The 72,089-nt window shown below is 37.8% G+C and overlaps 1 long non-coding RNA gene across 1 annotated transcript; it reads left to right on the forward strand.

The window, feature by feature from the left end:
- The first annotated feature begins 7,757 nt into the window (after positions 1–7,757).
- On the forward strand, positions 7,758–37,041 carry LOC133228447 (uncharacterized). The gene is made up of 3 exons (XR_009730202.1): positions 7,758–7,944; positions 25,173–25,266; positions 36,834–37,041. It is a non-coding gene; the product is annotated as an uncharacterized LOC133228447 (long non-coding RNA).
- The last annotated feature ends 35,048 nt before the right edge of the window (positions 37,042–72,089 follow it).

Consider the following 72,089-nt stretch of genomic DNA (forward strand, 5'->3'; position numbering starts at 1 on the left):
CAGATGGTGATTGCAGCCATGAAATTAAAAGATGCTTACTCCTTGGAAGGAAAGTTATGACCAACCTAGATAGCATATTCAAAAGCAGAGACATTACTTTGCCAACAAAGGTCCGTCTAGTCAAGGCTATGGTTTTTCCAGTCATCATGTATGGATGTGAGAGTTTTTTTGAAAGCTGAATGTTGAAGAATTGATGCTTTTGAAGTGTAGTGTTGGAGAAGACTCTTGAGAGTCCCGTGGACTGCAAGGAGATCCAACCAGTCCATTCTAAAGGAGATCACTCCTGGGTGTTCATTGGAAGGACTGATGCTAAAGCTCAAACTCCAGTACTTTGGCCACCTCATGCAAAGAGTTGACTCATTGAAAAAGACCTGATCCTGGGAGGGATTGGGGCAGGAAGAAAAGGGGACGACAGAGGATGAGATGGCTGGATGGCATCACTAACTTGATGGACATGAGTTTGAGTAAACTCTGGGAGTTGGTGATGGACAGGGAGGCCTGGCGTGTTGCAGTTCATGGGGTCGCAAAGAGTCAGACATGACTGAGTGACTGAACCGAACTGAATTGAGACAATGTGAAAAAGAAAAACAGACATCACAGCTAATCTTCACATGTTCTGATAATTTAGTTAAGTATACTTCTCCCTGGATCATACACTGCATATAAGCTTGTTATCTTCTTTGGCTTTATTCAAAATTTTGTGTGGAGAGAGAAGATTCTTTCAATAATATTAAAACTATTACAGTTTATAAATAGCAATACACAAAATTTTGTTTCCATTTCTCTGCTCATAAACTATATAACCATAAATGTAATCTCATGATAGTTCACATATTTTATAAAACCTTATATATTATTAAACACATGAAAAAATAGTAAAGAAAACAGAACCCACTTCTATACTTGATATATTAGAATGCAGTTCAAGCTGCTGCTGCTGCTGCTAAGTCAGTTCAGTGGTGTCCGACTCTGTGCGACCCCATAGACGGCAGCCCACCAGGCTCTCCCGTCCCTGGGATTCCCCAGGCAAGAACACTGGAGTGGGTTGCCATTTCCCTCTCCAATGCACGAAAGTGAAAAGCGGAAGTAAAGTCGCTCAGTCGTGTCTGACTCTTGTAATAATAAAATAAGTAAGCCAAAGTATATACTACCCACTTTATTCAAATTGTATGTAAAGCACAAATTATATACCTTTTTAAAAAAACCAATTGTTATACTGACTGTACACCTAAGTATAAGATTAATATTGATCTTCATTTGATCTTTAGTTATTTTCCTCAGTGTATGAATAGGAAAGCTAATACTCGCTATAAATCCATAGATTTTTGTTTAGTTTTGAAAACTTGTTACCATAAAACCAAAACTAAAGAAATAAGCAGAGATTCACAGCTATACCCTCCAATATCACTTTAAATTTACACTAGTATGTGATTATAATAGAAAGTTTTGTTATGGTGTTCCTCTAAAAGACTTCACCATGTCTCAACGAAATGAAGACAAATTCATAATATGACCTATAGTTATGGTAAAGATCTGTATCATCCATCAGCAGATAATCTAAGAAGGTCAGACAGAAAATGATAGACATAGTCTTGGGGCAGGAAAGTAAGACCATCCATGGTGAAAAAGGATCACTGCTGGGCAGTAAACTGAAATGAGTTAGAATCAGGGAGACGTAGCCACATTACATTGGACCTGAAATGGTATATTGGAACAGTGACACACCTGAATTTATCAGTGTGAGCAAAAAGACTAAAGCCTACTCAGATATGAAAAACTAACTCAGATCTGACTTTTCCAAGAAGCTAAATTTATTTTAGAAATGTAGTCTAAATGATTTCCAATGCCTAAAAATAATTAAAAACCAAAGCTATAAGCATTTAGAAAACTTTTTCTATAGGTTTTTACTAATGTTTTTCCAGAGCTACATTTTACAAACAGTTTTAGAACAGCTATAAAATAAAACTTGCAATAAAAAAAAAACAGTAAAAAATTAAAAGTTATAAGCATTAAGAAAGGTTTTTACTTTTGTAAAATTTCATTAGATAGAAGTAGATCCCTAAAGGACTTCTCTGGCTGTACAATGGTTAACATTCCACACTTCCACTGCAGGGTACAAGGGTTCAATCCCTAACCCAGGAATTAAGATCCCCGTGCTACATGCCTGCTATGTGGCAAAAAAGAAAAAGAAAATGTTACTAAAAACTTGTTCTCTGGCTTTTTAAAGACTTTAAAACTTCAAAAATGCTACTATCCAAATAATTCTGCAAAAAAGATTGTTTCTCTACTGTCTATATTAAGCTTTTCTCAGGTTGCATTAAGGTAGCCCTAATTGGAAAACATATTTCTGTGATATAAATGCCAGAAATAAAATAACTCTGTATTTTACATATTAATTTAAAGAAAAGACCTTATATCTCATGACAACTGGAGCGCTATTTAATAAAAGATAAATTACAGTTTTTCTTCCCACTCCAGGATAAATTCCAAATTGATTAGAGAATAAAACATAAAAAATGAAAATATATATGAACTAGAAGAAAATTGGTGTGTGTGTAAGAATATTGTAGAAAAAAACACAATAAGCTAAGTCAAAACCTAACAGCAAAATGAAAAATAATCCAATTTATAAGAAACTGAGTTTACATCCCTACTCACCAGGAGTTCTTAAATATCAAGGAATAAAGAAAAACCTGTAGCATAATGAATAAATGATATCAACCATACATTCACTGAAAAAAAAAAAGCCTCTTTAAACATAAGAAAAATTACATTCTCACTTATAATAAGAGAAAGATGAATAAATGTTTTATTTCATCATTTTTGTAAAATTCCAAAAGCATGACAAAATATTTTGTTAATAAAGCTGTGAAGAAATTTATAGTCTCGTACACTGCTGATGAGGTTGGGGGAGAAAAGGCATTACATAAATAGAGGAATAGTTGGCAACGTTAGAAAACTTTACATAGTGCAAATCCCCCTTGATTCCACTTCTAGGAATCCATCACCAAGATACATTGGCAAAAATATAAAATGACTTATAATCATTATGATACTCTTCTTAAAAACAAATGACTGAAAAAAAAACTTAGGATCTTTCAATAAGGAACCCAGTGATTAAATCCTGTATATAATGCAGAAGGATACACTGTAGCCGTAAGAAAGAACGAATATTACCTTTAGAGAGTGATAAAATGTGATTTCTATTATATATAGGCATACCTTATTTTACTTCACTTTAGAAATATTGCATTATTTTCTAAACTGAAGGATTGTGGCAACCCTGCATCAAGCAAATAAATTGGTGCCAGTTTTTTCCAAAAGTCCTTGCTCACTTTGAGTCTCTGTGCCACATTTTGATAATTCTTGCCATATTTCACACTTTTTCATTATTATATTTGTAAAGGTGATTTGCATTCAGGGACTTCTGATGTTTCTACAACTCACTGAAGGCTCAGATGATGGTTAGCCCTTTTTTAGCAACAATCTTAATAATTATGTAAAGTTAAAGAGTACTGTAAACAATGTTGAATAAATTTATTTCATTGTTGTCTGATTTATTTTGAACAAACTCAGTGGCGAAAAAAAAAAAAAAAGCTTTTGGAAAAATGGTTTTTACTTTTTTTAGTTCCAGTAGGAGAATATACTTTTAAGTAATTCTTAATTTGGCCTATTTGTGATAATTTTATTTAAATAAAAATATATGGATTAATCAATTTAGGAATGTGTTTTTAAGCAACATATTTCCTTACAAAGATATTTCACAAGAGACTTTATGTATATACTTGGTTTTTTAGCATGAAGGTGATGATATATTACTTTTTTTTTTTACTTTTCTCAATTTATGTAATAATAATGAAATACAACTTGGGTTTATATTGTATTTTTATCAGACTTTGACAAACATAATTTATGATAATAAATTATAACATAACCAGGAAAATAATATTATCTTAAAATGCTTATTTTTAAGTATTCATGTGAACACATAGAACCAGATAAAAATGAGGCCACTTGAACACATGAATTTAATTATCTATCATTATTACTACAATCACCTAACACAAAATTCCCATATGCCATGCCTACTTATCCCAGAAGGAAAGTGTTCCTACTTCTAATTTGTAGCATTTTTCATTTGTCTGATTAACATTTGCTTCCTTTGAATTATAAACAAATTTTAATAATAACCTTATGATTAGTGAATGACTTTTCCTAACTCTAAATGAGAATGAAAAAGAACGTAGATGTCAAATACATTGGAATATGACCTCTAGCTAATTAAATTAGCTAACACTTTTGAGCAAACTTACAAAGAACTTTCATATACTTTATCTCCTATGATAGCTGCAGAAACCCTGTGAAAATCTCACCTCCATTTTACAGATGGGAAAAGTTAATTTCTGAGAGTACATGAACTGTGCAAGGTCATATAATAATAACTTGGATTCAGACTAAGTTCAGTTTCCATATCCAGTTATTTCCTATTGTTCTACTGCAGCTACTCATTATAAGTAAATGTTTTATTACTGGAAAAATATACACTTGATCCGATAGCACACTCAGTTTAACACTGTGCCTTCAAAGATAGATAAGATGTTTGTTGATAAAAAATGGCACTATTTAAATGTGTTATTGAATTTTTAAGCAGAATAACCAACCAGTTTTCTTGTACCAAGTACAGTATTTAGACTGTTCCTCCAGCGTAATTCCAAATCTCTGTAACTGTTGATATGTATTTTACATTTAGGTAGATAGAAAGTATATATATACATGTAAATTAGTGAACATATAAATTATGTATAAATAAGACATATCTATTATCATTATTTACATATATAGATTTGTTATATACAATTTATTTATGAACTCTTTAAGTTAGGATTTACTTTATACAAATTAGATGCTGTAGAAGACAAGTGATATTTAAGATTCAGCACTTCCCATATTTCTTATTATCAGCTCTAACACTTTAACAGAAGAGTTTGTCATTTCTGCAAATGAATAAAGCAAAAGAACTACCTAGAGCTAGTAATTAACTAGTGCAGCTAAACTGGAGAACAACTGATATGTAAGTGTTGGCAGATATTTTAACTAATTGTATCTCACCTTCCTTTAAATCCCATATAAGCAACAGGAAAAACGCACTGCTGGAGAAACAGGACACAGCTGATAATGCCCGATGTCCAAGAGAAGCTCAAGGCAGATTGAAAAGACTGGGAACTATAATGACCACATGCAAGCATCCTCATTCTGTCATTTATACATGTAACATGATCTGGAACAGCAAAGTTCATATAAAAAAGTTGTGTTTTATACAGAAAACCAAATATAAAATAAATCAGAGTGTTTTAAATCCCTGGGTAAATTTGAAGTCTGATGTGGGGAAAAAAAAATGTCATCAAAACAGGGATTTGATATTTGGGATGATTTCCTGATAATGTATTATATGCTTTATAGAGTCATAAGGAACATCTTGATCAAAGTGGCAATGGAAGGCAGTAATGATGAGCCATACTCTGTGGAAGGCTGCACCTAACTTATGAATGATTTCTCTTCATATGAGTTTTGGAGAATAGACATCTTTGAAGTATATATTGTCACCTACTAATAAAATTCAAAACAAGTCATAGCAAGAGAGTTGCTTTATGTATTTCATGAAAATTATTAGGATAAAAAGAAAGGCAGAGTATTTAATTCATGATAGTCAAAAGGGGTTATTTTTATTTATTAAATTCATTTTATTATTTCTGTTATTGATGTAAAGCTTATGGATAGTGAAAGTCAAATGATACAGAAAACATGCAAAAAGAAGCAGCAGCATCACATATCCTTTCTGAGTCACAGTTTGTTTTCTACCCCTCTGTAGACACAGTGATTTCTCAATGTGTGCATTTCTGGTTCTCTGTTTATCTCCATAATACTAAGTCATTTTTAATAGTAGCATTTCTTGAAATATGAGTGCTAGTTAACATTTTTTGTTACTACTTTCTATAATAGATAAAAATAATTTTTTTAGAAAAAATAGATAAAACTATCTTTTATAATAGATAAAACTAAAATAGATAGAACACATATAGTTCAAGTCATCTCTTTCACTTTAATGTCAGGTTATATAAGATAACTTTAGTCATTTTTATAATCAAATAATATTCTGGAAACTTCATCTCATGAATTCATGCTTTTGTTTACTCATCATATAAACATTCATATATAAAAAATCAGAGCAAAATGATATATATTCATAAACATCATATTGCTGCTCAGTCGCTAAGTTGTATCCAACTCTTTGTGACCCCTCGGCAGGCTGATCCCACTGCAGCATGCCAGGTTTCCCTGTCCTTCACTATCCCTCGGAGTTTGCCCAAACTAATGTCTGTTGAGTCAGTGATGCCATTCAACCATCTCATCCTCTGTTACCTCCTTCTCTTCTTGCTCTCAATCTTTCCCAGCTTCAGGGTCTTTTCCAAAGAGTAGGGTCTTTTCTATTAAGTTGGCTCTTTGCATCAGGTGGTCAAACGATTAGAGCTTCAGCTCCAGCATCGGTCCTTCCAATGAATATTCAGGGTTGAATATTTCATATTTCCTTTAGGATTGACTGGTTTCATCTCTTTGCTGTCCAAGTGACTCTCAAGAGTCTCCTCCAGCACCATAGTTCAGAAGCATCAATCTTCGGCACTCAGCTTACTTTATGGTCCAACTCTCACATACATACATGACTATTGGGGAAACCATAGCTTTGACTATATGGACCTTTGTTGGCAAAGTAACATCTCTTCTTTTTAATAGGCTTTCCAGGAAGGCTGGAGAAGGGATAGGCTACCCACTTCAGTATTCTTGGGCTTCCTTTGTGGCTCAGCTGGTGAAGAATCCGCTTGCAATGCAGGAGACCTGGGTTCGATCTCCAGATTGGGAAGATCTCCTGGAGAAGGGAAGGGCTACCCACTCCAGTATTCTGGCCTGGAGAATTCCATGGACTATACAGTTCATGAGGTCGCAAAGAGTCGGACTGAGCGACTTTCACTTATTCCAGGTTTGTCATAGCTTTCCTTCCAAGGAGCAAGAATTTCATGGCTGCAGTCACCATCCTCAGTGATATAGACTTAGCTAATACTCCAGTGCTCTTGCCTGGAGAATCCCAGGGACCGGGGAGCCTGGTGGGCTGCCATCTCTGGGGTCGCATAGAATCGGACACGACTGAAGAGACTTAGTAGTAGTAGTAATATATTTTTATATACACTCTATATCTGTTTTTATATTTGAGGTTGAATTATCTTAATTGCCAGCATCATATTTCTGAATATAAGGATATGTGTAAAGTATTGGCAGGTGGTAAAGAATGCACCCGCCAATGCATGAGAGGCAAGATTCACAGGTTCATTCCCTGGGTCTTTAAGTCCCCTGGAGAAGGAAACGGCAACCCACATCAGTATGCTTGCCTGGAAAACTCTATACACACTGAAGTCTGGTGGGCTACAGTGACATGAGTGAGGAAGCGTGGATGCATGCCCACTCACTCACACACACACACATACACATCTTTCCTAAAATTAAGATATTTTCTTACATAACCAGAATAGTATCTTTATATTTGAGAAAATGATGTTTTATATAACTCCTAGTACATATTTAAATGTGTTCAATTGCCATCAACTTTAGATTTCTTTTTTTTCTTTCTTCTTTTTAAAAATAGAGCCAAAAAAAAAATAGAGCCAGCCTGCAGGCCCTCCCAGCTCAAAGGCATGGCATTTAGGAACAGCCCCCGGTTGGCCAGGAAGCTGTGGAAGGCGGTGCTTCTGTAGCTTCGTCAGCAGCCCGACTGCACATGTCCAGCACCTATGCTCACTTGCTTCCATCCCAAGGTGGTCTGGTGGTTTGCGTGCCGAGCCGCTATTCCTCGGCCTAAGTGCCTCCTTCGGTATCCCTTTATGCCCGTTACATAAGGTACGAATATTACCTTCTTCCTTCCCTCTCTTTTACAAACTTTTTCTCTCCTGCCATCTACTGTTTTAGAGTGCAAGTTAAAGAGAAATTATGGTAAAGAAACAGCGGCATGGGGCAAATGAAGGTCTGTAGCCAACTCTTGTCCCAGGTCCAATTTGGAAACGGACTGATACTCGTTTTAATAGTCTATCGTCTTGGGAGAAGTGGCCCGGGGTCACATATGGAGGAGTAAGGTGGTAGGATTGGGCAGAATGGCTGGTTGAAGAGCCAAGCACTTAGAGTGAAATCACCGGCCTCGGCTGGACGCTCCCAGGTGCTCTTCATTGTGGTGGTGAGGGCTTGGGGGGAAAGGCGGGACTTGCCGCCTAGCTTGTGGTACTCGCTGGGTGTGGACGTGGCTGCTTCCTGAGGCAGTGGGAAATTTCTGGAAGCCACTCAACTGAAAACTCAGAAGCCAAAGCTGTTGGAAGGCTAGGGCAAATGCCTGGGGGTGGTCTGTGCTGCAGATAGCAGCAACTGCTGTGTCACGAGCTGAGCTGAATTGGAGAGAGCTGTGAAATGGTCAAGCCAAAATGAAAGTAACGGTGAAGCCCTTAATTCAGTAAACATAAATGTGAGGCTAAACAGGAGAAAATGTCACTTCCCCAAATCTTCCATTTTCCCGCATGGGACAAGGAGGGGGTGGGAGTCAGAGCATCCAAGACGTGGGGATTGTCTCACTGCTGAGGGAAACTGGAACAAAGCGCCTGGGGCAGGGGAGAGGATCACATACTGAGTCTACATGGAGAAAAGTGTCTTCAGGGCCCCTGCCCCCGTAAGGCCTCAGCTGAGCTCGTCTCCGCCAGGGCGGCCTTCACATGGAGGAACTGAATGCAGGGAAGAATAAGACATGGGTGACCAGGGTGACTGGTCCTTGACTGTTACTTCCTTTAGAACCTTCTATTCCTTGACCAATCTCTAAGTCTGGTGTGGGGAGTATGGCTCCCCCGCTCCCCCTCCCCCATCACACACTGGCGTGAGTTTTTGTCCAACAGCCAGACTCCTCATACTACAGCGCATTCTCCACTGTTATCAACACTAAACCTCTGCCTCTCCAGATTTGAAATCTATTGGAAGATTCAGGTGGCTGGGTCTGAGTTAATCCTTTGGCCTCTATGGAGGTTGGCCCAAGAAAATTGACGTGTTTCTCAGCTGTGGGTGAGGCAAAATGTTTGGAGTCCATTGTCAGGGAATCTTTTAAAGATCACAAAGGGTGCAGCTCTTGAGAAAAATGTGACTCTCAGAACTCTGGGACTGGCACGGGAAGGTTTAAAGTCAGCCCAATGGATGTCCTTGATCTAAATATTTTAGCTAGGGGCTCTACTGCAGCCTTATCACTGGTCCATTGGTGGATAGATGGCTATTCCTTTTCACTTGGGGGACTGTGTGTAGTATTCTAGAGACTGTAAGATTCAGTGCTTATAGAACACATGACAATCACAGTAAAGATGCTGGAAGAGACTGATAATTTCAACAGAAAAAAATGAATTATAGCAGTTAAGAAAATTCTGATGCTTCGCCACACATCAATACACTCTCACACGCATATAGTTAAGCAAGGAAAACAAATCTGAATTCTGAATAACAGTGAAACATTTCCCTGATATATCAATAGTTAGATGGTAGGATTGTCTTTTGAGGCCTAAATTAGTGACCTGGCAAACAAATTGGAAGAAATTTCTTTAAGTGTATGTTAAAAAGTATAAAAAGAGGGAGAAGCTCATGTGTGATATATTTAGATTAATTTTAAGGAAGAAAATGAACATAGAATACAAGCAATGAATAAAAATAGACCTGTGTATTCAGACAAAAAGAGCTTACCAAAATCCAGGGAGTCATGAAAGCCTCGAAACACAGCTGGTTCTAGGCATTTATTTGTATTTGTGTATTACAATACATGTCCTAATGCACTGGCATGAGAGCATGGGGGAATATGTATGATTATATACCAGGTTAAGTTAATAATGTAGCAGAGATGGGGGTGGATTATATGGGTGAAGATGAGGGGGAGAGGCAAAAGACAGAGCCAGCCCAATAAGAGAAAAAGAATGGGGCTGCCTCTAAATAATCACGATTAACATGTATTGTCTATTAAAATTAGCGTTAATCTTAATCATTTATCTCAGTTTTCAATTAAGTTGGTTAATTTTTAAAAATGCCTGTGGAATAATATTTTTGCAGAAGACATAAAAACAGTCATTAAAAGCTCAACTTTTTAGAGCCAACCTCACTACATTAAAATCTTGATCCAGCACTTACTAAGGAATATAACTTTGAACAAAGTACATATACTCTGTTCTTTAGTTTCTTTACCTGTAAAATATTAAATAGGACCTGCTTCCTAGGACTATATTGAGAATCAAATGATTCACAACATGAAAAGATCATAGAATAGTAGTGCCTGGCTAATAGTTTTCCATAAATGAGGGTTGCTATTATTGTTGCAGTTGTTGTTTTTACATATCCAATGTCAGAACTGTTGTGTCACTCAAAACAGACTGTTTCTAGTATGGCAGTGTTTTTGTTTTGCTCAATTTCAATGTGCTTCAAAATAGTGGCTTGGCTTTGTTACACAGTGTGTAAGTAATGTTTTGTTTTGGACTTTATAATTTCCTTTTATGTGTTTGGAAAAGCAAGAAAATGCTTTCTTTCAGTGTCACAACAAATGCTAGCTTCCTTATTCTGTTTTTATATGGGATGAAGTTTTTGAGCATATTCTCAAATTCCACTAACAGAGAATTCTCATCTGGAGTCTTTTATTACAAGGACTGCAGAGTATCTCTCATACCTACAGGATTCTTCCCTCTTCCTCCTTTCCCTCCCTCTCACCTTCCTTCTTCTACCTCTTTGTTTTCTTTTCTCCTTTCTCTTCCTTTCATCTTTTCATCTTGAGAAAAGTTCTCAAATTTCATTTATCTCCCTGTTTTTCATCATAATTTTTCCAAAGTATGTCTTTTCAAGATTGAGCTCAGTGATAGAATTTGATTACATCATGTCTGTATGATACATAATGATTTCATTTGCAAACTAGCTGGATGCTGATCTGAATTAGATTGAATGTCATTTTTTTCTGAAAACTTTAATATCATCACTTCTTGTTTCATAACATCAAGAGTCATCAGTGGGAAGTCTTGGGGAGGTCTAATTCTTTGCTTTGTAGGAGGCCTGTTTTCAGAAATTTCCAAAGAATGTTACTCACCACCCCCCCCCCACCTTTTTTAAAATGAGTCCTGCTTGATGCTGCATGAACATTCTCTGTGTGATAGTTATGTAGCTCTGTGATTTGCTTATGATCTTCTACTCCTGAGCTAATTCTCATCTTTTTGTTCTCTCTTTCCCTTAATACTACTCATGACATATTGGACCGGCACAGCTAATCTTTTTGTCATGTACTTTCTCCTTTTATTTTTATTATAATTTTAAAGAAATTGAAATATACACATACCCCAAAAGGTACAGACATAGGTGTAAAGCACAGTAATTATTACAAAGTGAACACACAGGGAAATAAATAGCACAAGCTCCCATCACATTTCTTCCCCAAAATTATGATCCCTACTCCCCATTGGTAAGTATTGTTATAACTTTATATCGAATAATGTAATTTATCTGTACCTGTGTTTGAAATAGATATGTAAATTAAAATCAAGCAGTGCATGTTCTTTGCACCTGACCTCTTTTCCTAAACATACTTGTGACATTGTTACAGATTAAGTGTAGATGTAGTTTAAAATTTTTTTAGTATTATGTCAATTAAATAAATATACCACAGTTTATCCATTCTGTCATCAAAATTTTGTGTCTGTGTGTAAGTGCTAGAAATGATGATGCTACATTTTTCCTGATGCCAAAGCACATACATTTTATTTGGATATATATCAAGGAGTTGAATTGCTGTCTGATAGGTTATGTATATATTCAAACTTATATATGCCAAGCAGTATATAATGCCACACATTAATTCCAGAGTGTTTATACAGATACCCAGATCTTCTTGACCTGTGATAGGGTTATGTTCTGATATACCCATCATAAACTGAAAATATAAGTCAAAAATACATTTAATACCCTGACCTTAGCCTCCCCTATCATAAATGTTCTCAGAACACTTATATTAGCCTACAGGTGGGCAAAATCATCTAACACAAAGCCCGTTTTGTAACAGAATTTCAAATATACCATGTGATTTATTGAATACTGAAAGTTATAAAAGGAATGATTTTATGGGTACTGAATGGTTATGAGTGTCTGGGTTGTGTGCCCTCATACTTATGTGGCTACCTGGGAGCTTTTGTTGCCCAGCATCAGGAGTGGGTATTATACTGTGCATGACTAGCCCAGGAAACGATCAAAATTAAAATTCTGTGTAAGGTTTCTACTGAATCACATCTTTTTGATGCTGTTGTAAAGTAAAAAAAATCTTAAACCATCATAAATCAGAGACTGTCCATAGATACCCTCTAGTAGTGCATTGGATTGCCTGCTCTTCCATATGTTTAAACACTTGAAATTGGGGTCTGTGTAATGCTATCCAATGCTATCTAATGCTATTTAATTTTCTTTTCCCTGTTTACTAATACAATTGAGTAGTTTTCTATACATTTATTGGTCATTTGATGACTAACTCATTTGCATTTCAAAAAACATTGAATATTTTTTTTTCAGAGTCAACTGCTATGTACTGAGTCAACCCTTTTTCAGCTGTATAAGTATCTCCCGTCTACAGCTTCCCCTTTCATACTTGTAATGGTATATTTTGATGAAAAGGAATTATGTATAACATATTCAAATTTATAAAGTCTTTCCTTCCTCTTTCGTTCTGATGAAACTTTTTTCTTTTTTCATATCATGAAAACATTCCATATTATTTTAGAAGCATTGTTTACTTAACCACTTCACAGATCATCAAAATGTTTGTGTATGGCATAAAGTATGTATTTTGTTCTTATATGGATTAACTCATCCAATTGACTCATCATGTTTTGGGAAAGATCTTCCTTTCCATACTGCTCTGTGGTACCAGAGGTGATACTTTATGATAAATTCAATGTTTCCATAAGTATGGGTTTATTACTGGATCATCTTTTCAGTACCAGATGCTTCTGTCTTTAACCATGCATCAGTGGTATACTATGTTGATCACTGTAGTTTTATTAGGTCTTCATAATGTTACTATGTAAGTCCTTCTGCCTTACAGGACTGCTTTTTTTTTTTTTTCCCTTATCCTCTGCATTGCATACATATTTTTACCAAAAGATAAAAAGATTTTGCATTTGGAGTTGCTTTGAATCTATAAAATACATTGACGAGAAACAGAAACTCAAGTATGTGAATATCCCTACATTTATTTAGACCCTTTGTAGACTTTTCAGAATTGTTTTATAGTTTTCTAAGTATACAGTTTTTGTTTTATCTACTCATAGGAGTTTGATTTATTACTAGATGTTTTGAGTCTGTATATTTGTATTTTTTTTAATTAATGTGTGTTCTACTCAACTGTTGTTAGTATAGAGAAATGAAATAATTTTAAATTACAGGTCCAGCTACCTTTCTTGACACAGGGCATTTCAGTGTTTATGCTTATACTTGTGTCTACTTTGTTAAATTTTCTCTTATTTTTATGTTTATTTAATCTAGGTTTTTTTTGCTGTTGGCATAAAATTTGTTTCATTTTTAACCATATTATGAATTTTTAAAGTTGATAGAGTCCATAAAATATTCTCTCTTCCCATAGTAACATTTGTAAATATTTCTGTGTGAATCTTCCCATGAACTAATACATTTTACTTGCATTTAGTTATAATAGTTATTAGTTAACATACACTGACTGTTGATGATCTCTATTGTACTCTTAATTTCCTATTTTACTATTTTATGCTCTTAATTTTAAAATTTTATTTATTTTTTTGTGTGGTGAAAGAAACAGCAGCCTTTATCTGATGCTGGGAGGGATTGGGGGCAGGAGGAGAAGGGGATGACAGAGGATGAGATGGCTGGATGGCATCACTGACTCAATGGACGTGAGTCTGAGTGAACTCCAGGAGTTGGTGATGGACAGGGAGGCCTGGCGTGCTGCAATTCACGGGGTCGCAGAGTCGGACATGACTGAGCGACTGAACTGAACTGAACACAGGGAGAAGGGGCTTCCCTGGTAGCTCAGCTGGTAAAGAGCCCATATGTCAATGCAGGAGAAATAAGAGATGTGGGTTTTCTCTGGGTGGGAAAGATCCCATGGAGAAGGAAATGGCAGCCTACTCCAGTATTCTTGCCTGAAAAATTACATGGAGAGAGCAGCCTGACAGACTATCATCCTTGGGGTCACAAAGATGCAACTGAGTGCACACGCACATACAGAGAGAATAGGGTGGCTCATGCTTAAAACCCCAAACCTCTCTTAATTAAAAAAGATACTTTCCAGGCAAGGCTCTATTGGGGCCCCTGCTTCAGAGTGGGGAGCAAGAACAAACAGCAGGTTCCCTTGTTTGCTTGCTCCCTGGGTCGGGGCGGGAGTCAGTCTTGTTCCGTACATGGGGTGAGTTTGGGATGGATGGGTCCAGGTGTCAGGCCGGAGGGGTAGCTTAGGTGGTTTGCCTACCTCTTAGGTGGTGTGGTATGTAGAAGGCATGTGCAGTACTCTGCCTTTGCTCTGGGCTCTAAAGAAGTGGTAGCTGGGCTTTCTGGTCTCTTTGTATCTTTTGTCTAGAATTTACCCTGACTGTGCATACATGCAGTTATTTTTGGTCCCATATAATTTCTTTCCTATTCTGTTGCTCAAGAAGAGGTATGTCCAGGTGCAAACATTGCAGCACTGCAGCAAAGGTCCCAGGTCCCAAGCCTGTCTCATTCCCCCCAGAGGCTCATCACCCTTGTTTTTAAGGGATTAGGGAGTCAAAGGTCTCTTCTTCCTGCTAAAGAGACTGCAGACCCTTGCCTACCCTAAAGATGTAGAATTCCCTTGCCAACTGTTCGAAGGACATGTAGGGACCTGGGCCACCTTCTGGAATGGGCTGATTTCCTTGAGCTGTCATAAGTCTTACTTCAAACTCTTATACTCTAAAAGACACAAACTTAACCAAAAGGTTAAACAAACAAGGGCCAAAAAGGAAAAAAGCAGTAATAGCCTTTAAATGGTTCAGAAAGGAAAGGAACTGGGATTCCTTTACTGTTGACCAGACAAGGGAGGCGACATCACCCCTGCCAAAATTATGACTCCATTATGCCTGAGCATATATTTCATTAGTATTAACTTTTACATATCCTGTTGCATTGATCCAAGTTGCAGCAGGAAGTATTAGTTATTACACAAACTCTACATTGTTCTGCCAAGAGGTACCAGGAGCCAGACAATTACCACGAACTATATCAGCCAAGGAAACAAGAGAGGTCCCAAGTCCCATTAATGCTTCAAGTAGGAGCCAACCCACTACAACATTTTACTTATCTGTTGATGGTGACTGTTTTTGAAATAGGTATCTCAAATATTTTGCAGGATCATAGGTGTATTGTTCTTCTATTGTGACCTGTGAGGTATCTGGAGGTAAAAGCTTTATTTTGGACAAATGTCCCCAATTAGATATCCCTTGCAGTTTGACCACAATAGATGTGGTTCAGCACAGTTCAGTCTCTCAGTCATGTCCTACTCTTTGCAACCTCATGGACTGCAGCAGGCCAGGCCTTCCTTACCTGTCCATCACCAACTCCCAGAGTTTACTCAGACTCATGTCCATTGAGTCGGTGCTGCCATCCAACCATCTCATCCTCTGTCATCCCCTTCTCCTCCCGCCTTCAATCTTTGGCAGCATCAGGGTCTTTTCAAATCAGTTAGTTCTTTGCAAAGTATTGGAGTTTAAGCTTCAGCATCAGTCCTTCCAATGACTATTCAGGACTGATTTCCTTTAGGATGGACTGGTTGGATCTCCTTGCAGTGCAAGGGACTCTCAAGAGTCTTCTCCAAAACCACAGTTCAAAAGCATCAATTCTTCGGTGCTCAGCTTTCTTTATAGTCCAACTCTCACATCCATACATGACTACTCAAAAAATCATAGCCTTGACTAGATGGACCTTGGTTGGCAAAGTAATATCTCTGCTTTTTAATATGCTATCTAGGTTGGTCAGGAGACCCTGGAGAAGAAAATGGCAACCCACTCCAGTATTCTTGCCTGGAGAATCCCATGGACAGAGGAGCCTCGGGGGCTACAGTCCACGGGATCGCAAAGAGTTGGATATGACTGAGCGACTTCACTCACTCACTGGGTTGGTCATAACTTTCCTTCTAAGGAGTAAGCATCTTTTAATTGCATGACTGCAGTCACCATCTGCAGTGCTTTTGGAGCCCAAAAAATTAAAGTCTGCCACTGTTTCCACTGTTTCAAAGCAGCAAGCTTCTTTTAATTTCATGGCTGCAGTCACCATCTGCAGTGATTTTGGAGCCCAAAAAAATAAAGTCTGTCACTGTTTCCTTTGTTTCCCCATCTATTTGCCATGAAGTGATGGGACCAGATGCTATTATCTTCGTTTTCTGAATGTTGAGTTTTAAGCCAACTTTTTCCCTCTCCTTTTTCACTTTCATCAAGAGACTCTTTTGTTCTTCTTTGCTTTCTGCCATAAGGGTGCTCTCATCTGCATATCTGAGGTTATTGATATTTCTCCCGGTAATCTTGATTCCAGCTTATGTTTCATCCAGTCCAGCATTTCTCATGATGTACTCTGCATATAAGTTAAATAAGTAGGATGACAATATACAGTCTTGATGTACTCCTTTCCTGATTTGGAACCAGTCTGTTGTTCCATGTCCAGTTCTGACTGTTGCTTCCTGACCTGCATACAGATTTCTCAGGAGGCAGGTCAGGTGGTCTTGTATGCCCATCTCTTGAAGAATTTTCAGTTTGTTGTTATCCACACAAAGGCTTTGGCATAGTCAATAAAGCAGAAGTAGATGTTTTTCTGGAACTCGTTTGCTTTTTTGATGAACCAGAGGATGTTGGCAATTTGATCTCTGGTTCCTCTGCATTTTCTAAGTCCAGCTTGAACATCTGGAAGTTCACAGTTCACATAGTGTTGAAGCCTTGCTTGGATAATTTTGAGCATTACTTCGCTAGTTTGTGAGGTGAGTGCAATTATGCGGTGTTTTGAGCATTCATTGACATTGCCTTTCTTAGGGATTGGACCTTTAGTAGAGTTTTCCAGATTTGCTGGCATATTGAGTGCAACACTTGTGCAGCATCATCTTTTAGGATTTGAAATAGCTCTACTGGATTTCATCACCTCCACTAGCTTTGTTCATAGTGATGCTTCCTAAGGCCCTCTTGACTTTGCATTCCAGAATGTCTGGCTCTAGGTGAGTGGTAATATGTGGTAATCTGGGTAATGAAGATCTTTTTTGTATAGTTTCTCTGTGTATTCTTGCCATGTCTTCTTAATATCTTCTGCTTCTGTTGCTGCTAAGTCACTTCAGTTGTGTCTGACTCTGTGCGACCTAATGGATGGCACCCCACCAGGCTCCCCCGTCCCTGGGATTCTCCAGGCAAGAACACTGGAGTGGGTTGCCATTTCCTTCTCCAGTCCATGAAAGTGAAAAATGAAAATGAAGTTGCTCAGTCATGTCCGACTCTGAGCAACCCCATGGACTGCAGCCTACCGGGCTCCTCTGTCCATGGTATTTTCCAGGCAAGAGTACTGAAGTGGGGTACCATTGCCTTCTTCTGTTAGGTCCATATAATTTCTGTCCTTTATTATGCCCATATTTGCATGAAATGCTCTCTTGTTATCTCTAATTTTCTTGAAGAGTCCTCTAGTCTTTCCCATTCTATTGTTTTCCTCTATTTCTTTGCATTGATCACTGAGGATCAATGCTTTCGTTAAAATTACTTTATTGAGGTCCTTCCATTTTTGCAGTAGTTGGTCTTGGGGGTGGTATCCCTCTTTCTACCTTTTAAGAATTTGGTCCCCAGGATTTATTTGTGAAGGAACTACTACTTCCTCTGTATTTTTAGTAGGAGCTGGCAGTGCTTGTGGGCATAGCCCTGGATTGTCTTCTGAACTTGTTCTAGGTTAATAATAGACCTCAGGGACTTGTCCATATATTCATCCAGTAGAACATCAATAGTAAGAAAAGGCCTCTCATAGTTCATTTCAATGGCTAAATCTTGGAGCACTCAGTTGAGGCTACTGGACCCTGAGGGGTGCAGTAGAAAGCAAGTTGGTCCAGGTTTATAAGTTTCTTGGCAGAGCTTTACTAAGGTTTTCTTTAAAGTATGGTTTATTTTCTTCACCTCACAGAAGGGATAGTAGAGGTGTGGGGTGCCAAGTGGTGTGCAGCTTGTAGTTTGTCCCTAGGGCTGTTGTGAGCCTCTGTACAAGGGTTGGTTTTAAAAAAGGCCCCATTATCACTCTAGAGGGACTTTGGAAGTCAAAACCAAGGAATTATTTCTTTTAAAAGGACTCAACAGACACCCATAGCGTTTTCAGATTTGATGGGGTAGGTTTCAACTCATCCGGTGAAAGTATCATGATACCAGAAGATACTTATATCTTGATCATGGGCGAATTTGGGTGAAATCTGCCAGTCTTCCCCTGGATATGTCCCTTGGCATTGAATTGACCTAATTAATGAAGAGGGGGATTGGATGGATCTATGGATGCATATTAATACATCATAGGCAAGCATTACTTGTTTTACTGTTCTTTTAAGGCCCTTTCCTGAAAAAGACTTTTGCATCAAGTCCCATAGTGCGTCCCTTTTCTAGTGAGTGGCATCATATAAGCTCTTAGTTTCCATTTTTGGACCTCGAGGATTAGAACCTTACCCTCCTTTTTATACCAGCCTGTGCTTCCTTTCTCATAGCCTCATTTTCATCATTCTCTTGTTCCTGTGGGGAATACTAGGAAATTCAGGGAGGCCAATCACTAGAGCCATAGGTTCCTGGATTCAAGATGCATTGTTTAGGTTCCTGTATTTGAGATGCATGCTTTGCAGTTTGATCAGCTTTGCTGTTCCCTTGTGTCAAAAAATTTCCATTCCTCTGATGGCCCCTACAGTGGATTACTGATACCTGGGTCAGAAGCTGCACTGCTTCTAAAAGAGCCAGAATCAAATCTTTATGTTTTATGAGGGGATTTCTAGCAATTAACATTCTTTTTTTCTAAATGACAGCACGAGCATGTAGCACATGGAAACCCCATTTTGAATCAGTAAAAATACTTAATTTCTTATCCTTCCTTAATTGAAACGCTCTCATTAATGCAGTTAGCTCAGTCTTCCAGGCTCATGTCTGGGGTGGCAGGGCCTTTGCTTTTGTGACTTCATCTAGGCTAACCATGGCATACCCTTACCTTTTGGGTTCCCATTCTGCATAACTGCTTCCATAAGTAAACCATTTGACCTTTGGGCTGTCAAGGGGCTCATCTAGAAGATCAGATTTGCTGGACTAAGTTTGTTCCAGGGTCTCTATACACTGATGCTGTAAGTATTCACTCTCGACCACGGGCAGCAGAATTTCTGGCTTGGCATGCCTTTAAGGTAACTTAGACGGTGTCCATTAAGAGGGCCTGATATCTTATTAACCTTCCTCCAGTCAACTGTTTATGTCTTTTGACTTCCAGCACAGATTGTACCTGATGAAGAGTTAATACATCTAGAGGTTTCCTCAGAGTTAGCTTGGAAACTTCATCAACCAACAGGACTGTGGCTGTTGCTGCTCATGGGCAGCTTGGCCGTCTTAGAGCCACTGAGTCCAGCTGTTTTGAAAAGTAAGCCACTGGTCTCTGAGTAGGTCCCAACTTTTGGATCAGGAGTCCTAGCGCTGTCCCGGACTTCTTGTGAACGTATATGGTAAAGGACTTGTCCAAATTTGGAAGCCCCAGTGCTGGTGGTCTACTCAACTCAGTCTTGGAGGTCTCAAAGTCCCACTAGTGGGCCTTTTTCCATTGAAAGGCTTCCATTTCTCCTCCTCATCTATAAGGCCATAATTTGGAATTCAGATACAAAACAACCCAGCCATCCTGAGAAAACCTTGGGGTTGCCTCTTTGTGATTGAGATGGTAATGTGATAATTGCTGGTTTTTGATCTACGGCCAGGCCAGGGCTTGTGCCTTCGGGGTCAAAACAAATCCTAAATATTGAACCTGTTACTGTGAGATCTGGGCCTTGGTGGGCGAGACTTTATATCCTCTTTTTGCCAGAAAATGTAGGACCCCTAACGGTATTTTGATCTGAATCTTGTTTAGTCTCACTAATGTGTGTTGCTGCTAAGTCACTTCAGTCGTGTCCGACTCTGTGTGACCCCACAGACGGCAGCCCACCAGGCTCCCCCGTCCCTGGGATTCTCCAGGCAAGAACACTGGAGTGGGTTGCCAGTGTGTTAGTCACTCACAACTCTGCAACTCCATGTAGCTCACCAGGCTCCTCTATCCATGGGATTTCCCAAGCAAGAATCCTGTAGTGGGTTGCCATTCCCTCCTCCAGGGGATCTTCCCAACCCAGGAATTGAACCCAGGTCTCCTGCATTGGTCTCACGACTTATCAATAAATTATCAACATATTGTAGCAGAGTTCCCTTCTCAAGGAACAATTCCTTCAGTTCCCTTGCTTACCTAACACATTTCCAAAAACACAAGAGCTGTCCCTAAAGCCCTGGGGAAGCACTGTCCAGGTATATTTGGTAGCCTCCAGGGTGTCAGGGTCCCTCCATTCAAAGTTAAAAAGATATTGAAAGTCTGGATACTGGAGTGGGTTAACGTTTCCTTCTGCAGGGGATCTTCCTGACCCAGGGATCAAACTCTTATCCCCTGTACTGGCAGATGGATTCTTTACCACTCTATCACCTGGGAAGCTCCATTCCTTGAGCTAAGGTGGGGAAAAAATCAAGAGTAAATATAGGTTACTTACTAAAGGCACAGGAGCTTAAACAATGTATTATCAAAAGCAGCATTCCAGGATAACTTGGTTCTCTGCTGAGAGTTTTGCATCAGCCTACTGTTAAAAAAATCCATTTACCTAATTTAATCCTACTTTTGAAAATCTTGACCACATACAAAATTCTTCTCTCAAAATGTCCCTCTTCTACAGGCTTTCTGCAACTTACTTTGGCCCTTATTCTTTCCACATTCAGAAATAGCCACTTCTAGGACAAAATCCAGAGAAGGCAATGGCACCCCACTCCAGTACTCTTGCCTGGAAAATCCCATGGATGGAGGAGCCCGGTAGGCTGTAGTCCATGGGGTCACGAAGAGTTGGACATGACTGAGTGCCTTCACTTTCACTTTTCACTTTCACACATTGGAGAAGGAAATGGCAACCCACTCCAGGGTTCTTGCCTGGAGAGTCCCAGGGACAGAGGAGCCTGGTGGGCTGCCGTCTATGGGGTTGCACAGAGTCGGACACGACTGAAGCGACTTAGCAGCAGCAGCAGCAGCAGCAGGACAAAATCATCCTTTTTTCTTTCAGCAAAATGCATTTCCATTCCTCATATGTTCTTTTCTGAAAATACACTTCCTAAGTAGCCATGAACTGTCCACTAAGTTAGCATTCCTTAAATTGGTAGAGAACATGTCAAGGTGGCACAAAACGTCTTTAGTTTTTCTCTCACAAGAAGACAAAGGTAAATTTAGACATGTTTAACAATAATGTTCCAGTATTTTATTTTATTTGAAAATAGCCTGAATATTCAATTAATTTCTATCATTTAACTTAATTTAGTTTCAAATTTACAAAAATTTGGAGACTTTTATTGTTTTTTTACTCGAGTATAATTGCTTTACAAGAGCATTAGTTTCTGCTATACAAAGAAGTGAGTTAACTATATGTATACATATATCCCCTTCCCCTTGAGCCTTCCTCCCACCTTCTCCTCACCCCACCCATCAAGGTCATCACAGCACCAAACTGAGCTCCCTGTGCTGTACAGCAGGTTCCCACTAGTTATCTGTTTCACTCAAGATAATGTATTCATATGAAACCTAATCTCCCAATCATCTTGCTCTCTTCACCCCGGCACCTCCCCTCTCCATGACCACACATCCCTTCTCTATGTTTGTATCTCTGTTCCTACTCTGGAACTTAGTTCATCTGTATCGTTTTTCTAGATTCCACATACATGAATTAATATACAGTATCTGTTTTTCTGATTGACTTTGTATGACAGTCTTTCTTCAGATGACCTAATTTAGTTCCTTTTTATAGCTAAGTAATGAGCTCAGCTGGTGAAGAATCTGCTTGCAATGTAGGAGACCCTGGTTCAATTTATGGTTCTGGAAGATTCCTTGGAGAAGGGATCAGCTACCCACTCCAGTATTCTTGGACTTCCCTGGTGGCTCAGATGGTGAAGAATCTGCCTGTACTGTGGGAGACCTTGGTTTGATCCCTGGGCCTGAAGGCCAGCATGGCAACCCACTCCAGAATTCTGGTATGGAGAATCCCCATGGACAGAGGAGCCTGGTGGGCTACAGTCTGTGGGGTCACAAAGAGTTGGACACATGAGTGACTAAGCACAGCACAGCATAATATCCCCTTGTGTATGTATATGTGTGTGTATATATGTATACATATATACCTACACACAACATCTTTATCCATTCATCTGTTGATGGATACTTAATTTGTTTCTGTGTCCTGGCTGTTGTAAATAGTGCCTCACTGAACACTGGGGTACATTTATCTTTTTGAATTATGGTTTTCTCAGGGCTTATGCCCAGTAGTGGGTCATATGATAGTGCTATTTTTAGTTTTTTTTAAGGAACCTCCATACTGTTCTCCATAGTAGCTATATCAATTTACATTCCCACCAATAGTGCAAGAAGGTTCCCTTTTCTCCACATCTTCTCCAGCATTTACTGTTTGTAGACTTTTTGATTATGGCCATTCTGACCAATATGAAGTGATACCTCATTGTATTAATAGTTTTGATTTGCGTTTTTCTAACAATTAGTGATGTTGAGCATCTTTTCATGTACCTCTTGTCCATCTGTATGTCTCTGGACGAATGTCTGTTCACCTTTTTTTTTAATTGGGTTGTTTGTTTTTATATTTAGCTGCATGAGCTGTTGGTGTATTTTGGAGATTAATCCTTTGTCTGTTGCTTCATTTGCAAATATTTTCAACCATTCTGAGAGTTGTCTTTTCATCCTCTTTATGGTTTCCTTTGATAACAAAATCTTTAAGTTTAATCAGGTCCCATTTGTTTGTTTTTATTTTGATTATTCTAGGAGGTGGGTCAAGAAAGATCTTGCAGTGATTTATGTCAAAGTGTTTTTCCAGTGTCTAAGTCTTTAATCTGTTTTGAGTTTACTCGTGTTAGGTAGGGTTCTGATTTCATTCTTGTGCATGTAGTTGTCCAGTTTTTCCAGCACCACTTACTGAAGACACTGTCTATTGTCCATTGTACGGTCTTGCCTCCTTTGTCATAGATTAGGTGACGATAGGTGCAAGGATTTATCTCTGGACTTTTTGTCCTGTATCACTGATCTGATATTTCTGTTTTTGTGCCAGTATGATACTGTCTTGATTATTGTAGCTTTGTAGTATAGGCTGAAGTTGAAGAGCCTGATTCCTCCAGCTCTGTTTTTCTTTCTCAAAATTGCTCTGGTTATTTGGGATCTTTTATGTTCCCATACAAATTGTAAAGTTTTTTGTTCTAATTCTGTGAAAAATGCCATTGGTAATTTGTTAGTGGTTTACATTTGTTAGGTAGGAAGTTAGGCATGAGCAATGAGGGATGGCCTAGCCAAAAAGAATGCAAGCTAATCTTTAAACCCGCAGTGAAAGTCATTCAGTCATGTCCAACTCTCTGCATCTCCATGGACTCTACAGTCCATGGAATTCTCCAGGCCAGAATACTGGAGTGGGTAGCCTTTCCCTTCTAAAGGGGATCTTCCCTACCCAGGGATCAAACCCAGGTCTCCCACATTGCAGTCAGATTCTTTACCAGCTGAGCCAGAAGGGAAGCCTGAGAATACTGAAGTGGATAGCCTATCCTTTCTCCAGCAGATCTTCCTGACCCGGGAATCAAACCAGGATCTCCTGCACTGCAGGTGGATTCTTTACCAACTGAGCTATCAGGGACTTTTCCAAATCCCACACATGCACCCTAGGCACACAGTAGATACAAACTAACCACGGGGGCTTCCTCAGGTAACCTTAGGAGCTAAGAGCCCATTAATCATTCATAAACATTCTACATGTTTATGAATATTCTACATCCGGTCCCATCACTTCATGGGAAATAGATGGGGAAACAGTGGAAACAGTGTCAGACTTAATTTTTTTGGGCTCCAAAATCACTGCAGATGGTGAATGCAGCCATGAAATTAAAAGACGCTTACTCCTTGGAAGTAAAGTTATGACCAACCTAGATAGCATATTCAAAAGCAGAGACATTACTTTGCCAACAGTGGTTCGTCTGGTCAAGGATATGGTTTTTCCTGTGGTCATGTATGGATGTGAGAGTTGGACTGTGAAGAAGGCTGAGCGCCAAAGAATTGATGCTTTTGAACTGTGGTGTTGGAGAAGACTCTTGAGAGTCCCTTGGACTGCGAGGAGATCCAACCAGTCCATTCTGAAGGAGATCAGCCCTGGGATTTCTTTGGAAGGAATGATGCTAAAGCTGAAACTCCAGTACTTTGGCCACCTCATGCGAAGAGTTGACTCATTGGAAAAGACTGATGCTGGGAGGGATTGGGGGCAGGAGGAGAAGGGGACGACAGAGGATGAGATGGCTGGATGGCATCACTGACTCAATGGACGTGAGTCTGGGTGAACTCCGGGAGTTGGTGATGGACAGGGTGGCCTGGCGTGCTGCGATTCATGGGGTTGCAAAGAGTCAGACATGACTGAGCGACTGAACTGAACTGAACTGAATAACAGACTAAATATTTAGTCTAATTTAGACTAATAACTACATTACAGAAAGACATACACTACAGGGCCTGTTGTTATGTAACTTGCAATTGTCAGTCGGTCTTAAACATATGCCTGTTTGCATTTCTTCTCTTGACTGGTGGTGGGTACAACCCTGTTTTTGCACAGGGCACAGCCAAAAGGAGATGGAAAGTATGAAAAGGGGGAAGCCAAGAGAAATCTTTTCGATGACTCTTGGGGTCAGCCTGCTCCCATGTCTTGGGATTGTCTAACAATAAAGATCTGTCTGCCTGAGCTGAACTGAGTTGTAACTTGTCTGTTGTTTTAAACCTTTTAGTCCGTCATTACAACTGTCGTGACAAGAACTGAGGAAGAGAAATCAACCTGATGTTTGGTGCCATGAAACAGATTGCTGACTGCCTCCAGATAAGGTAAGGGTCCTTGCCCTATGGCTTGAAGGACCTTGATTTCTGCTGAACTGATCTAACACACTGAATCTGTAGATTGTTTTGTAGTAAAGTCATTTTCACAATATTGATTCTTCCCATCTAAGAACATGGTATACTTCTCCATCTGTTTGCATCATCTTTGATTTCTTTTATCAGTGTTTTATAGTTTTCTGAGTACAGGTCTTTTGCATCCTTAGTTAGGTTTATTCCTAGGTATTTTATTCTTTTTCTTGAGATGATAAACAGGATTGTTAACTTAATTTCTCTATCTTATCTTTTGTTCTTAGTGTATAAGAATACAGGACACTTCTGTACACTAATTTTGTGTCCTGAAAATTTATTAAATTCATTGATTAGCTATAGTAGTTTTCTGGTAGCATCTTTCGAGTTTTCTGTGTATAGTATCTTGCCATCTGCAAACAGTGATAGTTATACTTCTTTTCCAATTTGAATTCATTTTCTTTTTTTTTTTTCTTTTATTGCTGTGGATGGGACTTTTATAGTGGAGAGAGTGGGCATCCTTGTATTGTTCCTGACCTTAGAGGAAATGCTTTCAGTTTTTCACTGTTGAGAATGATGTTAGCTGTAGGTTTGTCATATATGGCTTTTATTATGTTGAGGTAGGTTCTCTTTATGCTCACTTTCTGGAGAGTTTTTATCATAAATGGGTGTTGAGTTTTTTCATAACGTTTTCTGCATCTATTGAGATGATCATACTTTTTGTTTAATTTGATAATATGGTGTATCACATTGATTGATTTCTGTATATTGAAGAATCCTTGCATCCCTGGTATAAATCCCACTTAGTCATGGTGTATAATCCTTGTAGTGTGTTGTTGGATTCTGTTTGCTAGCATTTTGTTGAGGATTTTTGCATCTATGTTCATTGGTGATATCAGTCAGTAATTTTATTTGTGATATCTCTGGGCAATGGTGGCCTCATAGAGCAAGTTTGTGAGTATCCCTCCCTCTGAAATGTTTTTGAGAGAGTTTTGAGAGGATGGGTGTTAGCTTTTCTCTAAATGTTTGATAGAATTCACCTGTGAACCCATCTAGTCCTGGACTTTTGTTTGTGCGAAGATTTTTTTTTTTTTAATTTTATTTATTTACTTTTGGCTGAGCTGAGTCTTCATTGCTTCTTTGGGCTTTTCTCTAGTTGTGGCTGGTAGGGGCTATTTAGTTGTGATGCACAGGCTTGTGGTGTCCTCTTTTGCTGGGGAGCACAGGCTTTAGGCATGCAGGTTTCAGTAGTGCTCCTGGGCTCTAGAGCACAGGCTCAGTAGTTATGCCTGGAATTAGTTGTTCCACCTGCAATTAACTGCAGGTGAGACCTTCCTGGATCAGGAATCGAACCTGTGTCTCCTGCATTGGCAGGTGGATTCTTTACCACTTAGCCTCCAGGGTAGCCCCATTTTTTAATTTTTATTTCAAGATAAAACAAACCAGAATGCATGTGTGCATGCTCAGTCAATTCAGTCATGTTTCTGTGGGAAGATTTTTACTTTAAATTTCATAACTGTGATTAGTCTGTTTATATTTTCTGTTTCTTTCTGATTTAGTCTTTGAAAATTGTACCTTTCTAAGAATTTGTCCATTTCTTCCAGATTGTCCATTTTATTGGTATATAGTTGCTTCTAGTAATCTTTTATGATCCTTTATCTTTCTGTGGTGTCAGTTGTAATTTCTCCTTTTTCATTTCTAATTTTATTGATCTGAGTTCTCTTCCCCTCTTTTTTTTTCTTTATGAGTCTGGCTAAAGGGTTATCAATTTTGTTTATCTTCTCAAAGAACCAACTTTTTTATTGATCTTTTTTATTGTTTTTTTCATTTCTGTTTCATTTATTTCTGCTCTGATCTTTATGATTTCTTTCCTTCTAACTTCATTGTTGTTGTTCTTTTTCTTTCTCTAGTTGCTTTAGGTGTAAGGTTAGCTTGCTTATTTGAGGTTTTTCTTGTTTCATGAGCTGAGGTTGAATTGCTATAAACTTCCCTCTGAGAACTGCTTTTTTGTTGCATCCTTTATGTTTTGGGTCATTGTTTTTTCATTTTTATTTGCTCTGATGTATTTTTTTACTTCCTTTTTATTTCTTCAGTGATTCTTGGTTATTCAGAATGCACTGTTTAGCCTCCATGTATTTGTGTTCTTTATAGTTTTTGTTTTTTTTTTTCCTGTAATTGATTTCTAATCTCATAGTGTTATAGTCAGAAAAGATGTTTGATACGATTTCAGTTTCCTTAAACTTACCAAGGCTTGATTTGTTACTCAAGATGTGATTCTGAAGGATGCTCTCTGTGCACTTGAGAAAAAAGTATATTCTGTTTTTGAGTGGAATGTTCTATAAATATCAATTAAATATATGTAATCTGTTGTGCCATTTAAAGCTCTTACTTCTTTATTTAATTTCTGCCTGGGTGATCTGTCCATTGGTATAAGTGGGGTGTTAAAGTCCCCCACTATTATGGTGTTACTGTTGGGTTCCCCTTGTTGGCTGTTATTATTTGACTTAGGTATGGAGGTGGTCCTGCATTGACTACAGAAGTATTTATTACTGATGTATTTTCTTCCTGGATTGACCTCTTGATCATTATTATGTAGTGACCTTTATCTCTCGTCACAGTCTTTATTTTAAAGTCTATTTTGTCTGATACGAGTATTGCTATTCCAGCTTTCTTTTGCTTTCCATTGACATGGAATATCTTTTTCTATGCCCTTGCTTTCAGTCTGTATGTGTCCATAGCTCTGAAATGGGTCTCTTGTTTCCATTCAGCCAGTCTGTGTCTTTTGGTTGGAGCACTTATTCCATTTAAATTCAATGTAATTATAGACGTTAACGTTCCTATTACCATTTTCTAGATTGCTTTGGATTTGTTTTTGTGGGTCTTCTTTTGTTTTTCCTGTCTAGAGAAGCTCTTTTAGCATTTTTTTTTTTTTTAAACTGGTTTGGTGGTGCTGAATTCTCTTAGCTTTTTGCTTGTTTGTAAAGGTTTTTATTTTCTGTCCATTCTGAATGAGAGCCTTGCTGGGTAGAGACATCTTGGTTGTAGCTTTTTCCGTTTCATCACTTTAAATATATCCTGCCACTCCCTTCTGGCTGGCAGATTTTCTGCTGAAAAATCAGCTGATAACTGTATGAGGATTCCCTGGTATGTTATATGTTGCTTTTAATATTATTTCTTTGAATTTAATTTTTGTTTGATTCATTTGTGTCTTGGCGTTTTTCTCCTATGGTTTGTCCTGTGTGGGACTCTCTGCAGTTCCTGAACTTGCATGGTTTTTTTTGTTTTTCCTTTCCCATTTTAGGAAAGATTTTGACTCTGATCTCTTCATATATTTTCTCTAAACATTTCTATTTTTTTTTCCCTGGGGCCCCTGAAATTCAAATGTTGGTGTGTTTAATGTTGTCCCAGATGTCTCTAAGAGTGTCCTCAATTCTTTTCATTCTTTTTTGATTTTTCTGATCCACAGCAGTCATTTCCACCATTCCATTTTGTAGCTCACATACTCATTCTCCTGCTTCGGTTATTTTGCTATTGATTACTTCCAGTGTATTTTTCATTTCAGTTATTGTGTTTTTCATCACTGTCGTTCTCGAGTTCTTCCAAATTTTGTGCTTAGTTGTGTCCGACTGTATGCAACCCTATGGATTGTAGCCCACCAGGCTTCTCTGTCCGTGGGATTTTTCCAAACAAGAGTACTGGTGTGGGTTGCCAGTATTCTTTGGGCAGAGGATCTCCCAACCCAGGAAGATCTTCTCCTGGGGCCTTCCTGACCCAGGGAATCAAACTTCCCAGTCTCTTGTGTCTGCTGCATGGGCAGGCAGATTCTTTATCAGTAGCACCACCTGGGAAGCCCTTGCAAGTTCTTCTAGGTCCTTGATAAACATTTCTTGTATTTTCTCAGTCTGAGCCTCCACTCTTTCCAGGATTTTTAATAATCTTTACCATCATTACTCTGAATTCTTTTTCATATGGATTGCCTATTTCCTTTTCATTTATTTGGTCTTGTAGGTTTTTACCTTGATCCTTTGTAAAATCTTTTTTGTCATTTCATTTTGTTTGATAGGGGAGGAGGTGGGACTTTGTTCCTATCTTACTGCTTGTATGGCCTGAGGCATTCAGCACCATTTGCAGGGGGTTGGGCAGGGCGGGATCTTGGTGCTGAGATGGCGCCTTCCAGGAGACTTCACTCTGATTAGCATTCCATGATGTGTGAGGTTCTCTGTTAGTCCAGGGGGCTGAGCGTGGCACTCCCGCCACAGGAGCTCAGCCCTGACCACTGGCCTGGGAATCAAGATTCTACAAACTATGTGGTCTGCAAGGAAAAAACATGGCAGAGCAATAGCAAAAGAATAGGAAGTAAAATAAAATTAGAAAACTTAAAAATATATTAGAAAAAATAAAAATATAAGTGAAACAACAAGAGAAAACAACCATAACAGCAAAAAAAAAAAAAAAAACAGGCCAGAAAAGGCTTTGGCTGTAGGGGGCAGGGGCTTAGGTGGGACTGGGACCCTAGGCACAGGGCCAGAGTGACCAGAAAAGGTCCTCCTTGGGAGAGTGTGTGGGGGGAAGGTCTTAGACTCAGTGTGCCCAGAGGGGTCCTCAGAGGGCTGAGGCTTAGGCCTGGGACCCCAGCAGCCTCGCCAGGCCTGAGCTGACAAGGAGAATGCTGGCCACACTCCCCTTTGATCCTCCAACCCCTTGAAAGTGTTTTCCATCCCCGGTGGTGTGCTTACTGTGAGTGAGTCACTCTGAGCTTGGGAAGCCCTCCCGTCCTCTAACTGCCTCTTGGGGGCAGCAGTCCCGTCTTGCTTTTACTTTTCTCCCACTCCCAGGGCCGTTAAATGGCAGAGGTTCAGGCCCAGCACCTCAGAAGGATCTCCCCAGGGCTTAAGTGGTGAGGAAGGAGATGGTGGCCCTGTTCCCTTCTGATCTTCCATTCTTCTATAGGTCTCTCCCCATCCTAGCTGAGTCCCTTGCAATGAGTAGACCTCCCTAAGTGTGGAAACCCCTCCCCTCCCCCACTACCCATCAGGGCCATTGGTCCCATCCCAGCTCCACTTCTCTCCCACCACCATATCCTACCTGGTGGTGTGGAGGCACCTCCCATCCCCTTAGGTGTCTGAGGTCCCCTACTTGCACCTGGTAAATGCCCTGGTTATGAGGAGACAGGTACTGCACAGCCTCTTATTCTGCCATCTTGACTTTGCCCCCATTGGAGAGATTGTTTTAGACAGATGTTTCTAAAACATAAAATTATTCTTACAGTTTACCAAAAAGTTCTTATCCCAGTTACATTTACTTAAAAATTTAATATCCGGTTATTTTCCCTGTTGACAGACATTATAACTGAAAAAAAAAAATATGCACTTACAGATTACCAGTAACTCTAGGTATAATGAAAGTATACTTAACATTGATGACTCTAAAGACAGATCTGTATTAATTAAACCCATAAGTTTAAGCTAGACAAGTTAATTTCTGTAGAACCAGAGATCTCATAGGTTTCTGTCTGAATTTAAAATACCCCTCTTTTTTTTCCTTTAGTCTGAGGGGACTGCAGATGAATCATTTAGTTCCTGAGAGTCCAGGCAGAATAGTTACATTATGGAGGCAGAGGAGGGAAAAATGCAAGGGCCTGTCATTTCTTTTCCTTCTTTAAAATACCAAGAAACCCAAGGCTGGAGTCTCAGGCAGTCTGGACTGTGTTTGTATTTCAAGGCTAAAGTGTTCCACCACACCCACAATGTCAGCAGAGGGTTGCAGGAGAAGTTGGACAGACAGAAAACTGCAGCACAAACAAATATACCAATTATAAAACTTAAAAACACAGCAAAATGTTTTTAGGTCACAGGGGACAAGAGTGCAGTCATGAGGACCGAGAGAGACAAAAGAAGAAGAGACAGAAAACATTGAAAAAGAGAAGGAGTGAAATTGTCATTTCAGCCTACTCCCCATAGGTGTCTATTCTGGCAGCAACCTGCATGCTTCTAGAAAGGGCCCAGAGAAGGAGAGAGCACCCTGCCCACTGCCCACCAGGGTAATCAAGCCCAGAAATCAGCCAGCTGTATGTCTTCTGTGGGACTCTCACCAACTCATACACCAGTATATAGAAATCTGCTACTTTAGCCCATTCCTAATGCAGCTTTTCTTGGTGGCAGGAAAATAAAAGTGAGAATATTGGAACAATTGGACTTCCAACCACTACATGATATGAGGTTTAAATTTCTATCTCTCTCATATGTTCCCAGTCAGGAGAGCCCACTGGATCAAGGTCTGCATAGTGTGAAGTGAGCCTCTCTCACTTCTGCTTGTGACCCATCAAGGCGAGCCATTTGCAGGCCAAAAGAAGCAGGTCTCATAAGCTGAGGGGAGTGATACTGTAGCTGCCCAATATCTACAATCTCAGAAGGATAGGACAGAAGTAGGAGAGGACAGAGAGAGAAGTAGAGAAATTTCAGGAAAGGGAAAGGGACAACGGGGAAAGGGAATATGGTAAGAGATAAAGAACAGATGGGAGGGGAAAAGCATTGCCTGGATGAGAGTACTGAAGCCCCCAGGGGCCAGGAAGACATACTTACCAAACATGGTGATGCTAACAAGAGATTCAGGTCCCTGCTTCCCACCCACAGGCAACTGCTTTCAGTGGTCCAAGAGGTGCCAAACTCTCTCCCCAGAAGGGGATAAGCCCCACATTGGGTGCCACAAAATATGTTACTGACCAGGGTTCTTGGCCTTCTTAATCAATAGAAATTGATCTGAGGCCAGACAAGAAATTAAGGCAAGGCTTTTTGGGGGCCCCAGCTGCAGCAGAGGTGGGGAAAGGGTGAGAACAACAGGTCCCTTGCTTGCTTGCTCACTCACTTCTTAGGGTGTAACTTACTGTTCTTTTTCAAACTTCATGAGGTGGAAGTTTAGATCCTTGATTTTCAGCCTTTCTTGTTTAATAATTACATTCAAATCTATAAAAAAATTTCCATGTAAGCATGGTTCATCTGTATCACACAAATTTTGATATAACATTCTTTCATTATCATTCAGTTAAAAGTATTTCCTATTTTTAATCATGGTGTTTTCTTTTGTTAGGTAGTTAGAATAGGAAAAAGGAGTCCAGAATGGTGGTGGCTAAAAGACAAGGAAGGGAAAAGCCTGCAAAAATAGAACACAGGAAGGTCCAAGGACCAGAGTGAGGACCTCAGGTAGAACAAACAGCACTCCTGGATAGCCCAATTTACATAGGGCAGGCCCAGGGAGAGGAGACAAAATGTAAAAAAGAGGAGCCAGAATTGGGCTGGGGGCCTCTCTTTTTGCATCTTTTGAGTCTGCATGCCGTCAGGCCTCGAGGATGTATTTTCCTTTACTTTCTAAATAAAACTGAGCTGTAAATTGGAGCTGTAACACTGGTCTGTCTGAGGGTTGTAAGGCTGGTCTGTCTGTCACTTCAAATTTTTGTTGCAAGGAAATTACAAACTCTCCCGACACTTTTGATCTACTTGTTTTTGAAACATATGTTGCTGAATTTCTAAATGCATGGGAATTTCTTTTTTTTATTATTTTGTATTTACATTATGAGAATCTACTCTGTGTAACTTTGACCCTTTATCATTTTTAAAATTTACTCTTTTATGTCCTAGCATACACTTAAATTTTGGAAATATCCTGTGAATATTTGAAGAGTGTGCATTCTGTGGTCTTCTATTGAGGTGTCCACAAATGCCAAGTGGATGTATGACATGACTAAAAGTCAGTTTTGTTTATTGTATTGAGCACATCTTCTTGCCTTTCTTTTTGTCAGCTTGTCCAGTCAGTTACTGGGCAATTATAAGTTTAAAAAACTCCTCTCGTAAAGATGATTTTTCTTAATTCTCTTTTTGTTGCAATTTTTGCTTTAGGTATTTTGATGCTACTGTATGCATACTATTCTAGGTTATATTATCAAGTGCATGCTGCTAAGTCACTTCAGTCGTGTCCGACTCTGTGTGACCCCATAGACGGCAGCCCACAAGGCTCCCCCGTCCCTGGGATTCTCCAGGCAAAAACACTGGAGTGGGTTGCCATTTCCTTCTCCAATGCATGAAAGTGAAAAGTGAAAGTCAAGTTGCTCAGTTGTATCCGACTCTTAGCGACCCCATGGACTGCAGCCTACCAGGCTTCTCCGTCCATAGCATTTTCCAGGCTAAAGTATTGGAGTGGGGTGCTATTGCCTTCTCTGATCAAGTGCATAGAAATTAAAATTATATATTTCCAGTAATTTCAACATTGATCACTATAGAGAATCTTATTTTTGCTTTAGAACCTGTTTTGTATTATATGTTATTAAAACAGCACTAGCAGCTTTCTTTTGGAAAAAGTTTCTGTCATATCTTTTCCCTTATTTTGCTTTCAACCTTCCTGTATCCTTATATTTGAGGGATGGTATGGGGAGGGAGGAAGGTGGAGGGTTCAGGATGGGGAACACATGTATACCTGTGGCGGATTCATTTTGAGATATGGCAAAACCAATACAATATTGTAAAGTTAAAAAAATAAAATAAAATTTAAAAAAATAAATAAATAAAATACATTCATTCAGTGTTTTTAAGACTGATAATCTTCTAAATGAAGCATTAGCTCATTCATATTGTGAAGTTATTATATAATTATTTGGGTTTAAGTCTATTATGTTATTTGCTTTTTTGTTCTACTATTCTGCTTTTCCTTTTAATGCATTCTTTTTTGAAACATTACATTTTTGCTTATCTTCCCCTATTAACTAGCTTATTAAATATTCACTTTTCTGTTATTCAGTTAGCAGTTATCCTGGAATTTACAAAGTCATACTGGATCTGTCAACCTTAATGTAAGGTAGTACTTTACCTCTTCCCAGAAAAAAGCATGGATATTTAAACCACTTTGCCTGTCTTTAATTGGCCCAGTGGGTAGAGAATCCTCCTGCATTGCGGGAGATGTTGGAGATACAGGTTTGATCCCTGCATCTTGTGGTTAGGAAGATCCCTTGGAGGGGAAAATTGGCAACCCACTCCAGTATTCTTGCCTGAAAAGTCCCATGAAGAGAGGAGCCTGGCAGGCTGCAATCCACGGGGTCACAAAGAGTGGGAACAACTGAACATGTGGCACACTCTGGTGACATACTTTTCTTAGTTTTTGTTCTCTGAAAATTATTTCATTTTACTTCTACTTTGGAAAGTTATTTTCTCTGGTTATTAAATTCTAGATCGGCAGCTTTTTTTCTTCTTCTAACATTTAGAGGGATCTTTTTCTATCATCTTTTGATTTTTTTCAATTTTGCTATGAATCAGCTCTCGGTCTTAGTATTGCTTCTTTGAAGATAATATGACTTTATTTTTCTTGCTGTTTTTATTATCTACTCTTTATTTTTGTTTTCAGTAGTTTTATTTTGGTATATCTAGGCATAGTTTTTTTGTTGCTGTTTTGTTTGTTTGAACTTGCTTAGAAATTATGCTTCATTTGCTACTTAAGAAAAGACCTAGCAAATATCACTTTATATATAATTCCTATATGATGCACTTTTTTTATTTCTGGGAATCAAATTAAATGCATTTATTATCTCACATTTGTGTCTGTTTTCTCCTCATTTATAATTTTACATCTCTGATTTTCATTTTGCATATTTTCTTCTTCTTTTTTTTTCAAGTTTACTCTTTCAACTTATCAGTATATAACCAGACATTAACCACCCCTCCATCTATTGAGGTTTTAATTTTTAGTATTTATATTTAAAATTCCATTTGGCTTTTAAGAAAAAATTCATGTTTATGAATGTAGTCTTTTGAAGTATTGAAAAGTCTGTGTCTCATCAGTACATTATATGGATATTCTGTTAATTATATATTTTCCATTGATTCTTTTCCTTTTCAGACATGTCATTATTTTGTTTGGTTATTTTTGACTAAATTAGAAACTGTTCCTCAAAGAAAGTAAAAAATTGTTCCTCAAATAAAGTAAGCTTTTATTATTTATACAAGGAAAATATAACCTTATTCATAGTATGAAAATGCTTGTGTGTAGTGGTGTGATCTGAGACACACTTACAAGTGTATCAATTCCCTAAATATGCACTCTCTATTACAAAGCTAAGACTCTCATTTCCTAAAAAATTATCATCCCTTAAGTCTCTTAGGTAGTACTTATCTTCTATTGATTATATTATGCATTGGGATGATATTAATATAATAGCAGTGTCTTACTCCCTTTCAAACTTGATCCCTTTATTACCACCTAGACTCTAGTCAAGCTATATTACTTACTTCTCAAACATATATGAAAGTTTCTTCTTCCCAGCCTAATTTTTATATAAAGATTGAGAGCTTTTAACATATATTCATCCATCCATAGTTAACAGATATTTATTGAGTCACTATTATGCAAATAGTTCGATTGGCTGCTGTGAAGACAAAGATTTAAAAAACACAGTGTCCATCCCCATGGAGCTTAAAGTATCTAATTCTGCTTGTCCTCTGTATATCTACTCAAAAATCTATAGCCATTTTTCAAGGTTAGTCATTGATTTTAAGGATTTCAGTGTATTAAAGTTCATGTCATTTTAAGATATAAAACTATTGGTAGTTTTGATGTGACATGATTATTTGCTCTGTAGCTTCACTTGCTTTGCTTTGATTCTTTCTCCAGTGCTTTGGCTGTCCTGTGTCCATTACCAATACCCTCACTTGCAAAGTTCCCTTTTTTCATCTTAATTTACAACCCTTTATACTATTACATCTTTTCTTCCAAAGAAAATGCTGAGCAAAGATGAGTTGTATGTAGTTTTCTGAAGCTCAACTTCTCTTTTGGAGGAGTTGAACAGATGTGACTGAACAGAGGAGTTGAACAGACAGGTAGAATCATCCCACTTGGTCTGTCTAAAAAGGAAGCACAAATGGGCAGAGATGAGGAACTGCCCAGAGGCAAGATCCTGAATGCTCCACTTAAGGTGGTTAAAAACTGGAAGAAAGTACTAGAACAGATATAGTTATATTCCAGCTTCTACAGGCCCACGGTCTAAGATGAACTGAAGTTCAAAAAAGCAGCAAGATCAGTGAAAACAAATATTACATATTGATAAATATGTAGTTTATATTCTGTACATATATTTCTTCACAGTTCTTCAGTTTCCACCAATAGTCTATTTGTGGTCTTTACAGCCTTCCTCTACCTCATATTCCCAAAGCCAATAGTAAAGGCCTTAGGTTCTTGTTACAGAAACAGTCCAGATTCAAGAAGTTGGGATAGAGACTGATGCTGGGAACCCTAAAGTCACATTCATAGGGATGCATGGCAAGGAAAGCTTTGTCTAGAGCAGTTCAACTGGAAGAGTCATGCAATAACTTGATAGGAATCAGTTTTCATGAAATGTTTAAGTAAAGAACTGGTGTTAGCAAAAAAAAAAAAAAGAGAGAGAGAGAGAGGAGAATTGGAGTTACCTAAAGCAGACTGCTCACTTATAGAGTTAATAAAGAAATATGAAGCTAGCTAGACAGTTAATTGAGGGCAAGAAAAGGGTTTCTTTTGTTTCACTTTTTGTTTAACAGGAAAAATAACAGCGTATTTGCAAACTCATGGAAATAATACAGCAGAAAAGGAAAACTATCTGATGCAAAAAGAAAAGCTGCCCAAGTAATATGAGTATAAGAATATGTCATGCAGTGCACAAGTGGATGCTTAACCAAAGTCAAGAACAGAGACACTTCTTTTGTGGTGAAAGAAAAAAAGTGGAGTATTTAGGCATGGATGCCATACAGGTAACATAATGTGGTTGTGATAGATTGATTTGAGATTGCTAATATTTTTTTGAAATAGGAAGTAAAATTATCAACTCAGGGTAAGAATTAGGTAGAAGATATTGGAGATTTGAAGAGAGTGGAAAGAGTATTCAGCTAGGAGCATAAGTAAATAAACTGTTATAATTTTGGCACAGTAGACATCATTAAAGTCAGTAAATACTAATCATATGTGAGTTAATCAGCTGGTTATAGTTTTCAGTCACATTTAACTCTACAGAAAATAGGAGAGGGGTTAAAAAATTAATTAAGGTTATGATTTAGACAAGCGAGCCAAATTATGGAAGGGGGGACATTGGTGAAAAGTATGAGAAAGTGATGCTTATCACTGACTATGGAATTAAACTAGAAGTGACAACCTGATAGGACAGAATACATTGGAAAATTGAAAGAAACTAAATTCTGTAGGTTACACTGATATGGAGGAACTGATGGAGTTAAATTTCTAGAGCAAGAGCTGGAAAAATGAGAGTTGGTGGAATAAAGAGTAGAAATTGAAACTAAGATTTTTCAGGAATTGTAGTTACTAGTAAAGACAAGATCTACAATGTGATCTGATCAGGGGAATAAATGGAATGGAGGTCAAGAAATGAAAGAGAGGAGGCCAAGAAGCTAATAAGTCAGGTTATTGGGAAATTAATCTACTAGAGTCTAGTACTAGTATATTGAAATAACCAGGAATAGTGATAGGATTAGTAGTGGAGAGAGTGACAATGAGCCCGGTAATAAAATGCCCAAGTTTCAGTGACCGGCTGCAAAGGAATCGGTTGGTAGAGTTTTATGGTATTAGAATCAAAGTTGGCTATTCTCACAGAAAAAGGGGTGAATGATTTAAATGATTTAGCAGTTGAAATAAGAAGAGAACACACCTCAGTGTGATTTGCATATGAGAAGTCAGCATAAGTAGGACTGTTGTAAGGAAACTTAGACTTCAGATTGAGCGAGAGGCAAAGGGCATGTTCTCAAAAGTGCCTGCTGTTATAAGAGATTTGCTGATGATAGGCAATGAGTTCCTAAATTCAGTCTAAAAGAATTTTGGGTTTGTTTTAAGGAAATGAAAGATTGATAAGAAATGTAATCAGAGGAGTGATCACCAGAGTGATCCCTAGAGTTGTAAGTGGATCAGAACCAGGGTATAATAGGTGGTAAGAGAATTCTGAGCTGCTTTTACTATCAGATAAACAGAAATAAAAGCCATGATGCAATTGGCCCTAATGGTCCCAAGGCAGACATTGGTGGCAAGCTGTGAATGTTGTGGAGAGTAAGAAGTGGGAATGTCGCCAGGCGCTCTTACTTTCTGCTGAGGGAAATAAAGAAAAACAACAACAAAAAAAATTAAAACAGAGCATGCATCCTCTCAAAACACTGAAATAATTCAGGGGGAAAAGGAAAATTTTAAAGTACTCCTATTAGTATGCTTAAAGTGTTTTACAAGTTTTTTGCATCTATATGAAAATATAAATGGGTGCTATAAAAGAAAGGCCTTCCCTTGTGGAATCTGCCTGCCATGATGTGAGAGACCTGGGTTCTATCCTGGGTTGGGAAGATCCCCTGGAGAAGGGAAAGGCTACCCACTCCAGTATTCTGGCCTGGAGAATTCCATGGACTGTTTAGACCATGGAGTCTCAAAGAGTTGGACACGATTGAGCAACTTTCACTTTCATAGAAAGGAAACAACTCACTAAGCAAAAGAGTTCTTAGGTACTACAAATGATTTAAGAACTGACAGCCTAGAAGATGTAACTGAAGGAAACTACAGAATATAGAGCAAAAAGGATAGAGTAAGCAAAATAGAAAATCAACTGAAAATTCAACTAAAAGACAAAAAGTAAGGAAGTTGAAACACCAGAGAAGAATTACAGAGCTGATATCCTGGCCAGGGGTGGAGGAGGTGGGGGCACGGGTGGAGATGAAATGCTAACCATAATTTTAAGTCAGTAATTTTACCATAGAAGAAAACTAACAGATTGCAAAGAATCTGATAAAAGGCAGAATAGCTACAGCTTCTGAGACCTTCTCTGGTCTCTAGAAATGAGGATGCAATTTGCAGAGTCTTTTAAAACAAACCCTGTTTAACATCCCATACTTTGGAGTAAGATGTTCAGAAGCACCCCTGAATAAAAAGTGGATGTAAAATATATCAGTACTTATAGGACTAGAATCTGATTTCACAATGTCTTCTTCTTGAAAATGGATTAAAATAATCTAGGATTCCTGTGTCTTTGTTGCCAGAGCAAATATGAATTCTCCCTGTTTTAAGGTAAGGTATCATTTAAGGTATCATTTAAGGTATCATTGTAGAGCTCAAATCTACATTTCTTTCCAGTAGAGTGTACAAAATTCTAAATACATTATTAGAAAGCAAATGGAATTTTATTTTCTTGGATCCTTGCTAATCAATATTCCAAACTATTTGGGATATATCTGAACAGGTGTTTTGATTTAACTAGCATATCTACCAACATGTAGTATGGTGTCTTATTCTGGTTGTTGCTGCTGCTGCTGCTAAGTCACTTCAGTCATGTCCGACTCTGTGCGACCCCATAGACGGCAGCCCACCAGGCTCCCCCGTCCCTGGGATTCTCCAGGCAAGAACACTGGAGTGGGTTGCCATTTCCTTCTCCAATGCATGAAAGTGAAAAGTGAAAGTGAAGTCGTTCAGTTGTGTCCGACTCTTCGCAACCCCATGGACTGCAGCCCACCAGGCTCCTCCATCCATGGGGTTTTCCAGGCAAGAGTACTGGAGTGGGGTGCCATCACCTTCTCCGCTTATTCTGGTTAGGAACAAATTATTTAGTAAGCTCGGATAGTGCCTTCAGAAATAGTCATTGTCTGTTGATCAAAAGAAAGCTTCCTTTTCATTGTAGGATGCCGACACACTGAGGAAGAAGGGAATTTTGGAACTAGATGGCACAGCTGCAAAATGCATTAACAGCAGCAGCAAGAGACTGGAGTGGCAGGTGCAACTGGCTAGAAATTGGGAAAGGCATGCTGTGCTATTTGTATAGAAAGGTTCAATCCATACCCTTACCCATCCTGGAGACAAACTGGGTTTGTTGCAAATTAATAGACAAAGCCTATAAATTGGATATAGTCCAGAAAAGGTTGGAGAAACAGTGAGTTCAAAAATCAAAGCAAGGGACTGGAAGTTACTGGGAAGCCAAGCTGAGTTTCTGTAGGTTTTGAGTGGAGAATTAGGTGTTTGTCACTTGCTATATTGTATTTCCTGTAAGAAAGTTTCAGCTGTGCAAAGACATTAAGTCCATATTAAGAAAGATGCGTTGCTTTTCTTCTGTATTTTACATCTTATCTGTAAACCTGAGTTGAACATATCGTTAAAAAGAGTTATTAATCTCTGAAATATTCTAAATATAATATTACAGTTCTTGGGAACAGAAGGAAGGAGGGTAGGAGGGAAGGAGAGAGAGAAAAAAATTTAGTTCTTTAGGATTTTGTTGTTGGCTTAGTCACTAAGTTATCTCTGACTCTTTTGAGACCTCATGGACTGTAGCCTGCCAAGTCCTCTGTCTATGGCATTTCCCAAGCAAGAATACTGGAGTAGGTTGCCATTTCCTCTTCCAAGGCATCTTCCTGACCCAGGGGTCAAACTCACATCTCCTGCATTGGCAGGCAGATTCTTTACCACTGAGCCAACCATCAGGGAAACCTCTTTAGTATTTCAGGCCAGCATATCTTCTCTACTGATGCAAGTAATAATAATATTGCTTTGAATCTTGAATTCCCCAATTTTTATTCTCTTCAAGTACAGTAATTATTTTTATAATTATATGTTTATATGTAAGAATGAAAGGTGAAAATGACTATTTTTGAAACAGAATCTAATGTTGAAAATGAAAACTGAAAGGAACTTTAGCTTGTCAATATTTTGTTTAAGTATTTGAAATGAATACTATTATACAGGGTTGATTTATAGAGTTTTATTTTGGGATATTTCACTGTGATAATTTATTAGAAACTTTTATACATTGGAATAGTTAAAGAAGCATATTGATTACTTGGCAGTTAAATATATATAAAAGATCTTGAGTATCATTTGAAATTAACATTTAATGGGTGATACATTATTGGGTAGCTTTTACTATATCATACATATTTATGTGCAATATTTATTGATCTTCCTTCCTTTTTTCTAGGAGTTACTCTCTCCCATTTCCCATGCCTTCTTAGAGAATCTCAACATATATATAGCCTTTTTGGAAATCAGGCACTGTTGGTTAAACTATATCATGGAATTCTTGAGAATAAACAAATTAGTTTCAGTTACTTTGAAGAGTATTTTTGAGGCATGTTAAACCAAGAGTGTATCAGTAAATGTTTAGAATCTATTTTTAAAATAGTATAATATTAAGGGAAAGGTGAGTCACTGGCTTTACATGCCTTTACAAGCAGAAATTTTAAAATATCTCTGTAGGTGGATTCTCTTTAAAGTAATGACCTGTGTTCTCTTGATCCCTGGGGAAGTTTCACTTGAGTGAAACTTCCTTTCTTACAGGAAGTTTCACTCAAGTGAAGTTTCGCTTGAGTATGGATGTGAATGTATACGAACATGTGTATGAGTTGTGTTTAAGCAGGGGGCCATCTGCATTACACATACCTCTCAGCTTCTAAAATGCTCTTCTGCTTAAAATTTCTCATAGGTCCCCAGGCGATGGCAATGTGTTTAGGATAAGTGAAGTGCAGTTGCTCAGTCGTGTCTGACTCTTTGCAACCCCATGGACTGTAGTCTACCAGGCTCCTCAGTCCATGGAATTTTCCAGGCAAGAATACTGGAGTGGGTTGCCAAGAATCCTAGCCCTAGTTCAGATTTAGTCCTTGCAACTAAGAGGGGATAATGAATGGAGCTCTCACTCTCAGCGCTTTTGCATCTCATTAGGGCTTCCTTTGTGGCTCAGCTGGTAAAGAATCCGCCTGCAATACAGGAAACGTGGGTTTGATCCTTGGGTTGAGAAGATCCCCTGGAGAAGGGAAAGGCTACCCACTCCAGTATTCTGGCCTGGAGAATTCCATGGACTGTATAGTGCACGAGGTCACAAAGAGTCAGACATGACTGAGTGACTTACACTTTCAATTTTCTGTAGTTATAAAGTAAGCGGAATTATACCCCGAGATTGTTGTAATGCTAAAATGAGACAACATTGAAGTGCAATTCCTGGTACTAAGTTCATGCTTAATAAATGTTAGAGGAAACAGAAATATATATATATATATCTACATGTGTAAACAGTGTCAGTTGTATTTCCTTACCACATAAAGATAGGAGTGACTGGTGAAAGCTAGAACTGACCCCCCCACACACATATATTTCTGTGGGTTTTGTTGGTTCATTAATTGGTTGCTATTTTAACATTTCATCTTCGAGTGATAGTTGTTTCCTCTGAGGGTAGCTTTCTTTAGTAGGGAAAGACTAAGTTTAACTTCTGAGTGAAAGAGAAAATTAGGAGAAAACCAGTTTACTCCTGAAAATGGTCAGCTTGGTTTCTTTGCCCAAACACCCTCTGTTAGAGGAAGCACTGGAGAAGGCCCTTCAAAGTCTGTACACATCAATCTAGACTGTGGCTGATGGGCATCTAGAGGGAAACCCGGCAGCAGTCTGTGAAGTGTGCTCAGTGCCTGGTGTAGCGACCTTTCCGTCCTCCTCTAGAAGGCACCGTCCCAGTGCCCCTCGCAGCCTGTATGACTGCGAGGTACCCAAGGAACTGGAGCACTTACTTCCAACAAACTGAGGAGCATAACTCCAGGTAACTAGACTCAACGAATGCTCAAGGATTTCTTAAAGCCCAGCTTCATATAGTGCTGCGTAACTGCCAATTACTGGGAAACCATAAGAAGAGAAAACCAGATGTTCAGCAAGCACATTGAGTAGGTAATTTAGACTTTGGGCAAGGAATTCTTGTTGATGCAATTTCATTTCATTCAAAACTGTGAATTTGTTAAAATCGGTATCTCATATCCTCCTCTATCACTACCACAGGATTTACACTGTATTTTACACAGTGCCCACTATAGAACATTTTGTTTGAGATGAGTAAATTTCCTAGGAAATGTGTCTGTAATGATCATGATTGCTTAAAATTAGTCCTTTCTACCCATCTTTACCTGAGAATAATAGAGTACCAACAGTAAACTTAATCTTTTTAAAATTTGTCACCTGGCTTTTTCAAAGCAAACAACATTGACATAATACTTAATACGTATTCTGATCACTGTTTACTTTAAACTGTCAAACGAGATTAGCTCTATAACTGCATCACTTACTGGTATGTCCTATTGTTTAGTTTTCATATTTAAATATTGTATTTATAATGCTTTCTATATGCAGTCTCTGAGCTGTTTCATTTCTAGTCCTGAAATTAGAAACTTGAATTTATCCTTGATCCTTCTGTCACCCTCAGTTCACAATCACTATTCATAAAATTGTTTATTCCACTCTACCATTTTAGTATCCCTGGAGATAGTTCTAGAATAAATTCCCATGAAGACTAATTTGCATTTATAGTAGAGTACTCTAATTCCTTTTAATTGTATATTCCTCAAATCTAGCTCTCACACCTACACTAGAGCAGTTGATTAAAAAAAAAATAAAGTACCATTTTTTCAGTCATTCTGTGATGCATGACATAATTATTGACCTCTTATTTTGTGATTTTTGGAAATATAATTCATTTATCAGGAGGAGGGAGAGGTCCATAATTCAACAAACAAAAGTGAAAGTCTCTCAGTTGTGTCCGACTCTTTGCAACCCCATGGACTGTATGGTCCAGGGAATTTTCTTGGCCAGAATTCTGGAGTGCATAGCCTTTCCCTTCTCCAGGGGATTTTCCCAGCCCAGGGATTGAACCCAGGTCTCCCACATTGCAGGCGGATTCTTTACCGGCTGAGCCACAAGATGAAGCCCAAGAATACTGGAGTGGATAGCCTATCCCTTCTCTAAGGGCTCTTCCCAACTCAGGAATCTAACTGGGGTCTCCTGCATTGCAGGGGGATTCTTTACCAACTGAGCTATAAATCAGATTTGATTAAGGCTGTTCATCATATAAAATTCTATTGAGTCAAATTTGATCATCTCTTTCTCTCTTTGATTTCGTCTTTGAAATCTCTCCAACTCTTTTCACCACCACTGATTTCAGCACACACATAACTACCAACCCATGCCAGAAAATACATGCACCAAAAGCGCTGATCTGCTTTATTACTCTGAGCACATCTTGTTATTTGTATATACCATATTCCTTTTCTTACTATTGCCTCAGTCTGTAATTCTTCCACTGTTCTCCCTTGCTCGATGAATCCTTCTTGACTCCTTAGATTCAGATAGATATTCTTTAATCCAAAAAGCTTTCCTTAACCACTTGAAAGCAATTATCATTAAGAATGAGATAAAAATAGAAAGCTTTCTTCCTGTGCCTAAATAATCATTAGGGCATGGGCTGTTACTGCGTTTGCCATAAGGTATGATAATTACAGTCCTCCTGACTGATTTGTTCTAACTACAAGCTTTTTGAATATAAAAACTTATATTCACCTTTTTTCTCACACTTAGCCCTGTCTTTGGCATATGTAGGGATTGAATACATTTCTTCAATTGATAGATGGGGAGAGGGAAAAATTAACAGTATATTCCTGTTTTTCAGGTCATTTAATTGATGAATTTGGGAATAGAATTACCCAGTAAAAGAGTAAGAGTGGCTTCTTAGGTGGCTCAGTGGTAAAGAATATTCCTGGCAAGCAGGAGTCACAGGTTTGATCTCTGGCTCAGGAAGATCCCCTGGGAAAGGAAATGGCAGCTCACTCCAGTATTCGGGCTTGGGAAATCTCATGGACAGAGGAGCCTGGCAGGCTACAGTCCATGGTGTCATAAAAGAGTCAGATGCGACTTAGCAACTAAACAACAACAAAAGAATAAGGGCATGTAGTTGGCCGTACGTATGAGTCTTCATATAAGACACACACACACACACACACACACACACACACACACAGTCAGTTCAATTCAGTTCAGTCGCTCAGTCGTGTCTGACTCTTTGTGACCCCATGAACTGCAGCACGCCAGGCCTCCCTGTCCATCACCAACTCCCAGAGCCTACCCAAACTTATGTCCATTGAGTTGGTGATGCCATCCAACCATCTCATCCTCTGTTGTCCCCTTCTCCTCCTGCCCTCAATCTTTCCCAGCATCAGGGTCTTTTGAGTCAGCTCTTTGCATCAGGTGGCCAAAGTATTGAAGTTTCAGCTTTAGCATCAGTCCTTCCAGTGAACACTTGGGACTGATCTCCTTTAGGATGGACTGGTTGGATCTCCTTGCATTCCAAGGGACTCTCAAGAGTCTTCTCCAACACCACAGTTCAAAAGCATTAATTCTTCTGTGCTCAGCTCTCTTTATAGTCCAACTCTCAGATCCATACATAACTACTAGAAATACCATAGCCTTGACTGCTGCTGCTAAGTTGCTTCAGTCGTGTCCGACTCTGTGCGACCTCATAGACGGCAGCCCACCAGGCTTCCCCATCCCTGGGATTCTCCAGGCAAGAACACTGGAGTGGGTTGCCATTTCCTTCTCCATAGCCTTGACTAGACAGACTTTTGTTGGCAAAGTAATGTCTCTGCTTTTTAATATGCTGTCTAGGTTGATCCTAACTTTCCTTCCAAGGAGTAAGCATCTTTTAATTTTATGGCCACAATCACCATCTACAGTGATTTAGGAGCCCTCCCAAAATAAAATCAGCCACTGTTTCTGCTGTTTCCCCTTCTATGTGCCATGAAGTGATGGGACTAGAGGCCATGATCTTTGTTTTCTGAATGTTGAGCTTTAAGCCAACTTTTTCACTCTCCTCTTTCACTTTCATCATGAGGCTCTTTAGTTCTTCTTCACTTTCTGCCATAAGGGTGGTGTCATCTGCATATCTGAGGTTATTTATATTTCTCTCGGCAATCTTGATTCCAGATTATGCTTTATCCAGCCCAGCGTTTCTCATGATGTGCTCTGCATATAAGTTAAATAAGCAGGGTGACAATATACAGCCTTGACGTACTCCTTTTCCTATTTGGAACCAGTCTGTTGTTCCATGTCCAGTTCTAACTGTTGCTTCCTGACCTGTATACAGGTTTCTTAAGAGGCAGGTCAGGTGGTCTGATGTTCCCATCTCTTTCAGAATTTTCCACAGTTTGTTGTGATCCACACAGTGAAAGGCTTTGGCATAGTCAATAAAGCAGAAGTAGATGTTTTTCTGGAACTCTCTTGCTTTTTCGATGATCCAGAAGATGTTGGCAATTTGATCTCTGGTTCTTCTGCCTTTTCTAAAACCAGCTTGAATATCTGGACATTCATGATTCACATATTGCTGAAGCCTGGCTTGGAGAATTTTCATATATATATGGTATATACATATATAGAATACATATATGGTATTATATAGTATAATATATAACTATGATATCATATATATTATAGTCATATATATGATACATACATACAATGAACCAAAAATACAGTAATTTCTACAATATTGCTTTAACTCTAACACCTGATAGAAAGTTAAAGTGAAAGTAGCTCCGTTGTGTCCAACTCTTTGCGGGCAACAGTCCATGGAATTCTCCAGGCCAGAATTCTGGAGTGGGTAGCCTTTCCCTTCTCCAGGAGATCTTCCCCACCCAGGGATCGAACCCAGGTCTCTCACATTGCAGGCAGATCTTTACCAGCTGAGCCACAAGGGAAGCCCAAGAATACTGGAGTGGGTAGCTTATCCCTTCTTCAGCGGATCTGCCCGACCGGGGAATCTAACCTGCATCTTCTGCATTGCAGATGGATTCTTTACCAACTGAGCTATCAGGGAAGCCCTGGTAATGGGAAAATATTTCAAACATTTGAAGGCAATTGGTTACAGGTATATTTTCCTTTTCAAAAATGTTGATTAATGTTATTTATTAAACAATTAAAATACAACGTAGAGCAGTTTAAAGGGGTAGGGATGAGGATGGTTTCTCAAGTAAGTTCATCTTGCAAGAGGAAATCCTTCAGTTTTGATTGGGTCCTATCTATCACACCCTATATCACTAATAGTTCAACTGCTCTCTTTCTGATCTTATAAATTCTCTTTGGCAGATTTCGCCTCCATTTACCCCTGTTCACACTTTTTGTTTATTCTCAGAAATTAATGTGTCTTTAAAGTTCAGCAGAATTCCACTCGTAAGAAATTGTGTGTTTTTTTTTGCATGAAATACTCTTTATATTTCCATATATAATCATAATTTTTATATTATCATAATTTTCCTGGTGTTCCGTGAAAGTAATGCTTCTTTTAAATCATCTCACATCCTAACAGTGTCATAGGCAGGCTTACTGACACTTACAGATTTGATTTGTATTTGCTTTTTAGTTCTGCCACATTAGTAAGTATTTTATTTCTGATTTGCACTGTGCTTTTAGAACTGTGATTTTTTTTTTATTTTTAGGTAGTTTTTTCTGTTTTTATATGTACATACATATATTCTGCATTTTTATTTTATATTGGAATTTAGTTGATTTTCTGTGTTGTGTTAGTTTCAAGAGTATACCAAAGTGGTTTAATTATAATCTATTTCTCAGATTTGTTTCCCATATAGATTATTGCAGAGTACTGAGTGGAGTTCCCTGTGCTATACAGTATATTATTTTCAATTATCTAGATTATATATAGTATGTGCTTATGTTAATCTCAACTTCCTAGTTTAGCCCTCCCAGCCACGTTTCCCCTTTGGTAACCATAAGTTTGTTTGTTTGTTTGTTTGTTTTTTTCCCTAAGTCTGTGAGTCTCATTTGCAAATAGCTTCATTTGTGTCATCTTTTTAGATTTTACATATAAGTGAGTCATATGATACTTGCATCGCCTTTCTCTGATTCCCTTAACTTAGTATGATAATCTCTAGGTCCATTCATGTTGCTACAAATGGCATTATTTCATTATTTTTTAGGCTGAGTAATGTTCCACTGTGTGTGTGTGTGTGTGTGTGTGTTTATATATGGTATGTGTGTGCGTATACACTGTATCTTGCAGACATGTGAAATGAGTCAGTTCTACGGTAACTTGAACATTCTTTGGCATTGCCTTTCTTTGGGGTTGGAATGAAAATTGACCTTTTCCAGTCCTGTGGCCACGGATAAGTTTTCCAAATTTGCTGGCATAGTGAGTGCAGTACTTTTCAGCATCATCTTTCAGGATTTGAAATAGCTCAGCTGGAATTCTGTCACATCCGCTAGCTTTGTTCATAGTGATGCTTCCTAAGGCCCTCTTGACTTCGCACTCCAAAATGTCTGGCTGTAGGTGAGTGATCACATCATGGTTATCTGGGTCATTAAGAGCTTTTTATTGTACAGTTCTGTGTATTCTTGCCACCTTTTCTTCATATCTTCTACTTCTGTTAGGTCCTTGCTGGTTTTGTCCTTTATTGTGCCTATCTTTGCATGAAATATTCTTTTGATACCTCCAGTTCTCTTAAATAGATCTGTAGTCTTTTCCATTATATTGTTTTCCTCTCTTTCTTTGAGTTGTTCACTTAAGAATTCTTTATTCTCTCTCCTTGCTCTTCTCTGGAACTCTGCATTCAGTTGGGTGTATCTTTCCCTTTCTCCTTCACCTTTTGCTCCTCTTCTTTTCTCAGCTATCTGTAAGCCTTCTTCAGACAACCACTTTGCCCTCTTGCATCTCTTTTTATTTGGGATGGTTTTGGTCACCACCTCCAGTACAGTATTACAACCCTCCATCCACAGTTCTTCAGACACTTGTCTACCAGATCTAGTCCCTTGAATCTGTTAATAACCTCCATTGTATAATCATAAGGGATTTGATTTAGGCCATACCTTAATTGCCTAGTGCTTTTCCCTGCTTTCTTCAATTTGAGCCTGAATTTTTCAATAAGGAGCTGATGATCTGAGCCACAGTCAGCTCCATGTCTTGTTTTTGCAGACTGTATAGAGCTTCTCCATCTTCAGCTGCAAAGAATATAGTCAATCTGATTTCAGTACTGACCATCTGGTGATGTCCGTGTGTAGGGTCATCTCTTGTGTTGTTGGAGGAGGTCGATTGCTATGACCAGTGCTCCACTTTGTACTCCAAGGCCAAACTTGCCTATTATTGTAGGTATGATTTAACTTTCTACTTTTGCATTCCAGTCCCCTATGATGAAAAGAACGTGTGTTCTTTTCTGGTATTAATTCTAGTAGGTCTTTTAGGTCTTGATAGAAGGGTTCATCTTCAGCCTCTTTGGCATTAGAGGTTGGGACATAGACTTGGATTACTGTGATATTGAATGGTTTGCCTTGGAAATGATCCAAGATCATTCTATTATTTTTGAGATTGCACCCAAATACTGCATTGGGGACTCTTTTGTTAACTTTGAGGGCTACTCCATTTCTTCTAAGGGATTCTTGCTCACAGTAGTAGATATAATGGTCATCTGAATTAAATTTGCCCATTCCCATCCATTTTAGTTCACTGATTCCTATAATGTCAATGTTCACGCTGGCCACCTCCTGTATGACCACATTCCAAATTATGATGATTCTTGAACCTCACAAACCAGGTTCCTATGCAATATTGTTCTTTACAGCATTGGACTTTAATTTCACCACCAGTTACAACCTCCCCACTCCACTCCTGTTTTATGGTTCCACAGGATTTGCCTTTCGAGGTGGCACTCTCAATGTTATGTATGTTTGCTGAAAAAATACTTTCTGAAATAATTTTCCTGTGGGCTCTACATCCAATATCAGAATCCTTTTTTTTTTTTTTTTAATTCCAGTGTTCCTTCCTTGTTTGCCTTATTTTTTTTGTTTGTTTATGTGAATTTCCTTCAGACATAGGCATTCCATTCTGTAAGAATTTACATGCTGTGTATTTCTGAAGTTCTCATAAGCTTAGATTGTCAAAATTATGCTTTATTTTTCCATAAAGCATAAAGCATAAAGCTTGTCAAGACTCTACTGGGTCTCTAATCAGAATTTGCTTTGTGTGTGTGTGTGTGTTTTGTTCTGTTTTTGGTTCCTTGGACTATTGAGTACATCAGTGGTCTCCTTTTACTCCTGTATTTGGATTAAGAATGTATATTTTATAATGACAGGGTATTACACTTATCACCACATATGGTATCAGAGGAACTCAGGGACAATATATCTACTTAGATCCACAAGCTTAATTTTATGCCTTTAAAGTTGCAACATGGGTAGCATAATATCCTGGTGTTGAGACCAGAACAAGTGTAATATGCATTTGATAAATCTGTTTCTTAAACTGATGCTACTACACACACATCACTGATGCCATTAGTAGATACAGACTGTATTTTACATCTGGTAAAGTAAAACAGTAATCTGGCTTGTATTTGTTAAAGTATGTGAGTTGCAGAGAAGTAAGTAGTGCTGCATTTTATTAGGGTTAAAGCATTGCTTTACAAAATGTGTTCTGTGAAATATCACTTCAGTGAATACCACTAAAAATTGAAAGTATTCCTTCAAATTCAGGGACTAGACAAGATGTTTTCTGTCACTGATTATATTCAGAATCATATAGTGAAGTCAGAAACCACTTCTAGAAGAATAATTCAGAACAATAAAGAATGGGAAGAAAGAACATTGCTACTTCCAGAGGGTATTAGTACATGTATAGAAAATTCAACTGTGAAATAAATGAATTTAGCAAGTTTGTTGGACCTAAAATGAATGAAAAGAAAGCATTAATTGCTCAATCATGTGCAAACCCATGGGCTGTAGTCTGCCAGCTCCTTAGTCCATGAAATTCTCCAGACAAGAATACTAGAGTATATGTTAATAGTTTCCTTTATAGTTTATAAAACTTAGACATATAGTATTAATATGAATATCCCATTTTTAAGAAAAATGAAAAAACCATAAAAATCATAATGAACTATAGATAGAATGTTAGTAGAGCTATAGGGAAATCCATTACTTTTCCTGAAGGGAAAAAAAAGTCTATGTGAAGGTATATATCATGTGTAAGCAGAGGAAAGTTGAATGTCATGAAAATACCACTTTTATATTAATTTATTCAATATAATACAATTCCAGTTTTATAAAAATGAATTTCAATAATGATTGTCAAGCTATTCTTGAATTGGCAAGAAGATCAATAATCCCTAAAACAATTTTGAAAACAAATTAAGGAAGTTTAGCCTGCTCTAATCTTCCATATACTAAAGTTTCAGTTCAGTTCAGTTAGTTGCTCAGTTGTGTCTGACTATTTGCCACCCCATGGACTGTAGCATCCCAGGCCTCCCTGTCCCTCACCAACTCCCGGAGTTTACTCAAACTTGATGTCCATTGAGTCAGTGATCCTTCCAACCATCCCATCCTCTGTTATCCCCTTCTCCTCCTGGCTTCAGTCTTTCCCAGCATCAAGGTCTTTTCACTCAGTATGCCAGCAAATTTTGAAAACTCAGCAGTGGCCACAGGACTGGAAAAGGTCAGTTTTCATTCCAATCCCAAAGAAAGGCAATGCCAAAGAATGCTCAAACTACTGCACAATTGCACTCATCTCACACGCTAGTAAAGTAATGCTCAAAATTCTCCACGCCAGGCTTCAGCAATACGTGAACCATGAACTTCCAGATGTTCAAGCTAGATTTAGAAGAGGCAGAGGAACCAGGGATCAAATTGCCAACATCTGCTGGATCATCAAAAACTCAAGGAGTTCCAGAAAAACATCTACTTTTGCTTTATTGACTATGCAAAAGCCTTTGACTGTGTGGATCACAGTAAACTGTGGAAAATTCTGAAAGAGATGGGAATACCAGACCACCTGACCTATCTCTTGAGAAACCTGTATGCAGGTCAGGAAGCAACAGTTAGAACTGGACATGGAACAACAGACTGGTTCCAAATAGAAAAGGAGTACATCAAGGCTGTATATTGTCACCCTGCTTATTTAACTTCTATGCAGAGTGCATCATGAGAAACGCTGGGCTGGATGAAACACAAGATGGAATAAAGATTGCGAGGAAAAATATCAATAACCTCAGATATGCAGATGATAACAACCTTATGGCAGAAACTGAAGAAGAACAAAAGAGCCTCTTGATGAAAATGAAAGAGGAGATTGAAAAAGTTGGCTTAAAGCTCAACATTCAGAAAACGAAGATCATGGCATCTGGTCCCATCACTTCATGGCAAATATATGGGGAAACAGTGAAAACAGTGAGAGACTTTATCTTTTTGGGCTCCAAAATCACTGCTGATGGTGACTGCAGCCATGAAATTAAAAGACGCTTGCTCCTTGTAAGGAAAGTTATCACCAACCTAGATAGCATATTCAAAAGTAGAGACATTACTTTGCCAACAAAGGTCCATCTAGTCAAAGCTATGGTTTTTCCAGTAGTCACGTATGGATGTGAGAGTTGGACTATAAAGAAACCTGAGCACCAAAGAATTGATGTTTTTTTTTTGTTTATTTGTTTGTTTTAAATTTTATTTTATTTTTAAACTTTACATAATTGTTTTTGAACTGTGGTGTTGGAGAAGACTCTTGAGAGTCCCCTGGACTGCCAGGAGATCCAACCAGTCCGTTCTTAAGGAAATCAGTCCTGATTATTCATTGGAAGGACTGATGCTGAGGCTGAAACTCCAATACTTTGGCCACCTGATGCGAAGAATTGACTCACTGGTAAAGACTCTGATGCTGGGAGGGATTGGGGGCAGGAGGAGAAGGGGATGACAGAGGATGAGATGGCTGGATGTCATCACTGACTCGATGCGCATAAGTTTGGGTGAACTCCAGGATTTGGTGATGTACAGGGAGGCCTGTCATGCTGTGATTCATGGGGTCTCAAAGAGGCAGACACGACTGAGTGACTGAACTATACTATGAGAGTTGTTGCTAAAGGACATCAGAGTTTTTGATGACTGGATAAAAGAATGAGATTAGGGTATTGATATCAGTGCATATTAAAATTATTGGTTTTTGTTGATAGTATTTTGGTTGGTAAATAGGTTATGAGCCAAGAATCAACACTGCTAATATTATAAAATGATAATATCAGTGGATTAGTAAAAGTCTTGACAGCATCAGATTATTTGGTGATTTTTATGAATTTGCCCTTTGAACAAACAGTCAACCTTCTCCAATGGTTGAGTATTTTTTATTTTGTACGATTCAGTCTACTAGTTATTTTTTCTCAGACAGTGGAGAAATAATTCTTTGGAGCTAGGAGAATGCATTAGACCTTCAACTCTCTCCTCCATTTATGATTATATGAAGTTGATGGGAATGGGGAAGAGTGAAAATAAAGACTCAAAGAAATGATCCTTGAGAGAATTAGAGACCTCAAATAAGGAAGCTGCCATATTCATCCTATGGTAGACACAGTTCCATAAGTGGTTTGTAATTTCCCATCTAATAAAATCTAAGGTTGTTGGTCTGAGATGTAACTGTACTGAAAAAGTGATATGTCCCTAATTTGCATGTCAAGTCTCATCATATGCTTTAGGTAATTTGAAAACCATGCTGTAGGGCCTTGGGAGTGGGAATCCTACATTATGTCTGTGCATACTCCATGATTCACCATAGTTTGTATTTGTTTCATATTTATTGAATTAATGAATGAATGAATTATAATTTAACTTGGTGAGCATGACCTTGAGGGAACTGTTCCAGCAAAGATACTTTTTATGCCACTTTTTTTAAGGGATAAGTTTGAAAATCGTTTGAAACAGACACACCTATATGGCCAATAAATTGCGAGAATAGGCCTTGAGAGGACACCCTTGGTTTCTGTTGTTTTATTTTCTGCTTAAAATTATATAAAATCCAGGATCTAGGTAGTGCCACTCTGACAGTAATGTGCGTGTTAGTTGTTCAGTTGTATCTGATTCTGTGACGCCATGGACTGTAGCCCACCAGGCTCCTGTGTTCATAGGATTTCCCAGGGAAGAACACTGGAGTGGGTTGCCCTTTCCTTCTTCATGGGATCTTCCTCAATAGGGATCTAACCTGGGTCTCCTACATTGTAGGCGCAAGCTAAATACTAGTGAGAAAGCACATTCCTCATATTTCTTACTACGTATTTGTAGAGGAAGAAAAGTAATTTTCTTTTACCCTCCTAAGTTCTCTATAGGGTCCCTGTAACAAAATACAGACTAATAAGAGAAATATTTGCAAGTTCATTAACATGTGTACCTCATGTATAAATGGGAGACATCCAGAGACAAATGAGTAATTCAGAGTGATGGCTTAGAACTGTGGTTCATATAGCATCTTCAACAAAAAAACAATATATTTGTGCTCAATTACATGACAAAGGAAAGCAGTTTTAGGCCTTCAAGGGCAGCAAATTGTGGGAATATAAATTCTGGTGTTGGAGTAAACTAATGGTAAATATAAGCTGACTAGTAAAGTTTGCTGTACAGATTTTCTGATATTTTCTCCAGATTAATAGAGTCCAAAAGTTGTCTCCAGTGATTAACTTTTGTTTTTCTGGTAGAGAGATGGAGAAGGTTACCTTTGTAAATTTATGTCTTGCATTTAGACAAATAGAGGGAGAAAAAAAAAGCTTTTATCTGCTTCTTCTCAATTGCCTTCAACTCAAACCTTATGCCAAAGTGGCATATTTTGAGGTGGCATACTCTACTACCTTTCATGATGAAGCCATATTCAGGGAAAAGGTAGAAAATAAAACATTTAAAATATTATTTTAAACACCCCAGAGTACCCTACCTCCTAAGGTTTAAAAAACTTTGATGTGATGTGTTAGTAGTTTTCTTATATGAAAAGTAACTATAATCTTAATGTACTAATTAAAAATATTATTAAAGACTTACATGATTCTAAGATTGATAATGTAAAATGAAATGTTAATGGGTTTAAATCAGATTATAAGCTAAAAGCAATATCTAATTGAAATGTTTTAACATTTTGTGATTATTAATATATACCAATTCATTCAGAAGCATGTATTTGCATTTATAAGGTATTTTTAATAAGTCAAAGGCTGTTTTTAACTGAACATTTATGAAGCAGAATTTGATACTTTATGTGATATAATCCCAAATACAAAGCAATTGCATGGTTAATATATATATATATTTAAATGCTAATTTCATATTTCTAATGTTTTTAGCTAGTTTAAAGTTTGCAGTATCTTTTCTCCTGTTAATATATTTGATTGATATTTTAAAACTTCAAAATTACATTTTTTCGATATTTGTAGAGCATTACAAATTGTAGTGTGATATTTAATGATGGATTTAGACTGATTCTTGACATATTTATAACTCCAATCAGCTTAAATTTTATCTGCTCCTCTGGAATAAAGCCATTTAGCTACAAAAGATTCAAGCAGCTTGAAGATTATCAAACAGTGTGTGTTCTTTTAATAATATAGCTTAAAATGTTCTTATTTTGGGGAGAAAACCCTTGAGGTGCAGCAAGCTATCAAATAAAATCCATGCAATGCCTCAAAAGGCCTTATGATTCATTTATTTTGCCTGTGTTTTCTTTATATTTTATTATATTTCTCAGCTTTAATAAGGTTAATTTTAGGAGAAAAAAACAATAAAAATTATTTGAATCAGTATCTTATCAGTCTCATGATTTCTGAACATTCTGTTAAATTGATATACTATGTAATTTCCAAGATTTTCAAATTGAATATATTCAAAGAATAGAAGTGAGAGATCCAGGTATTTGAAGGGGGCATTTTTCGTGCAAATCATTCTTTGTAAAAACAGCCTTTATTAACACAGGCAAATCATATTCTTAAAGTTGAATTAAAAATTAAGAGAATAGTGTTCTTTTTCCACATATAGATATTCTTAGCACCTTCTGAAAATTAGAATTATATGTTATGAAGGAGAGGGAGAAAGGAAGCTCAAGGGAGACTGTGGGTGCCTAGTTTTGTGTAGCGTAACTTGATTCAGGTTATTTGAAGTCTTCAAATTCATTTTCGAGATTGACTATTAGAGAACAGCATGAGAGAAGTCAGATTTGGAGATTCAGTCTTGGAAAAGTAAATGGTTTGTTAAAAAAAAATTGAAATGCACAAAATTAATTTTATTCTCCAATTCATATACTTTTTATGGTTCTTTTTTTCTTTTTAAAAAGAATTCTGTAGTTGATCAGTTGTGCTGCAGTGACACAACAAAGACTTGCTCTTTTTGGTTCTGCCGCATGCTGTTTGAAGGCTAGCAGGAGGTGCCACTCTACTCCATCCTCAATATGTAAAAGAGCGCGGTGAAACACATGCTGTTTTCTCAAAACGTCAATCCAGAAGTGACCCAAGCCTCTCTCGTTCACATTTCATTGCCCAAAATGAGTCACATGAATACATTCAATTTCAAACTCAAGGAATGTGAAGTGATGTGGCAGGATTGATGTGGAATACTTGTGAAAAAAACATCATCTGCTCAATATAAAAATGTGGAAATATATGAAAAAATAAATATCAGTGGTATAAGGGATCCATGAGGAGTGTCCAAAAAGTAAACACGGGATAGACTCTCAGACCTGTATTTCACCCACCATAACGATTGCCTCAAACTATGGAAAACTGTCAGAATAAAATTCTGTCTTAAGTATACATGGTTTGCATTGAGCTTCTAGATTTTGGTTAATACAGTTGTCATGTGAAAATATTTTTAGCAAAATTAAAGATGAAAAATCTCTGAGTTGATATGCCACTAAGTTATCGTTTGAATATACACTCTCTTTTGTTCAGAAATAGAAGGGGAGATTTTGGCTTTTAGGCTTAATATTGATATTTGTAAAAAGGTATAGGTCATGGAATCTATTATTCTTTAAATGGAGACTGTTGGAGTCGGCAAAATGGTATTGTCTCCTAGACAATAACAGATACTTGCTATCTCTTGCATCTCCAACACTCTCTGAATCCGGCACTCAAAAATACATGATGCCTGTGGCCTCAGAAGCCGTATTATGTAATCAGGACACAATAAAACCAGATGTATTTTGACTTCTGAATATACTGTATAATAAGGTCTGGCATCAAGTATTGCAAAAACTGTCTTCTCTAGCATCAATAAAGAAAACAATACCAGTATCTTTGTGAAACTCATACTTAATTTTGTAATTGTTTAGCATTAATAGAAAAATGCATTTGATCATTTTTAAACAAATTCATTTATTTTTTAGTGCTTAATTTAGGAAAATTAAGTAGTACCTATCTTGTATGTAGATACAGGAAATTTCCCTAATCGAATATGTAAAAATAATTTTTGAATATTTTAAACCAGTGATTTATAAAGATTATATCCCATTTTAATCTTCCTTATAAAAGCACAAATGTATAAGCCGTTCAACATAAAACTGTTTTCTTGCAGTTCCTGAATGAAAATTACAAAAGAGGATAGAAACAAAAGTTTTTTGAGATTTGTTTTTAAATTAAGTCCTGTATATATTTAGAGATCAGAAAATATTTCATTATGAATATTATTTTTGTCTGAAAAGAGCAAGTAGTTTTCCCTCTTTTAGAAATATATATGGTTTGGAAATAGCTTCATAGGCTTGGCAGGGGTAAGATATGCTATTTTCCCCAAAAGTAAACTTTTCTTGGATGTCACTGTGTAGAATTTTGAGCACAGTTGTTCATGCTGAGTTTTCTAAGCTGAAAGATGTCACTGCCGAGTCTTAAACACATGGGGCAGAGTGCCAGTGAGAACAACTTGCCCAGTATCTGTCAAGCCAGGCCGAGCATGGGGCAGTGCCCAGAATCCATGAAGAATACTTTGAAGGTCAGGACATCAGCTAACTGCAAAGAACTCAAAGTGAACTTTGAAAGAGTGTAAAGTACCCTTTTCACTTTTAACTTAAAGATAAGACATCGGGATTTTTCAGCTATTTTCCTTCAATAAAAATATAAATTAATTTTAAAAAAGAAATTAAAATAGCTATTGATGGCTTGGTTAGAATTGTCACACTTTAGGTATTATGGCTCAGTAACAAGGCTACCATAATTAAAGAGATGTTATGATCAATTTCTGCTTTAAAGCACCTGGACAATTATTCAGAAACTTAAAATCTAGAAAAAGCATATTTAATTTAAAATGCACTGTAAGATATTGAATATCGTTCCCTGTGCCATACAGAATATGAAGAACAGTTATTGCTTATTTTTTTATGTATAATAGTTTGTATCTTTTAACTTGTACTCTAATTTATCCCTCCCCGTCTCCTTTTCCCTTTTGGAAACCATAAGTTTGTTCTCTACGTCTGTGATTCTGTTTCTGTTATGTATATAGATTCATTTTTATTACCTATAATACAGAAATTGTGGAAGATCTGAAAATAAATATACAACTGAATCATTTTGCTCTATACCAGAAACTAGCACAATATTAAGAATCAACTACACTTCAGTTTTTAAAATACACTGTAAATGAATTTTAGCATATTGAATACATGAGATTATTAATCTAGCATTATAATGAATAGAGAACAGTTATCCTCTGATTCAAAATAAGATTTTGTGTCACTGTATAGAAAAAGGGAATTTAATATCCAGTCTATAGAAGGGGAAAAGATGTAGTTATCACATTCTTTTGCCCTGCTGCATAAGCAAGGACTAAATGACAGATATTTTTAAGCTACATATTTAAAGTGAAAGTAACAGACATGATCAAAGTATTCTTTTTGTGTAGGTGTTTCTCAACTGGTACTAGCAAACAAGACAGGAAAACAACTAACAGAAAAAATATACAGGGTGCAGTGAGCAAATAGTGAGTGAAAGAATCTTAAATATTATCAACTGAAACCAAATGAAAGATGCATTTATATAACAAGACATTGGGATTTTATTCCATTTCTTAATTTTCAATGGTTTTAAGTAGCTTGTTATTAAAATACGTTGAGTACTTGGAACCATTTTTTTTTATATATATATATTTTGTACATAACCTCCAACTACTTTTACATTTTTAATACCTATCATTTGATCTATCTTCATTTTTTTGGGGGGGGGGCAATAAAGGTCGCAGTAAAAGTTGTCTATTGAGTTTGCTAATAACTTGTTCTTAAACTTGACCTAGAGCACAGACCATTCATATGACACTTTTTAAGTAATATACTGGGTAGGCATAAAATCAGAATGATGAAATTTGGAGATTGTATTTCTTAATTAAAAAGGGCGTATGTGGGGTTTTTCCCCATATGTGTTTTATATTTATTTTTACTTATTTTCTGGCAGTTACTAAAATTAAAAATAACTATCATGAGAGAAATAGATTTGGGAGAATGGCATTGAAACATGTAGAATATCATGTATGAAACGAGTCGCCAGTCCAGGTTCGATGCACGATACTGGATGCTTGGGGCTGGTGCACTGGGATGATCCAGAGGGAGGGTATGGGGAGGGAGGAAGGAGGAGGGTTCAGGATGGGGAACACAGGTATACCTGTGGCGGATTCATTTCGATATTTGGCAAAACGAATACAATATTGTAAAGTTTAAAAATAAAATAAAATTAAAAAAAATTGATAGCAGGGAAAAAGTATTAAGTGGCAATTTTAGTTAATTTTTAAGAACATTTAAAATGTTAGCAAATTCAAAACAGCTTAATGTTTTTCGTTAAGGAAAAGGACTCTCTTATCTAGAGAAGGTTTGAAACTGTAACTTGATTCTTAGGGAAGTCTTACAGTAATTTCTTTGTAAGCTTCTTGTAAATTAATAATGGCTTCTAATTAATAAATCACATGTTATAGCACTCAGTATACAAGATATCATGTACAATAAATGACTAAGTGATTTAAAATTTGTAGATGTGGAGAGGAATTGGCTTCAAAGTTTAAACCAATTTGATACTTAAAATTTTAAAGAACAATTTAAACAATGTGACATTTAAAGATTTGTCCCAATAAAGGAAGAAATGGGTGAACTGTTTTATTTTAGTTTAAATAAATTGAATTTAAAAAGAAAACAAAAAACGTCTTAAAATGGCTTATCCTCTATTTTTAAATAGCTTTAGTTATGCTGAATTACAATATTTTCAAAAACATGGGGATTTTCTGATTAATGTATCTTTTGTTTGATTATAAGTATGTATTTATTTGCTTGTGACTTCCACATATTGGCAAGTATGGAGTTATTAATAGGCGAGTATGGATTTATTAATTGCCAAAGCACTATTGAACAGGTGCGATCTGAAAATGTTCAAAGAAGAACCACAGTACATAAGAAAAAGGACTTTTCAAGCAATACTTTTTATTTTGATCTCTTAGTTGTTGTTTTCCCACATTGTAAATAGTGATATAAATTCAGAAGCCCCTTCATGGATCAGAGATGCCCAGAATAGGCAAGTTTGGCCTTGGAGTACAAAATGAAGCAGGGCAAAGGCTAATTGAGTTTTGTCAAGAGACTACAGTGGTCATACCAAACACCCTTTTCCGACAACACAAGAGACGACTCTATGCATGGGCATCACCAGAAATCTGATGGATTATATTCTTTGCAACCAAAGATGGAGAAGCTCTATTCATCAGCAAAGACAAGACCTGGAGATGACTTGAGCTCAGATCATGAGCTTCTTATTGCAAAATTCATGCTCAAATTGAAGAAAGTAGGGAAAACCACTAAGCCATTTAGGTATGACATAAATCTTTAATGATTATACAGTGGAGGTGACAAATAGATTCACAGGAGTACTAGGGACAGAGGTTCCTAACATTGCACACAAAGCAGTGACCAAAACCATTCTAAAGAAAAAGAAATGCAAGAAGGCAAAGTGGTTTTCTGAGGAGGCTTTACAAATAGCTGAAGAAAGACGAGAAGCAAAAAGCAAGGGCAAAAGGGAAAAGATATACCCACCTGAATGCACAGTTCTAGAGAATAGTAAAGTCAGATAAGAAGGCCTTCTTAAGTGAGCAATGCAAAGAAATAAAGGAAAACAAGAAAATGTGTAAGACTAGAGATCTCTTCAAAAGAATTACAGATATAAAGGGACAGTTTCATGAAAGGATGGGCATGATAAAGGACAGAAATGGTAAGGACCTAAGAGAAACAGAAGAGATTAAGAAAAGGTGGCAAGAATACATAGAACGGTGCAAAAAAGATCTTAATGACTCAGATAACTACGATGGTGTGGTCACTCACCTAGAGCCAGACATCCTGGAGTGAGGTCCCATGGGCCTTAGGAAACATTACTACAAAGTTAATGGAGGTGACAGAATTTCAGCTGAGGTATTTCAAATCCTAAAAGATACTATTGTTAAAGTGCTGCACTTTATATGCCAGCTAATCTGGAGAACTTAGCAGAGACCACAGAAATGGAAAAGGTCAGTTTTCATTCCAATCCTAAAGAAGGGCAGTTTCAAAGAATGGTCAAACTACCATACAGTTACACTCATTTCACATACTAGCAAGGTAATGCTCAAAATCTTTCAAGCTAGACTTTGCAGTACATGAACCAAGAACTTCCAGCTGTACAAGCTGAATTTAGAAAAGGCAGAGGAACCAGAGATCAAATTGCCAACATCCGCTGGATCATGGAAAAAGCAAGAGAGTTCCAGAAAAACATCTATTTCTGCTTTATTGACTATGCCAAAGCCTTTGACTGTGTGGATCACAATAAACTGTGGAAAATTCTGAAAGAGATGGGAATACCAGACCACCTGATCTGCCTCTTGAGAAATTTGTATGCAGGTCAGGAAGCAACAGTTAGAGCTGGACATGGAACAACAGACTGGTTCCAAATACGAAAAGGAGTAGGTCAAGGCTGTATATTGTCACCCTACTTATTTAACTTATATGTAGAGTACCTCATGTGAAATGCCAGGCTGCATGAATCACAAGCTGGAATCAAGACTGCTGAGAGAAATATTAACAACCTGAAATATGCAGATGATGCCACTCTAATGGCAGAAGGCTGACCCCTGAAGAACTGATGCCTTTGAATTTGAATTGTGCTGAAGAAGATTCTCAATAGTCCTTGGACAGCAGGGAGATCAAACCAGTCAATCCTAAAGGAAATCAACCCTGAATATTCATTGGAAGGACTGATGCTGAAACTGAAGCCCCAATACTTTGGCCAGCTGATGCAAAGAGCCGACTTTTGGTAAAGACCCTGATGCTGGGAAGGACTGAAAGCAAAAGGAGAAGGGGATCCCAGAGAAAGAGATGGTAAACCAGTAGTATCACCAACTCCGTGGGCATGAATTTGAGCAAACTCCACAAAACAGTGGCTGCCCAGGGAGCCTGGCATGCTTTGTTTCATGGGGTCCCAAATAATTGGACAGAACTTAGGACTAAACAGCAATAACAAACAGCAATTTCAGAAGGAAATTTTTTAGTAATGGTAACAGTATCCTTTTATATGCATGACTTAAAACAGCAACACTTTGGAAATATGTTTCAGGATTGAAAAGTTAAGATCTTTTCCTTTATTTCTTTCCTTTATTGTCAATGCACTGAGTAGAAGGGCACTTTAGTACATTTGGCCAAGTCCTTACAATGGAAACACAAATTACTTTTTTAGAATATATCACTTAAAATATGGACTCTATATGTATTATAGCTTGCAGAAAGAACATGCATCAGATGTCATAGTTATATCCATTAATGTAAGTAAAGGAGCACAGAACAAAATTGTAGAGAATGAAACCTCAGATTTCTTTTTTCTGTCTTTCTTAACACCCCCACCCTACAAAAGAATTCTCATGTTTTTAATATCTTTAAAAGAAAAAAAAAGATTAAAGTGAAAATAATAAAAATGCCATTTGGACTTTCACATATTTCAAAGTAATACTTTTTTTTTTTTAAAGAGCTGTTTTTGCACTTAAGGTTTGTAAGCAAGGGTGTGACAGTTGCATAGCTGATGGATAGGATCATTCTGATCCAACACGCAGGACGAACTGTGTGTAAAAGAAGGTAGGCAGGGAACCCTATGGGAAGACCATTGCAACAGTCCAATGGGGACAGCCTGAACAAGGGAAGAGTCTGGATAGGCATTCCAGGAGTTGACATCCCATCAGCTGGCAGGAATTTTCCACCTGTGCAGGGGATATATCACTGACCATGACCTTGTGTAACTGAGGCAGAATCAGCAGTTCAGCCTCTCTTCCTGCCATCTCCCATGTTGTACTAAATTCTTCCCACCTAGGGGCTCCCTCATATTTTGTAGCTGTTGAATACAAACAATCTCCAGAAAAACAGAATAGGTTTAACTTGCTCTTGACAAGTTGTTGCCATCTTCCTTTACCTTTAGCCCATGTGCAAGACTTATATTTTAAAGGACATGATAACACTTTTAAAAAAAAGTATCTCATAAGTAAAGAGGCAGGAATCCCAATAGACAGCACAGCTAACCTTAAGATGAAGTGCAGTGGCTTGCATGGGCCTGGACTACAGGAACCCAGAAAGAAGACTCATTCTGGGAATTAGAATTGGAAAAGCAGTGAGATATATGACCTGGGGATGGCCAGACACATAGAACACTGCTGATCTGAGAGATGGGAGGGGTATTTCAGGCTATAAGCAAAAAAGACAATAGCAACCCATTGCCAAGGTTTGGAATGGTAAGGGGTTTAAGTTCATTTGTCAGGAACTGAATTCAGACTGACTTAAGCAGGAGAGGCAGGCAGACACCATACTTGTTCATTAAAATAAGCTTTATTGTATCTAGCTTTAGGTAGATCTGTGATCTCAACAAACTTTCCTGGTGGCTAGTTGGTAAAGAATCCTCCTGCAATGCAGGAGACCACCTGTAATGCAGGAGACCTGGGTTCCATCCCTGAGTCAAGATGATCCCCTGAAGAAGGAAATGGCAACCCACTCCAATATTCTTGCCTGGGAAATCCCATGGACAGAGGAGCCTGACTAGCTACAGCCTGTGGGGTTGCAAGAGTCAGACACGATGTAACAACACTACTACTACTGTGATCTCAGGTGATGCTACTAAGACTTTGTAACCTTCTCTGTCTCTGTGCTGCTCTCTTCTGTGTCAGCTTCATAATGAGCTAGGCTTGTCCCCATGGTGGTAACAACAACAAAAAAAAATTCTGTGAGAACCATGCCTGAATCATGATAAACAGACATTGGCTGCAAGATACTGTTTCTGTAAACAGACTTGAATAGCTTTAAAATTACCTTATTTTTTTCTTTCAGATCTCATGAGTATTATTTTCAGTTTACAAAAAAAGTTTCTGTGTTTGGAATTTCATTGGAACAAGATTAGTAAGCTAGTACCATGTGGGTTTCTAGTAAATGTTTATACAAATTTCCAAAGCAGTGGATAGGTATGCTAATAGTGGGGAGTAAACTGGACTGACTGAAAATATTCAAAAAACAACATCACTTTTTCAAGACTCAAAGTAATCAGGCAGAATTAATGTAACTGTACTAATTTCTAGATTAAGTTTATTTTAAAAATTGCATTAACTAAACTAATTGACCCATTTCTCTTGGTAAATTTGTCAGATTTTAAACCCTGAAATAACTTTTAAAATCCCTTTTACTATAACTTAATTCTTTTCAGTTATACTTCTAATTATGTTAATAAATATGGTGAACTTCATAAATTAATGCATCTAAGAAAAAACATTCAGAAATGTATTGATAATTCTGAGTAGTTAATTTTAAATGAAAAGAAATATGTTAATTAAAAATGATAGATTAAACTTTTGAAGAGGTAATACATATATATTTAAAAGAAGCATATAGAACTTTTATTTTTTGTTCTTCTATGTTTACATGTCACTATCAAACTGTTAGTCTTTTTTTTTTACAATTTTGATCAAAAGTATTAGAATATTTTTCAAAGGATGTCATAATTCAATTTCAGCTAGTTGAATGACAAAACTAATTAAATGATTTTATCATTTTTCAAAGTATGGTTTTCTTCAGATATATGCCTAAGAGTGAGATTGCTGGATTATTTGACAGGTGTATTTTTAGTTTCTTAAGGACACACCATACTATTCTCCAAAGTGACTGTACCAGTTTACATTCCAAACAGCAGTGTAGGAAGATTCCCTTTTCTCCACACCCTCTCTAGTGTTTACTGATTGTAGACTTTCTGATGATGACCATTCTGACTGAATGAGGTTATATTCATTGTAGTTTTCATTTGTAATTCTCTAATATTTAGCTATGTTGAGCATCTTTTCATGTTCCTCTTGGACATCTTTATGTCTTCTTTGGAGAAATGTCTATTCAGGTCCTCTGCCCAGGAGGACCTGAATAGACATTTTCATTGAGTTGTTTGATTTTGATACTGGGCTGCATGAGCTGTTTGTAAATTTTGTAGATCAGCCCTTTGTCAGTCACATTGCTTGCCAGTATTTTCTCCTATTCTGTCAGTTCTTTTCATTTTGTTGATGGTTTCCTTTGCTGTGCAAAAGCTTTCAAATATAATTGGGTCCCATTTGTTTATTTTTGCTTTTATTTCCATTACTGTAGGAGACGGATCAAAGAAAATATTGCCACAATTTATGTCAAAGAGTGTTCTGCCTATGTTTTCCTCTAAGGGTATCCAGTCTTACATTTAGGTCTTTGATCCATTTTGAGTCTATTTTTGTATATGGTGTAGAAAATGTTCTAATTTTATTCTTTTACATGTATCTGTCCAGTTTTCCCAGCAAAATTTATTGAAGAGACTGTCTTCTCTCCACTATATATTCTTGCCTCTTCCTTTTTTGTAGATTAATAATTGACATAGCTACATAGGTTTATTTCTGGACTTTCCTGTTGCATTGATTTGTATTTCTGTTTTTGTGCCAGCTTCATACTCTTTTTGACTGTAGCATGGTAGATAATCAAGTCAGGGAGCCCAATTCCTCCAGCTCCATTTTTCTTTCTCAGTCTTGATTTGGCTATTCGAGGTATTCTGTGTCTCCCTACAAATTTTAAATATTTTTTATAGTTCTGTGAAAAATGCTATTTGTAATTTGATAACAATTGCACTGAATCTGTGGACTGCCTCTGGTAGTATAGTCACTTTGACAATATTGATTCCCTCAGTCCAAGAACATTTTATATTTTTCCATCTGTTTGTGTCATCTTCTATTTTTCTCATCAGCATCTTATAATTTCTTGAGTATGGGTCTTTTGCCTCCTTAGGTGTGTTTATCCCTAGGTATTTTACTTTTTTTCTTAATATATATTTTTTATTGAAGGATAGTTGACTTATGTTTTAGGTGCACAGCAAGGTGATTCAGTTATACATATACACATATTTTTGAAATTATTTTCTATTATAGGTTATTATAAGATATTGATTGTAATTCCCTGTGCAATACAGTAAACCTTTGTTGCTTGTTGCATATCTATTATTTTTAGTTAGAAATCTAGCATTCTATTAATACTAAGTCAAACAAGTGGAATCAAAATGTCATATTGTTTTTAGTTATGCAAGAAATCATGTTTTCTAGAATATATATATTATACATATAATTTTTATATATGTATACAAAAGGTTTTCTACAATGCTTGATAAAAGCTTGAGAAAGAATATGAAACAAAGCAATGGAGAAATTGGAAACTATAAATGGGCACACTGAATATGAAATAGAAGAAGTGAAACAAACTAGATAAAAGATCATCATATGGTCCAGTTGTTTTTAAACATGACTGCTCATTAGAAACATATCACTGTTTATAATAGCCAGGACATAGAAGCAACCTAGATGTCCATCAGCAGAAGAATGGATAAGAAAGCTGTGGTATATATACACAATGGAGTATTACTCAGCCATTGAAAAGAATACATTTGAATCATTTCTAATGAGGTGGTTGAAACTGGAGCCTATTATACAGAGTGAAGTAAGCCAGAAAGAAAAACAGCAATACAGTATACTAACGCATATATATGGAATTTAGAAAGATGGTGACGATAACCCTGTATGCGAGACAGCAAAAGAGACACAGATGTATAGAACAGTCTTTTGGACTCTGTGGAAGAGAGAGAGGGTGGGATGATTTGGGAGAATGGCATTAAAACATGTATAATATCATATATGAAACAAATCGCCAGTCCAGGTTCAATGCACGATACTGGATGCTTGGGGCTGGTGCACTGGGATGACCCAGAGGGATGGTGTGGGGGAGGGAGGTGGGAGGGGGGTTCAGGATGGGGAACATGTGTACAGCTGTGGCGGATTCATGTTGATGCATAGCAAAACCAATATGATATTGTAAAGTAATTATCCTCCAAATAAAATAAATAAATTTAAATTAAAAAAAGAAAAAAAAAAAACATATCAGGAGCTCTGGAGGAAAAAAGCAATACCTGGGCATTTGTATTTTTCAAAAAATTTCAAGATGATTCTGATATGCATCAGGATTTTAAAAAGTGATACAAGTTTTTCTATTAAATCCCAGTTTTGGTGATGTAGAGTTCTATTTTTTTTTTTTTTTGCTGACCAATCATGATACAATGGTATTAACTGAGTAATAGTTATATAACCACAATTGTAAAATATGTGCATCAGGTTACACAATCAATAGCCAGACAAGAAATAAAAGATAATTACAATTGCAAGCCATAATGGGAACATGATTAACATCATGTTAATCACTTGATGATTAAAAAGCACTTACATACAATGTGGAGGGGTCAAGCAGAGTGATGTGGTATGTAGAAATGCATACTGCATATGTTGCACATGTTTTTATCTGCCCAGCCAGTCTGTGTCTTTTACTTGGTGCATTTAATCCATTTACGTTTAAGGTTATTATCGATATATATGATCCCGTTACCATTTTCTTAATTGTTTTGGGTTTATTTTCTGTAGGTCTTTTCCTTGTCTTGTTTTTCCTGCCTAGAGAAGTTTATTTTGCATTTGCTGTAAAGCTGGCTTGGTGTGCTGAATTCTCTCATTAATTTTTGCTTGCCTGGAAAGCTTTTGATTTCTCCATCAAATTTGAATGAGTCTTGTTGGGTTGAGTATTCTTGGTTGTAGAGTCTTCCCTTTCATCACTTTAAATATATCATGCCATTCCTTCTGGCTTGTAGAATTTCTGTTGAGAAATCAGCTGATAGCCTGATGGGAATTCCCTCATATGTTACTTGTCCTTTTATCCTTGTTGCTTTTAATATTTTATCTTTGTCTTTAATTTTTGTTAGTTTGATTACTGTGTGTCTTGGTGTGTTCCTCCTTGGGTTTATCTTGTTTGGGACTCTTTCTGAACTTGGTTGACTGTTTCCTTTCCCATGTTAGGGAAGTTTTCAGCTATTATCTCTTCAAATATTTTTTCAGGTCCTTTCTCTCTCTCTTCTGCTTCTGGGACCCCTGAAATGCAAGTGTTGGTGCATTTAATGTTGTCCCACATATTTCTTCACTTCTTTTCATTCTTTTTTCTATATTTTGTTCTGGGGCAGTGATGTGGGACACCATTCTGTCCTCCAGGGCACTTATCCATTCTTCTGCCTCAGTTATTCTGCTATTGATTCCTTCTAGTGTATTATTCATCTCTGTTTGTTTTTAGTTCCTGTAGATCTTTGGTAACATTTCTTGCATCTTCTTCATTGTTTTCCCAAGATCCTGGATCATCTTCACCATCATTACTCTGAATTATTTTTCTGGAAGGTTGCCTATTTCCACTTCTTTTAGTTGTTTTTCTGGGGTTTTATCTTGTCCCTTCATCTGTAACATAACTTTCTGCTTTTTCATCGTGATTTATTTTCTTTAATATGGTCTCTGTTTTAGCCACTGTGGGACTGTGCTTCTTCTGTCTGCCCTCTGATGGATGAGGGTAAGAGGCTTTTGTAAGCTTCCTGATAGGAGGGAGTGGTGATGGGAGCAATTGGGTCTTGCCCTGGTGGGCAGGGTCTTGCTCATTAGTATAGTATAATCCAAAAGTGTAAACAATGCCCAGTTGTGGATGTGACTGGTGATGGAAGTACAGTAAAGAACAACATTGCATAAGAACCTGGAATGTTAGGTCCATGAATCAAGGTAAATTGGGAGTAGTCAAACAGGAGGTGGCAGGAGTGAACGTCAGTATTTTAGAAATCAGTGAAATAAAATGAACTGGAATGGGAAAATTTAATTCAGATGACCATTATATCTACTACTGTGAGCAAGGATTACTTAGAAGAAATGGAGTAGCCCTCACAGTAAACAAAAGAGTCCCAAATGCACTACTTGGGTGCAATCTCAAAAACAACTGCCTTCCTGTATAACGTCATGAACCTCCATCCATAGTTCATCAGGCGCTCTGTCTATCAGATCTAATCCCTTGAATCTATTTGTCACTTCCACTTATGTATAATCATAAGCCATTTGGAAATGAACAGAGATCGTTCTGTCATTTTTCTTTGGCATTAGTGGTTGGGGCAGAGACTTGGAATATTTCCATCACCAGTAACATCCACAATGCTTTGGCTCTTTCTCTTCATTCTTTCTGGAGTTATTTCTCCACTGTTTTCCAGTAGCATATTGGGCATCTACTGACCTGGGGAGCTCATCTTTCAGTGTCATATCTTTTTGCCTTTTCATACTGTTCATGGGGTTCTCAAGGCAAGAATACTGAAATAGTTTGCCATTCCCTTCTCCAGTGGATCACGTTTTGTCAGAAATCTCCACCATGACCTGTCCATTTTGGGTGGCCCTACGTGACATGGCTCAAAGATTCCTTGAGCTAGACAAGGCTGTGGTTCATGGGATCAGTTTTATTATGTTTCTGTGATTGTGGTTTTCATTTTGTCTGCCCTCTGACAGATAAGGATAAGAGGCTTATGGAAGCTTCCTGATAGGAGAGACTGAGTGTGGGGGAAACTGGGTCTTGTTCTGATGGGCAGGACCATGCTCAGTAAATCTTTCATCCAATTTTCTGTTGATGGGCAGGGCTGTGTTCCCTCCCTGTTGTTTGACCTGAGACCAAAATACAGTGTAATGAAGATAATGAAGGGTCATGAAGATAATGGCGACCTCCTTCAAAAGGTCTTGTGCATGCACTGTTGTGCCCCTGACCCTGTAGCAGGCAACTGTTGATCCACCCCTCTGCCAGAGACTTCTGGACACTCACAGTCAAGTCTGGGTTAGTCTCTTGTGGGGTCACTGCTCCTTTCTCCTGGGTCCTGGTGCTCACAAGATTGTTTTTGCCCTCCAAGAGTCTGTTTCCCCATTCCTATGTAAATTCTGTAATCAACTTCCACTGGCCTCCAAAGTCAAATTCCCTGGGGGTTCTCAGTGCCTTTGCTAGATCCCCAGGTTGGGATATCTGTTGTGGGTCCTAGAACTTTCTTAACACTGTGAGAATTTATTTGGCTTAACTTTTCTGCAGTTTGTGGGTCATCTGCTTGGCAGCTTTATGGTGAGATTAATGGCAACCTCCTCCAGAGGGCTTATGCCACATGCTGCATAACCCAGGTCTGATGCACCCAGAGCCCCTGCCCCTGCAGCAGGCCACTGCTGACCTGTGGAGACACTCAAACACAGTTCTGTCTCAGTTTCTGTAGGGTCTCTGGGTCCTGGTGCCCACAGGTTTTGTTTCAACCCTCCAAGCGTCTCTGGCAGGTATAGTGTTTGATTCTAAATGCGATTTTGCCCCTCTTACCGTCTTGCTGGGGCTTCTTCTTTGCTCTTGGATGTGGAGTATCTTTTTTGGTCGGATCCAACATTTTTCTGTCAATGGTTGTTCAGCAGCGAGTTGTAATTTTGGAGTTCTCACAGGAGAAAATGGGCACACATCCTTCTACTCCACCATCTTTTGTTTTTTTTGGAAGAGTTTTAGAAGGATAAGTGTTCTTCTTAGCTCTTCTCTAAATATTTGATAATGCTCAAAATTCTCCAAGCGAGGCTTCAACAGTAGGTAAACCGTGAACTTCCAGATGTTCAAGCTGAATTTAGAAAAGGCAGAGGAACCAGAGATTAAATTGCCAACATCTGTTGGATCATCGAAAAAGAGAGTTCCAGAAAAACATCTACTTTTACTTTATAAACTATGGCAAAGCCTTTGACTGCATGGATCACAACAACCTGTGGAAAGTTCTTAAAGAGATGAGAATACCAGACCACCTGACCTGGTTCTTGAGAAATCTGTATGCAGGTCAGGAAGCAATAGTTAGAACTGGACTTGGAACAACAGACTGGTTCCAAATAGGAAAAGGAGTACGTCAAGGCTATATATTGTCACCCTGCTTATTTAGCTTCTATGCAGAGTACATCATGAGAAACACTGGGCTGGATGAAGCACAAGCTGGAATCAAGATTGCCAGGAGAAATATAAATGACCTCAGATATGCAGATGACACCACCCTTATGGCAGAAAGCAAAGAAGAACTAAAAAGCCTCTTGATGAAAGTGAAAGTGGAGAGTGAAAAAGTTAGCTTAAAACTCAGCATTCAGAAAACTAAGATCATGGCATCTTGTCCCATCACTTCATGGCAAATAGGTGGGGAAACAGTGGAAACAGTTCCAGACTTTTTGGGCTCCAAAATTACTGCAGATGGTGACTGCAGCCATGAAATTAAAAGATGGTTTCTCCTTGGAAGAAAAGCTATGACAAACCTAGACAGCATGTTAAAAAAGTAGAGACATTACTTTGCCAACAAATGTCCATCTAGTCAAAGCTATGGTTTTTCCAGTAGTCAAGTGTAGATGTGAGTTGGAGTATAAAGAAAGCTGAGCACTGAAGAATTAATGCTTTTGAAATGTGGTGTTGGAAAAGACTCTTCAGAGTCCTTTGGACTGCAAGGAGATGCAACCAGTCCATCCTAAAGGAAATCAGTCCTGAAGGACTGATGCTGAAGCTAAAACTCCAATAATTTGACCACTTGATGTGAAAAACTGACATGTGAAAAGACCCTGATGCTGGGAAAGGTTGAAGGTGGGAGGAGAAGGGGAAGTCAGCAGATGAGATGGTTGGGTGGCATCACCAACTCAATGGACAGGAGTTTGAATAAACTCCGGGAGTTGGGGATGGACAGGGAGGCCCGGTGTGCTGCAGTCCATGGATTCACAAATTCTCAGACAGGACTAAGCAGCTGAACTGACTGACTGAAAAATTTGATAGAATTCACCTGTGAAACCATCTGGTGTGGACTTTTGCTTGTTGGAAT

This window comes from Bos javanicus, chromosome 17 (genome assembly GCF_032452875.1).
Source record: "Bos javanicus breed banteng chromosome 17, ARS-OSU_banteng_1.0, whole genome shotgun sequence".
NCBI lineage: Eukaryota > Metazoa > Chordata > Mammalia > Artiodactyla > Bovidae > Bos > Bos javanicus.